This window comes from Lupinus angustifolius, chromosome LG06 (assembly GCF_001865875.1).
Source record: "Lupinus angustifolius cultivar Tanjil chromosome LG06, LupAngTanjil_v1.0, whole genome shotgun sequence".
Taxonomy (NCBI): Eukaryota; Viridiplantae; Streptophyta; class Magnoliopsida; order Fabales; family Fabaceae; genus Lupinus; species Lupinus angustifolius.
This window is the reverse complement of record NC_032014.1, coordinates 27,733,404-27,805,492: the sequence shown is the minus strand read 5'-3', so window position 1 is coordinate 27,805,492 and position 72,089 is coordinate 27,733,404. Positions and strand designations below refer to the sequence as shown.

The 72,089-nt window shown below is 32.2% G+C and overlaps 3 protein-coding genes across 15 annotated transcripts in view; all 3 read left to right on the top strand.

Annotated features, from left to right (window-relative positions):
* Nucleotides 6,741-17,997, top strand: LOC109350643 (alpha-mannosidase At3g26720-like). Of its 11 annotated transcripts, none has more exons than XR_002108116.1 (30): nt 6,741-6,996; nt 7,091-7,174; nt 8,203-8,291; nt 8,558-8,732; nt 8,921-9,040; nt 9,138-9,221; nt 9,312-9,383; nt 9,803-9,916; nt 10,018-10,118; nt 10,808-10,901; nt 11,012-11,179; nt 11,256-11,345; nt 11,784-11,849; nt 11,962-12,018; nt 12,288-12,507; nt 12,607-12,746; nt 13,486-13,554; nt 13,903-13,962; nt 14,072-14,143; nt 14,308-14,355; nt 14,469-14,588; nt 14,942-15,007; nt 15,325-15,437; nt 15,571-15,655; nt 15,981-16,031; nt 16,075-16,091; nt 16,174-16,269; nt 16,354-16,401; nt 16,835-16,903; nt 17,247-17,555. XR_002108116.1 is itself a non-coding variant. In XM_019591867.1 (30 exons), exons 1-29 carry the CDS (start codon nt 6,793-6,795, stop codon nt 17,481-17,483), a joined length of 3,072 nt encoding a protein of 1,023 aa, XP_019447412.1. In that variant the 5' UTR covers nt 6,741-6,792; the 3' UTR covers nt 17,484-17,523; nt 17,626-17,997. The 11 variants fall into 11 exon arrangements, 10 of the variants coding, with proteins under 10 accessions (XP_019447412.1, XP_019447413.1, XP_019447410.1 ...); XM_019591867.1 differs by adding an exon at nt 17,626-17,997 and having other exon boundaries at nt 15,981-16,091; nt 17,247-17,523; XM_019591868.1 differs by having other exon boundaries at nt 8,215-8,291; nt 15,981-16,091.
* Nucleotides 37,825-58,807, top strand: LOC109350642 (probable alpha-mannosidase At5g13980). Its single transcript, XM_019591864.1, has 29 exons — nt 37,825-38,120; nt 38,787-38,870; nt 39,666-39,754; nt 39,933-40,107; nt 40,222-40,341; nt 40,479-40,562; nt 40,657-40,728; nt 41,770-41,883; nt 42,360-42,460; nt 42,563-42,656; nt 42,759-42,926; nt 43,012-43,101; nt 43,775-43,840; nt 43,935-43,991; nt 45,341-45,560; nt 45,669-45,802; nt 46,013-46,084; nt 46,183-46,242; nt 46,319-46,390; nt 52,893-52,940; nt 53,817-53,936; nt 54,289-54,354; nt 55,242-55,354; nt 55,780-55,864; nt 56,874-56,984; nt 57,267-57,365; nt 57,577-57,624; nt 58,268-58,336; nt 58,429-58,807. Exons 1-29 carry the CDS (start codon nt 37,902-37,904, stop codon nt 58,648-58,650), a joined length of 3,072 nt encoding a protein of 1,023 aa, XP_019447409.1. The 5' UTR covers nt 37,825-37,901; the 3' UTR covers nt 58,651-58,807.
* LOC109350639 (RING finger protein 10) overlaps nt 72,032-72,089 on the top strand; it is a 9,231-nt gene continuing 9,173 nt past the window's right edge. For 2 of the 3 annotated variants that reach the window (XM_019591862.1, XM_019591861.1), the window contains exon 1: nt 72,033-72,089. This exon is cut by the window's right edge. The gene's annotated coding sequence lies outside the window, so the exon portion shown is untranslated. The other variant, XM_019591863.1, reaches the window with a different exon arrangement.

Below are 72,089 nucleotides of genomic sequence, written 5' to 3'. Positions count from 1 at the left end.
GGGCAAAAAGAGCTGGGTGAACACAGAACCTTTTATTATGACGAGTATAGATCTTGGAAGGCTGAGAAGATGAAGGACGTTAACACACCTTCGCTAGTCATGCAGTAAGTCAAGGGAGGCCTCACTCCAAAGGAGGTTGTACTCAAGGCAAATGTCAAATTGCTAGAAGCCTGACTTCAAGAGTCCAGGGATCAGAACGAGATGAAAGACATAATACTCGAAAAGTCTGGCAACATTGCTTCTCCACTCAGGGAAGAGATCAGGAGCCTGAAAAGAGACTATGCCGACATGTGCTCGAGGTCTGGTAAAGTCGCCCTAACGAGGCAGAACCGGGCAATGGAAGAGGAAATAATAAATCTGAGGGAGAGACTTGAAGCTAGGGGACAAGCCTTGAGGATTAAAACGGAGGCAGGGAGGATAACTAGAGCAGAGTGGAGCAGGCCATAGTCACTATTAGAGATTATCAGAAGGCCTTGGACCAGTCCCACACGAAGGAGGATGACTATAAAAAGTCATTAGAGTAGATGCAAGAAGAAGCCCACGCCCGGGAAGCCCAATTGATGGATCAATTGACGGAGTTGAAGGAATCATGCGAGTTTTTAAAGGAAAATCAGGAAATATGGGAATACAATTGGCCGGATAGTTTCGAAGAATGCGAGAGGGAAGAGGGACAATGGAAAGAAAATTGCCACAATATCATTGAGGGATTTGGGAACTTCGCTGATGGTTGGTTGGTAACATTCGAAGAGGCCCAGTAGGAATTTCACATGTACCCAGACACAGGGATACGTCCAGTGATGAAGGCCTTTTTCGGTAGCTGCACTCGGGTTGCCAAGAAGCTCAGGTGTTGGAGGATGGAATGCAACGGTGGATTCTAGTTAGTCTATGTAGTTTTTTTCTTTTGCTTCTTTCTCATTTATCACTATTAGTTTTTATTGTTAGGAATAAAGCAGAGAATGGAGGAAATCGATGCATATGATTCCCCTTCCTCAAATACATTTCGATTTATATTTATTTTAATAAACGGTATCTTTTTTTCCCGCAATGTTCTCTCTCAGCCAAGTTAAACTCACAAAAGTAAATGATAGAAAAAGAGGCAAAAAGAGAAGAATTCAAAAAGGTTTTGAACCATTCAAAAGACACAATCTTGGTCTTCCAATATTCTAAAGACTGTTGTCAACCGTGGATGAGCTAAGAGACTACGCTCCTTAGTTATTAGTATACAGGGTTTTTTAACTTTACAATGGACTTTATGCTGCTAGAATTAAAGAGTCAATCCTGAACTGAAAAAAACTTATTCACTCTAAAGACTTCATCAACCACACCTTAATCTAAATGGTCTCATACACTTTACAATTTCTTACAAATCATTCTTTTAATAAAACAACTTGCATTCATTTTTATGTCAGCATTGCTTCCCAACACCCCTATAACACACAACTCCGAGCTCGAAAGATGGCTGAATCTACAGACTCCAATCTAGACACCATAACTGAATTGGCTACTATGAAAGAGCATATGGCGGAGATGTTTCATATCCTGAAAGCCCTCCAAAGCGAGAAAGAAAAGAAGGCAGCAGGTGGACCACGATCTCATCCAAGTTCTGGAAATCCCAACCAAGGGGCTGGTACTAACCAACTTCAAGACGCACATGACACCAACACAAAGCAGAAAGCTCCACTACATGATGATTCCCAAAGGACTCGGCCAGGAGGTAATGCACCACACACAGAGAAAAAGGCGGAGAAATTAAGCTCAATTGAAGAGAGATGGAGGGCTATTGAAGGAGTCAGTTGTCCAGATCTGAAGAATGCTTTTGAAATGTGTTTAGTGCCCGATGTGGTACTTCCATCCAAGTTCAAAGTACCAGAATTTGAAAAGTATAACGAGACAACTTGCCCCAAAAGTCATCTGCACATGTACGCTAGGAAGATGTCAGCGTATCATGAGAATGATAAGCTCTTGATCCACTACTTTCAAGATAGTTTGGTGGGGGCTGCTATGAGCTGGTACATCCGGTTAGAGAAAACCCACATCAGAACATTTTTGGACATGTCAAATGCCTTCGTCAAACAATACAAATTCAATGAAGACGTTGCACCAGACAAAACTCAGTTACAGAACATGGCTAAGAAACCATCAGAAAGTATGAGGGAATATGTTCAGAGGTGGCGAGGATTAGCATCCTAGGTCCTCCCGTGGTTGGATGAAGAGGAACAATTGTCAATCTTCATAGATACCCTGCAAACCCCCTATTATGAGCGACTCAGGGGGAACGTGACGACCAACTTTAATGCTCTTATTAAAGTAGGAGAAAAGTTGGAAGGTGGAATCAAGAGTGGAAAGATTGCTGAAGAAGGTTCACGTTCCGTAAAGAAGCCTGCCTTCATGAAGAAGAAAGATGCAGAGACCCATTTCATTGTTGTGGAACCAAAGAGGTTCCAACCCCGACACAATAACCAAAATAATTATCGTGCGCCCTCTCGGTTTGCACAAAATCATATACAAAACCAAAACACAACACAAAACCAAACACCAATCCATAACCCACCAAATCAAAATAATAATGCATACCAGCCAAGACATGGCTATACACAACAACTAAGAAATAATAACTACAACCAACAGGAGAAGAGACCACCTGTGTTTGACCGGATTCCGATGACATGCACAGACCTTTTTGCCTATCTTCAAAGGCAAGGGATGATCACACCAATCCCAGGAAGAATCCCTGAAAATCCTGTTCCATGGTATAATGAAAACGTCACTTGTGCTTATCATTCTGGAGCGTTAGGGCATCTGGTGGAAGACTGTAGGGCCTTCAAATTCAAGGTTCAAGATCTCATCAATGCCAAGCGAATTGATTTCAGAGAAACCAGACTCAACATCACTGGAAATCCTCTACCCAACCATGAGAATCAGGAGGTAAATGCTATAGAGGTAAGGGATGAGGTCGCAGTCATCGACAAAGTGGAGGATGTGAAGATGCCCATGGGGTTCATCTTCTGGGAAATGTGCAGGCAAGGTTTGGTCGAAGTTATTTACTTTACTAACTATATACATATAATCATGTTACTAAAAATAAACCTGGTTCCTAATAATTAAATAAATCATGATGGATAGAAAGTGGAAGAGGAATCATGTGGTTTCATTTACCAATTTTTTAAAATCTCTTGCTAATTAATTAATCTTGTAGATTGTTTTTCAATTAAAGAACAACTATTTTTAATAGTTGAATAAATTTATAAAAAAATGATGACAAATAATAATTTGAATTCTTTAATCGTTTATATTATTACTTTTGAAGAATAACACCTATATATTACAGTATTAATAACATTTTCTAAACATTTGTGTACATATATTGACTAAATAGTTTCTCCATGATTATTCTAACTATTTATAAAATAAAAAATGTTTGTAATCATGTATCAAATACTTTGATGATTTAACTAAATTTATCTTGTTTATGTAATTAATTGAAATCTTTAGTAATAATCTTTTGAACACTTTTTGATAAAATAACACATATCAAAGATAAATAAAAATGTCTTTTAGAAACAAAATAATTTTTGGGAGCTAATCAAAGATGGAGCGAAGGTCGCCTTGAAGGCCTCTTTTTTCTCAAATCATCTTCGAAAGGTCACGTTACGCTGCTTCTTTTCAATCGATCAAATCCCAAAAACAGTTGAATAATTGTTTTTAAATAAATGACAAAACATAACTAAACTAAAAAAATTATGTTCCATAAGTTAACAAATAGGCAAAAGTGAATGTTTTCAAGTAAAATATAATTTCCTTAAAATTAAAACACTAAACCAATCAAACCTTTTTCTACTTAAAGAATTACATAAGCCTTGATTCCTTTAATAGGGATACGTAGAACCAGGGTTAATCTTGTCAGGCTTAACTAAAAAAAATAAAAATAATTTTGATCATTTAAATTAATTAATTAACCAAATAATTTAATAAATAATAATAATAATAATAAAGTCATATATTTTAGTGAAGGGTACCGCCTAAGGCGGACGGGTAGGGCGTTAATACCTTCCCTATCTTGTAACCGACTCCCGAACCTGGATATCAAAAATCCAAAAGCCCAAGGTAATTGGGCTTAAAATATTTTTCTACATTTTTAACTATAAAATGTAGTGGCGACTCTAAACAAAGTCGTGCAACCGAAAATCGGGGCGCGACAGTAGGCACCACTTATACCTAATTAGTTATTATTAGATGAAAACAAGTTGCTGATTGGTTGAAGATCTCAGGCTCCTACTAAGTGTATAAGTCATTCGATTTTATAGAATTTGCATATCATCGATTACTTTTATTTCATTCATATTCTATTTCCTTTATCTTTCTCATTAAACACAATATAATTATAGTGTGTATTTTACATCATTGAAGCAGAATATGTGAAAATAATTGAAGGATGAGAAGATATTGCACTTGAACAAAGAAATAGTTAAGAATATGCATGTAGAAACCTCCAAAGCGTGTGTTGTCACACTAACCTTTAAGTTCGATTCGCCCCCACCAATTTAAGTATATTGGATGCAAATGAGATGAACAGTGAACCCCCTTCAGGATACTTTGGAAAACCTTGATGTATTTTGTACAAACACAATAAGGATATCTTTCAATAATAGTTTACAAACTTATGGTTCCTACACTTCTCTCATGCATTAGAGAAATGGATGATTATTTCTTAGATAGGAAAAATTGGGATGTTTTCATTATGCCTCCAAGTGTCTCTATTTATAGAGAAGTTCATATCACTTGGTGGAAAGAAGCACATTTGGGATTATGCACTAATTTGCGAATATGTATATATCAAAACGGTTCAACTTTACTCTTAACGAGTGCCATAGCTCAGTGGTAAATCACGTTGTTTGGCAAGTGATAGATCCTTGATTCAAATCCTTATGATTGTATTATTTCATTTTTATTCACATTAATAATGAATAAAACATGGACAAAACATCTAAACAAGATCAAACTTACGACCTCCAATTCATTGTCAATAGGTAAACCACTAAATCAATTGTCAGATCTATTTTTCTCTCTTTCATCTATGTTTGGTCTGCTTCTGTCAAGTAAATGGTGAAGACTGAGAGATAATGATTTACTCACCAGTTAGAGGAGATATTAACAAAATCATTTCAAGCTTGGAATGCATGGTACATTCCAGTTTATAGGGATGTTAAGTATATTCTTAGTTATAGTTAGTTGGTCTTTATTTTCCATGTATAAATAATTTACTTTTATTGTAAACTACAATTCACTCATTTAATTCAATACTCAAATCCAATCATTCAATGAATGAAAATACATATTCTCTTTATGCTCATTCATATAACAAATAATTAACTTTTGATCTTAAAGATCCAACATATGGTTGTAAGATTAGAGTTTTTTATACGAGAATTATTCTCACTTAATTCACTCATTATATATATATATATATATTATTATTAAATAAAGCCAAAAAAGTACGGATAGTTTTCTTATTCCAACAATGTAAGAGTTTTTTATAGTATATTGTATCATCTATCATTCATTTTCAATCATAATTGATTCTTTAGTAAAAGTAATACAACTGACATAAATGATGCACTGATTATATATAAATCTTTATATATATATATATATATATATATATATTACATTTTATATTATAGTCCTAACCATATATAAAGTGAACAAAATATGTTAGATAGTTATCAATATGTCCTTATCAAATTTTGATATTCACCACTATTTTTAAAACAGAGCCTCGATTTAATTAAGTGTTTGATTAAGTTCTAAATGAAATGAAAATATAATAGAAAAAATACCATCTCTTACTTTAAACAATGAAAGTTCAACAGTCCACCATTAATAATAACCGATTAAAGTAAATGCACAAATTTCTAACTATTTTCAAAGTTATAAGTTAATCTCTTATTGTTATATATCTTTCTATCTTTAATTCTTTCAAATTACATAACTTAACACCTAACCACCTTTTAATTAAGATTACTTCGGAAATTGAGGTTTGAAGGAGAAAGTTAAAACTATCACACACGACTCTTAAACATTTAGGGCTTAAGTATATGAGAAAAATTCAACCAAAAGACTAGTCTATTACGTGAAATATTCTCATATCTTTAAGTATCACATTAATTTTGTTGTATTATCTAATGTGTGACTCCTAACATTGTCTTGTCTTTAAAAATCAATATTCGCTATGACTTTCACTCTATCGACATTAACTCAATGGTAATTCTTTATCTTTTGGTAGTTTTACTCATTGTCGCTACCCTTCAATCTATAGATAACTTGTTCCATGACACAATTCTCGTTAAAAGATAAGAATTATTTAAGAATTAAAGGAAATGAAGACAATCAAACGCAAAAAAAAAACTAATATATTAAGTGGCAAAAACTCATGAGTTAAGTATCATGTTAAATGTGTTATGGGAAGAAATTCAATATATTAGTCGAGTTAGCGTCCTCTTCATTAATGGAGAGACAAGTGCATCAAAAAGTAAAAAAAACATAATATAATTTTCAATGACATATTTATTCTTCTAGTTATAATAAAATAACACTATTACTATTACCGTTAAAAATCAGAAAATACATGTATTTGTCTCATCCCCTAATCAACATTGTTAACTTTTGTATTTGGTAGGCCAGTCGTAGTTCCCCTTCTTTCCTTCCACTTCACAGTTAAATTAATTAACCTTCCCAATTCAGCAACAACAACTATCAAAACAAGCATCAAACTAAAACACTAACTAGCTAACAATGACGATGGCCACTGCGGCGGTTCTATTCGCCGTTCTTCTCGCGGCGATCACGGTGGCGGAATCAGAGTATATAGACTACAACACAACACACAAAATCATCGCCGACAAAATTAACGTACACTTGGTTCCTCACTCCCACGATGATGTTGGGTGGCTCAAGACCGTTGATCAGTACTACGTTGGGTCCAATAACTCCATCCGAGTTAGTTTTTTGTTTATTTACTATGAAATTTATAAGATGTTAATAGTTTTTGTTTGATTTGGAAGTGAAATTTGGTTTGGTGCTACTTGGACAGGGTGCATGTGTGCAGAATGTGTTGGATTCTGTTATATCTGCGTTGTTGGAGGACAAGAATCGCAAGTTTATATATGTTGAGATGGTATAATTAAAACTGTTCTTATATATGCACTATTACATCTCTACATACTTAATCGAGTCTAAAAAGTTGTGTATCTAAAACTGTTTTACATTGCAGTTGCCGTTAATGTAGTTGCGATCATCACACTCGTTGCAATACGGATTGTTGCCATGTGGTGTGAATTTTTTGTGATTAAAAAATATTTTTGAATTTGATGGACTTAATACTGTCCAAATGCGGTCTCATGTGGTTACGCTGTTTCCCAATGCGGCCATATTATTGTGATTTGGTGTCACTCCTGATTGCGGTGTGATACGGTTATGGCAGTCATTACAATCACAATATTGCGGCCGCATCAGGTGATGTAGTCCACAATTTGGAACAATGGTCCTGCCGCTCTCAAAATGATGCTTATTAGTATATTCGAGTTGAGGGGGTGAGTTTGATGCAACGATAAGTTTGCTTATCCTGTGACCTGAATGGAGGTCATGACTTAAATATTGGAAACAACAACTACGTGCATCTACTCTCCTCAGACCTCACTAGGTTGGAGCCTTGTGGACTCAACCATCCTTCACTGGATTTGACTCTGCCACCAATACCTAGATTGTGGATTAAAAGATCTTTTTGGAAATAGCAATAAAGGGATCCACTCTTACTATAAATAAATTTCTCAAATTTTCTATTCCCTAAAAAACAGTTCATTTTTTAATTTGATTATCTCAGAGATTTTGTAATGCTTAGTGCATCATTTTCACATAGAAAAAATCTTTAGTAACACACTCTTCTCAACATTCTCTTCGGTATTGGATAAATTTCATGTGGAATCCACTAAATCACACGAGTCAACTCTATATTAAGTGGATCTTATATGAGGTCCACCCAATAATAAGGAGACTGAAAAAAGTGTTGCTAAGAATGCCCCATTTTCATGCTCATTTTTATTCTTATAGATCAATTTTAGAGCTTGCATGTTATGTTGTGTGAGTTTTTGGTTTTTTCTTGTTAATTATGTGTGTCTCTTTTCCCTTTCTTTGGTTTCTATATAGGCATTTTTCCAGAGATGGTGGAGACAACAAAGTAAGGCAAAGAAAACTAAAGTCAAGGAGCTTGTGGACTCGGGTCAGCTGGAATTCATGTAAATATCTTTTTCTTTTTTTATATATTTTAACCTGATGCTAGTTAGTAATTACTGCTTTATAAGTTAAGGTCTATAATTTAATTCAATCTTGCAGTAACTAATGATTGAAAGATTTTTATTCTGGTAAATGTATAACTTGCATAGAACATACACGCATATGATAAGTTGGTGACTTCTGATTAGTAATTTCTTAGTGCCCTTTTATTTTTATGATAAGTTGGTGACTTCTGATTAGTAATTTCTTATTGCCCTCTTTTTTGAAGAAATGGGGGCATGTGTATGCATGATGAGGCCACCCCACATTACATTGACCTGATTGACCAGACCACTCTGGGGCATCAGTTCATCAAAGAGGAATTTGGCAAGACTCCAAGAGTTGGCTGGCAGATTGATCCATTCGGTCATTCTGCAGTTCAGGCTTATTTGCTTGGCGCTGAGGTGTAGTACTACATTTAAACCATGTAGAAACTTAACTGTACAATTGTAGACATAATTTTGAATGCACTAGAACTAATCAATTGAAGACTAAAATACTATTACAAGTGGAACCATTCACACAATTAGATTAACGTTGTATCATGTAACTATGAATTTCTAAATCTTAAGTGATTGTGTCTTTGATGCAGCTGGGATTCGATTCACTCTTTTTTGCTAGAATTGATTACCAAGATAGAGCTAAGCGATTAAAGCAGAAGACACTTGAGGTTGTTTGGCGGGGTTCCAGATCTCTTGGTTCTTCTTCACAAGTCAGTTGTCTAACGATCTTGTTTCTACTTAAAAATAAGGATTTTTTTCTTTTTTCGTTTTTCAGTTATTTCTTACATGTTACTGAATTTATTACAGATATTCACTGGGATATTTCCCAGGCATTATGATCCTCCTGATGGTTTCACGTTTGAGATAAATGATGTTTCCCCTCCTATTCAGGTAGGTACATTAACTCATTTACAATTTTATCATAAAAACACATTTAATACTTTACCTTCTCTTATAAGATATACTCAAATTAAATTGAAGGATGACATCCTATTGTTCGACTACAATGTTCAAGAAAGAGTTAACGACTTCGTATCTGCTGCCTTAGCTCAGGTGAGCCCTGGACGACTTTTCTCACTTTTGTTAGATCAAATCTATTTTCCTATTGAAAGCTGAAATGGATGAGGTATAAGAATGGGAGTTATATGTTAATTAATATCGTAGGATTGCAGTGGCCTTTGATTTGTCACTTTTGACAGCAAAAGCCCAGAAATTTATCTAAATGAAAGGAGAAGTATGTAATTTTTTGTAGGACCCATAAAAACTTTCTCATCCCACCCTTCTATTCATCAACTAAGGGATGCAAACTTAGCATTATCACAGAACCTATAGCACTACAGCTTCAGGAAAACCACATATTTCCACATCACAGAACCAATGGAAAAAGCATTATTGAATTTGGTTTTATCTTGTTTGAGACGGAATATTTATATATGGTAGAAGCTACAACTAAATTGTCTGTTTATATCTAGGCTAATGTGACCAGAACAAATCACATTATGTGGACAATGGGTACAGACTTCCGCTACCAATATGCTAATTCTTGGTTCAGGCAGATGGATAAGTTTATTCACTACGTCAATCAGGTGCTCTTGCCTTACAATTGTTCTCTGGACTGTTTCTTTGGACTTCTTGTTATGCTCCTGGGTTTAGCTCTATGTACTTTCTTTATGTGGCATACTTTCAGGATGGACGTGTCAATGCTTTATATTCAACACCATCTATATACACTGATGCAAAATATGCAGCAAATGAGCAATGGCCTCTCAAAATTGATGATTTCTTCCCGTGAGTTTCTTCTCTTGGATACGTTAGTTTTAGATTTACGTTTTGATGAGATCTGAGGAGGGGGAAGGGAAAAGTGACTGAAACCTTCGTTTAGAAGATTTTTAATGATGCCATGAGAGAGAAATGAGGGTGGGTCTGATTGCAGCGATAAGGTTGCTGCTTAGTGATCATGAGGTGGCGGGTTAAAATCCTGGAAATAGTTTATCTGCTTTTAGGGGTAAGGCTACATACATCTACCTTCCCCAGACTCCACTAGGTGAGAGCATCGTGTACTAGGCCTCCCTTGGGAAGAGAGATGAATGGTTTATTTTAAATTAAATAAATGCCTGTCTATCCCACTTTAACTCTGACTTCTAAACAAGAGGAAGAGAATTGTAAACTTGAAGAGAAGAGAGGAATCACTATGACCTTTTGTCATTATTTCTATGAAAAGAAAGAGCTGACTGAGCCACCCTATTATGGTGGTACAAAGTAGAAAAGAATAATAGAATAATAAAAACTACTGAAAGTGAAAACCCAAGGTAACATCCTATTTTTCTAACAAGAGTGATCCTCCTTTTACTTAAACATTCAAACATGGGGAAGTCACTCAAATTTTCTTTAATTCTCTTTCTGTACATTCTTATTACTTAAAACTTCCATACATAGTTTAGAGAGCTCAGTTTTGAATTCAAGACACAAAATTTCAGGTATGCAGATCACGCAAATGCATATTGGACTGGTTATTTTACAAGTAGGCCAGCTTTAAAGGGTTATGTCAGAGTGTTGAGTGGTTACTATCAGGTATAACCTTAGGGCTCTTTTACTCCGAGGTAATTTGTCATGTGCTCGTGAGCTCTCGTAGTCTACTCTTCCTTCTTGTTGACATCTATTGCTTTCTTGTCGGCATGTAGGCAGCAAGGCAATTGGAATTTTTTAAAGGAAGGAATGAATCAGGACCAAATACTGATGCATTAGCGGATGCTTTAGCAATTGCTCAGCATCATGATGCAGTTAGTGGTACTGAAAGACAGCATGTCGCTGCTGATTATGCAAAGCGACTTTCAATAGGCTATGCAGAGGTGCATATTGCTAGTTTCCTGTTTAATTGTTGATATCATAAACTTAAATGGTGTACAATTTTTTTTTAATTTGCAGGCAGAAGAGTTGGTTGCATCTGCACTTGCTTTCTTGGTAAACCGTAGATTAAGTTCTCATGAGGGGAACCCAGTGTCAGACTTCCAGCAGGCAATGCACTATAGTCACAGAATAAGTTTGTTTCATATTTAAGTTTTCAATGGTAGTATCCATCATAAATTAACGGCTTGTCTGTTACATTTTCTCTCGACAGTCAATTAATTACACGGTTTCACTGTGTGAACCGTTTTAAGCTTAAGGTTTCCTATTTCTTCTTTTCAGTCCATAGTAAATAAAAAATATTTAAATAGTAAGGAATGTATTGAGCCTAGTGAGAATACTTCTGACGGAGTGTGCTTTTCTGCGGCGTTTGAATATCTTAATATATATGGTATAGGTCAATTGAGATCTATTAGTCTGTCACTTATATTTTATTTCTTTATAAATTCAGGCTCGCCATACTACAGGATGCTAGAGTCCCTAAGTCTTCTTCAGTTTGAAAACCCTTTGTGATATTATACTAAATCTGTCTTGTGAATCTGTTGGCAGTGCCCTCTTCTTAATATAAGTTACTGTCCTCCATCAGAAGCTACCTTGCCTAATCAAAAAATCTTGGTAATGATGATGCTCTATCATATTATATTTTATCACTCTAAAGTTATGACTAGAGTTAGATGTGAATCTTTTGTATTAAAATGTTTCTTTTACTTTTTGATGCCTTTTGTAGGTGATTGTTGTTTATAATCCACTTGCTTGGAAGAGAAATGAAGTAGTTCAAATCCCTGTAGGTGTTTTTGATGTTTTTATTTTCATTTTTTTAAGTACTGCAAAAATACATCTCATCATTGCTTCAAAACCAGTAGCTAATGCCATGATCCTATTACTTTGTTATCACTGTTCATTTCCTTCTTAGTCTGTTTCATAGCATGATTTTGGCACCTTTCAATCTTGAATGATTATTTATTCACTGTGAGATGATATTCCAATAAATTTCTTCTATAAATTTGTGAGGCATAAGTATTTTATTCTAATTATTTTAAATTACTTGCTTAGGTTTCCACTAGAGAGGTTTTTGTCCAGGATTCTACTGGGAAGGAAATTGAGTCTCAGCTTCTGCCTCTGTCTAATGCTACAATGAGCATACGAAAACAATATGTCAAGGCATATATAGGAAAATCTCTCGGTGAGGAACTCAAGTACTGGCTTGCATTTCCTGTGTCTGTACCTCCCCTTGGCTTCAGCACCTATATATTATCAAGGCCGGAACGGACAGGTAATGATATTGGTTCTGTTCATCTCTCTCTCTCTGTAAAGTTGGATTGAAACATAATATTTACTGACTCAGACTTCTGTGATTCATTAAATGAAAAAGGTCGCAGTTCGACCATCTCAATGGTGTGCAGATCAGAAGGAAGTGTGAATAATAGCGTAGAAGTTGGACAAGGGAATCTAAAGCTACTTTATTCTGCAGATGAAGGAAAACTGACTCATTATGTTAATAGTAGAAATCTGGTAAGTTCTTAATATGCATTTGTTAGTTTAGGCACCCATGATTACTTAGGTTAAGGAAAATGGAAATAGTAGTAGGGGAGTAGAGGACAAGGGGCAGAAGAGGGAATTGGGTTGTAACAACCTTATCCACGTGTCAGGGAGGGTCGAAGAAAGGGTGCCTTAAGTCCCTTTTATAAGACCCTTTTGAGAATTTGATTTTGTTCCTTTTATTGGACCCTTTTCAAAATTGAGTACATTAGTTATTATTTTTTACAAAAATGCCTTTATAATTGAGTGGAAAGAGGAAAAGAATGAGTCCCAATAAGGCAATAATGAAGGGTAATTCTAGAAAGTTACATCCAACTGTTGACAAATTTAATGCTAGTAACTATATTAACCAAATTCCTCAGGTCATGTGAATTTACTCAGAAGGGTCATATAAAAAGGAGTAAATGGAGTAAATGGCAAGTAGCAAAGATAAAAGGGAGAGGTATGGGAGATGATCATCCAGAGATTGAGTGGAAGTTCTATTTCTATCTTAATTTTCTGTTTTCTCAGTGTAACCAAGACGGATTTTCCCTATTATAAGGAGCTAGACTCCATTTTTCCTATCAAGTTTTTGTAGTTGTAATTTTTAAATAACTCCAAAATCATATATGAAGATTTCCATCTGAATGCCAACACATTCAAACTTCAATCTGAATTAGTCATAAAGTCAGTAATGCTGAAATTTATTAACCTTTCTTGGTTATGGCTGAAGGTTACAGCATCAGTTGAACAATCATACAGTTATTATTCTGGAAATAATGGGACAGATAAAGATCCGCAGGTAGTCATCTACACAGAAATTTCTATATGTATGATGTATCCCTTGCTGTAATACTCAATTATGTTGTTAGTCGGGTGAATTTTTAATGATTATATTTGTCCTTGTGCAATATGTTTGGTGTTATATTTCTTTTTATAAAAAAGAAAGTTTCTTTTTCCTTCCTGATGCAGGACATATGGTGTCCTCATCAATCCCATAGATTGTGCTTATTGTGTGTTTATTCATTAGTTATTTTTATTCATTATTCATTTAGCACTCCAATCATACCTTGTTACTTTTATCTATGATGTTCTTTAATAAAGCTAATAAAAAATATTTGAATTGACAACTTTTAAATAAAAAATATAGGCTTCTGGGGCATACGTCTTCCGTTCAAATGGCTCATTTCCCATTAAATCTGATCATCAGGTTACATAATTTTCCTTTTAAAATTTCAATTCTTGGTGATTATTTTAGTTTATGATCAATCCAGAAAACAATTTAAGATGTTTTTGTTTGTATGCGTGTTTTTGTTCAGGCATCATTCACTGTTTTGCGTGGTCCAATATTGGATGAGGTACATCAACAGGTCAACCCATGGGTATCTCAGGTAAATTTTTGTTATACTAACCATGAAATCAACGTTTTCATTTTGTTACTACAAGTATTCACATCATCCCGCCCTCTCCTAATTAAACAAAAAACTGTGTTTTGTGTGAACTTTTTCTATGGAACTCAAGTGTGGAAGTCTAATTTTGCTTTCTGCTTCTATAGATTACGAGGATATTCAAGGAAAAGGAGCATGCTGAAGTTGAGTTCACAGTAGGTTACCTCACTTGTTATCTGATAAGCAGAGCAACTGATAATTTCTTTAAATTATATGGCTCAGAAACAGTTTAGAATTTGCATTCTAAATCTTATTTATACATATGTAGGTTGGGCCTATTCCCATAGATGATGGCATCGGTAAAGAAATTATTACTCAATTTACAACTACAATGGAGACCAACAGGACATTCTACACGGATTCTAATGGACGTGACTTCATTAAAAGAGTATGCTAAGTTTATTTGCTTTCCTTCTATTATAAATTGCGTAGATTGTTTATTATTAGACTGTACATATAACTCGATTTACTTGGAAGAGGAAGATATAATATATAATTAAAAGGAATATCTTGACTTGGATCAATTGCAAGACAGTATGAATTAAAGAGGGTAGAGGAAGGCCTTAGAAAACATTTGGAGAAACCACAAAAAATATCTTGCTCTAAACGATTTTACTGAAAACATGGTTTTTGGCAGAGTCCAATAGCATTTATTTATCTATGTAGCTAACCTCATTTAGTGGGATATCCGGATAACACTATGTTCATGTGTTGTTATTCATAATTTTAATTGTTTTGCAGATTCGAGATTTCAGGACAGACTGGGATCTACAAGTGAACCAACCCATAGCTGGAAATTATTACCCAGTATGTTTCAGTTAAATGAAAGATCTATTTTCTGTTTAAGTTTAATCATATGTAAGGATTTTGTTCACTATCTGCTTTGAACTTTTTTCACCCATGCAAGGAATTCTCTTCAGTTGGTGAATTTCATTCACGTTTTTATGTTAATGTCAATTGTTGTGTTCAGTGTTTCATCTGTTACACAAATACAATGTTTGGTATTTCTTAAGTTAAGTCTACCGATATGTATCAAATAGATGTCATTTCTGTGTATCCTGGTCCATCTGGCCTATTCTTTGAAGGGTATTAACAAATACTACGGCTTCCTATCATTCTTTCAGGTTAACTTAGGATTATATGTTCAAGATAGCAGCACGGAACTGTCAGTGTTGGTGGACCGCTCAGTTGGGGGTTCCAGCTTGGTAGATGGTCAAATAGAGCTGATGCTTCACAGGTAGGTTATATTTCTCATGCGTCTCGATTGATGTTTAAGTTCTACTAGCTGATTTTACAGTTACTACATAGAATGTAGTCAATTTATAATGACTGGCATTTCCGCCTTCTGTGTTTCATGTTATATTTTCTAGGAGGTTAATCCATGATGATGCAAGAGGTGTTGGTGAGGCACTCAATGAAACAGTTTGCATTGTTGATAACTGTGAAGGTTTAACAGTTAAGTATTTCTTACCAAAAAATCTATTTACCACTACTTGCATGATTATTTGTGGTTATTTCCTTGGTACGTGACGACATTTCCCAGATACTCGGTGGAGGTCTACTTTTATTAACTGATATGTAGTTACTAGAGACTTGAATGGTGTCTTGTTAAGTGCAATTGTGTGCGTGGATGTGCATATATCTTTTCATATTGAGCATTTACTTGTCCTCGTGATTCATCTGCACTGTGCAGCATTCACTAAAGATACTATAAAATTAAAAGTATTTAATCTATGACTAATTTACCTCTTACTAGTGCTAGTTTATGTGATATGTCCAGATTCAAGGAAAACTGTATCTTAGAATTGACCCTATAGGCGAAGGTGCTAAGTGGCGTCGTACTGTTGGCCAGGAATTATATTCACCCTTGTTGTTGGCCTTCACAGAACAGGTAAAAGGAAGAGTGGGGAAATAAGAAAAAAAAAATGACATTTAAACCTTTCATTGCAAACTGTTTTCCACTTTTCTTCCAGGATGAGGATAAAGGGTTGCATTTCAAGAAGTCAACATTTTCCGGCATAGATTCTTCCTACAGTTTACCGAACAACACTGCTCTTTTAACCCTCCAGGTATGCAAGGGAGTTATGGAGCTTTAAGATGCCTTCTAGTACGTTCTACTGATACATTTGTATTGTTTTTATGAACTTCTACAGGAATTTGAGAAAGGAAAAGTACTCCTAAGATTGGCTCACCTTTACGAGGTTGTAATGATTTCGCAGATTTATTGATAATAATCTTTGGTTCTCTCTTAAAAAGAGTTAAACCACTGTTACAAAATAATCAGCTAATGACTAATGTCCCAAGTTCATAATCATGATAGGAATGATTTTTGCTTGCATTTAAGCTATGATATATAATCACAAGACTAAACATGCATGCATTTCTGTCAAAGTAATTGAAATATATAAATACTTTTATATGTAAATGTTTGTTAGAATTCACTCATGTAAAGAAACTTTAGATCTTAGCTATGAAAAATTTATGATAGTTGTCATAAATCAAAAGGGGTCGTATCTTACCGACTCTTTTCCCATCAGGTTTATTAGCTATCAAACATTTTGCTTTGCATCCAGACATCAGATATCCTATATTCTTGAACTAATGTTTTCTGGGTCTCATTGTTTGCATGTAAAGATTGAAGAGGACAAAGATTACTCAGTAAAGGCAAGTGTGGAATTGAAAAAGCTGTTTCCTAACAAAAAGGTAAGAGTGTTAACCAGTGTTTTAATTTTAAATTGCGGTAACTGTTGCGATTACTGCGATTACAGTCATTGTGTTGCAGATTGCAGTGTGAATTATTTTGTGATTAAAAAATATATTTGAATTCAATGTGGCTTCATGCGGTTGCGTTGCGGCCATATCACTGTGATCCGGAGTAACACCACAATTGCGGTGTGATACAGTTGCGGCGATCATCACAACTGCAATATTGTGGCCGCATCAGGTGATGCGGTCCGCAATTTAAATCACTGGTGTTAACTAATCCAAGCTTATTTATCACACATCATGTACATTTTTTTCCTTTTTAACAACTCAACTTTTCCAGATAAGTAAAGTGACAGAGATGAGTTTATCTGCAAATCAAGAAAGAACTGAAATGGAAAAGAACAAGTTAGTGTGGAAGGTTGGAGGCTCCATTGAAAAGCCTAAGGTGGTGAGAGGAGGACCTGTTGATCCTGCAGAGCTTGTGGTTGAACTTGCTCCAATGGAGATTAGGACATTCTTTATTTTCTTTGATCTCCTACAAACAGTTCCTGAAGTAGAGAATCATTGGGTAATGTAACAAAAGCACCCAACAGATTTGCATATGTGCATTGTGTAAGGTAATGTTCCAACCTATGTTTTCATGCTGTAATGCGGTGGAAGATTGTATACATTGTTTTAAATTATGCCCCGCAACCATAATTGTGGCCACAATATTGCAGTTTCAATAGTCTCCACAATGGCATCGTGGCAACAGTTGTGCCTGCATCGGCCGTATTTTCCAGCAATTTTCAACAATAGCAATAAACACAACGTGATTGCTATTTAAAACACTGATGATATATATGCCGGTATAATTTGAGTCTTGGTGACTACAAATACAAGAGTTGTATAAACAAAATGTGCTAGAGGATTGAATCTTGTGTGTTTTGAGATGGGATCATATATTTGTGTGAGATTATGCATATATGATTGATCACTTCTCCATGTTCAGAAATTCTTACATAGACTTAGAATAGGCTTTATGCATTCATCTTTTACCATTTCTTCTTTGATATATAATTACATATGAATCTCCCCACTTAAATTGAAGAAGTTTTGAAGCAAATGTAGATCCACACAATTAAGCCACTTGGCACTCCTTGTTTTACTCATGCCCCGAGAAAGACTTTTGTGGAGATGAAACCATATAGTGACAACTACTAAGATTCTGTCAACACATTAATATTTTAATTTTAATTAAATTTAATCTTAAATGATAGCATCAAAAATCATAAAATGTATTTGTTTTCAAATGTGATGTGTTACATGTGTCTCCATACAAGTTTTTCTTGCTCCGAGAAAGGCTTTCTTTGGGGATGGGGATCACATATCCACATTCTTATCTCATTTTGTATCTCTATCCAATTAGAAAGTTCAATTTAATTAAAAAGAAAAAATAAAAACAGAAATTAATTTTTATATATTATTTTATGAAGTTTGATCAGTTAAAAATGTAAGAACATAATTTTCTGGGATAAATGATCCTAAACAGAAATTAATATTTTTATATTATTTTATAAAGTTTGATTGGTTAGAAATGTGAGAACATAATTTTTTGGGATAAATGATTCTTGTTCATCTTCCAAGAGAAATGTTTCCCTTTTGTAGTCCTTGTAGTTAAAACTTTTTTTTTACGCCTCTTGCTTATATGAAATTGGAAAAATTATTTTTGAATAAAATCATTTTGAAAAAAATGTCAACTTTCATTGGACTCTCTAAAGATAACTCGTAAAATTGTAGCATGCCATTCCATTTGATACATTTGCCATTTTCAACCATTCAATATAACAATTTGCCTTAGTTGATGTCTAATCTCCAACAAATTGCTTTTGTTTCTACTATTGTTCAGAGAGAGAAAATAATAGCATCATCTCCATCATTACATTTTCGAAAAGTATCTATTGTCTCAAATAGTGTCTCAACTCATGTCCTAGATCAATGAAAATATATCATTTTAGTTGAAAAAAAGTTATATATTTATTATTATTTTTATTTGTACTTTAATATCATTAGTCCGGGACATATTTTGAGACATCATTTTTTGTATTACCAAAGGTGTCTCTCACCTTTTTTGGTAAGGAACTAATCTCTTTCGGGGTCGTGGCTGTCTTCTCAACAAGTGTCGCTCACAAGAATTGAACATTTGACATTAAGAATCTAGTAGCTTTACACCACTATACCAATATTTTGTTGGTAGTTTGAGATATCATCTAGAACAAACATATCATTGTCCATACTGGACCTATCCATTCCTCTGCCCCAAGTTGTCATCATTGGTCCATGAGAACAAAATTGAGAAATTCTAAAACAACAACAAATCCAAATCAAGGCAAAAAAAAATTCACTTCTTTGATCCTCTTCACTCTCATTCATCATTTTCCTCAATCTCACTTATAATCTTATTCACTCTCATTCATTACTCATTCCTTCTCTTCATTGCAACACCTTCATTATGCATCCCCAACACCATAACCATTCATTCCCAATACCATCACCATTCATCATGAATCCTTCCTAAGTAAGTTACTCACTTTTATGGACAAAGATCACTTATCTCGATGATGTTTCATTTCTTGTCTCTGTCTACCAATCACATATTACTACATAAATAAAATGAAATTTTTAAAAAATAAAATTATCTACTTGGGACATTAAATGAGATACTGTTCGGGATAGATGATCTATGTCCCACTTTTATGGGTGAACATCTGTTGTTCCAAAATAGTGTGTCACTCCATGTGCCACTGCTTGTGATTGGTCAAAATAATAATTAATTTAAATATATTTTAATTTAAATATATTTTTTCAACCAATCACAAACAGTGATACATGAAGTGACACATTTTATGGGACAACATAGCCTCACTTTTTCATTACTTCTCTAACTTTTCGGAGAAAGAATTACTTAGCTTATAAGGTATCGTTATCCAACCTCACAACTTCCCTCGTTTCTCTTTCCTAGCATCCTGTTGTTGGAAACCTAAAATAATGTATTCTGACCGGGTGGTGCAAGAATACATGTTTTATCCCAAAATTTATATTCCAATACTTACTCTTGTTTGTGAAAGGAGGGAGATTGACATACAATTAAAATAGAGGAGGGATCCACAGAGTAAGTCTTAGCCTTTAATTCTAGAAAAATCTAACGGTTTGAATTAGTAAGTAACTATAAACTACTCTGTAAAGTATATAACAAAATCGAAGAAATGTAATTTCCATTTCAAATTGTATGGCAAGCCAAGTAGGAGTGGTAAAGAATAATAATGAGTAGTTTGAAGGCTCGTGATCCTAACTATATTTACATCCTAACTCAAATGTAAAAAGCCCGACACAAATGGAGAAGAAATGTTAGGCTTCTAGGTACACAAATGCAACATCTTATGTAGTCATTGGCAAATACAAGGTATGAGACTTGACATAGAAGAGTCGATTATACTAATGTTTTGGAACAAATTTTTTTGAGTCTGTTTTTTGATGGTTGGTCGAATGATCAGATTTGGTGTCCGGTTGAGGTGGCCTTCTCCTGAGTCAGGATGATATTGAGTCTAGACTCGCCTAGGGAGGTACTTGAAAAGGTTATTCGACGATCAAGTCAGTATGAAACTTGAGGGAATTGTTAAAAAACAAGCGAGAGTAAATGAAAGTAATAAATGAGTGAGTTAATGAATGGATGAATGAGATAAATATAGTTCCTAAATTTATAGTAAATGAAATGGGTGATGTGGCATCTGTCCATACTGGTTGATGGTGATTGACAACAAGTCATAGGCCTATAATAGGTCTATTCCCACCGTATAGTAGGTCTGCTCCAAACCGTACTATCAGAGGGCCAGGCTAAATCTATAGGCGACATGACACTATCTAGTTGGGGATCCATTAAATGAAGTGTCAGTGGTAATTATAAGACTCACTAGAGAATGATGTAAGTACCCAAGTTGTGTTTGTCTGACTTCTGATTGGTCGGAGAGGGTCTCATCCTAGGCGGACAAGGTGTTCGATTGACTAGGATGGAACAGAGTCCATCCAGTTTTCATAACTTTATTGTGTAAATGCAACAACTTTCTCTTAATAGATAACATATATAATAGTAATATATGTAAGAAATTTTGGTTTAGAGATGTAATGTTTAAATGTGTATAAAGTCATTATTTTAAGTAGCCAAATTAAAGTGATATAGTTCAAGTATGGTGTATGGTTATATGTAGATATCAAAAGTCTTATTTCTATTTTATGATGGGCAAAATTGGAATAAGAAAATGAAGTAGCATCACCCTTCATGAAAGGTTATGCACTTCTTATATAAATAATGAGTTATGGCCCCCAATTATAGACTACCTTATGAGGCATATAACACAAGATACAAAATCGTTATCTTCATCTCATTGAAGGAGAAACTAAGACTAATGGTGATCTGTAATTGGAAGGCCAAAGAACCTACATGTTCCACTATGAACATGCATTTGCATATCAGGAGAAAGGTGAAGGAGTTGGTGGATACATGATGAAGGATGATATAAAGTCCATTCGCAATATTCTCTATAAATATATTAAGATACGCTTCCACTCTAGTTTTGTATTATTTCTTGATGATTTGACATAAAATATTTTGGTTATATGATGATAGTGTTCATCATTTTTGGTTATATGTGAATGATAAATTAGTCCAAAGAATTATTTGACATGCATTATGATTAATGCTTGACCATTATAACAAGAGTACCATTAGCATTTGATATGGAATATTGATTCAATTGTATGTTTGCAGTTTATGCGAATAATGGTCGACCCAAAGGAAAATTACTATTTGGTCAAAATTACAAACATACTTATCTTAATAATTATGTGATAATCATATGGTTTTCTATGTAAATGGTAAGTCGATCCAAAGAAAGGCTTATAGTTTAATAGGACTGGCTATCAATATTTGATTACTATCATGAGTGTATCACTTACAAGTTAATATTTTTTGTCCAAATACTGAATATTAATGTTGTGTTAGGTAACTCATGATGTGCCCCACCGTTATTTGAACTTAAGGGTTAAAGTTGATTGTGAGTTTAATTGCAAGAATGATTACAATTTGTTTTATTCTTTGCTCTATTGACTTATATGAATTTATAATATATGTAAATATATATTCTAAATTATTCCTATATTGCACCAACTTTAAGAATTAAGGAGAGAACATTATGTTTGTTTTCGAATGTTGGATCTAGACATTGCACTTTACAAAGGAGAAACTCATTAATTTTAAGGAAGTTCCATTAAGGATAAATGGAACTATGAGGAATGAGAATATTCAAATAGCATGAGTCTTATGATCATTAGGTATGTAATTCCACGAACATTCATGTGTGCAATATTTTAGGGAATTTTTTTTTAAAGTTAAAGATATATAGTAGATTCCTTATGCATTGACTAAGTGAGTCTAATGTATATATAAAGTTGTGCACATCAAGATATTGCGCACTTTGTTAGAATGCAAATATTTAATAATTCAGTTACAAGTTATTGGAAAACAACCAATTAAGTTGTGTAGTACTTACAAAGTACCAATAAATTATATTATTATCTACATAAAGTGATTCAATTTGAGATCATTAAGTATTGTTATTTAGTTTGGTTAGATATTAATACTGTTGAAAATCATGTAAGGTTGTATTTTCCTATTATGTGGATAATGAGCTATTCGGAAAGTGTTGAGGAGATACTTATAGCTTCATCCATTATGGTAGTTATTTTCATAACTTATTATGAGACATCTAGTTATGGAATATAACTATAAAATTGTCACTTAGCTGCTGAGTTGGAAATACTGAAAGACATTTAAAGTTATATTATGACAAAATGTTAACATTGTTATATCTCGTTTAAGGAAACAATTCAGAGTGGTCAAATGTTTATAGAGCATATTGACACACCTTCAAGTTGTAGATCTGTTCACTAAAGGTTTATTATCTAGGATCTTTCACAAATACATTGCTCATATGAGTATTGTATCACTTGAAAATATTTTGGTTCAGTGAGAGTTTGTATTTGTGTGTTTTCTTTATATAGACATGTTTATGGATATGGATATATTTTTCTGCAGAATAAGGTTTATGGTTCAATTTCACTCTTAAATTTATTTATGGGATCTCATTAAAGTAAATGGGGACTAGTTGAAAATTGACATGTATTGATCACCTTCATATGACATGTTACTCATTTCATGATTGATCTAATGTCATTTAGTTGTGTTAATATTAGTGTTCATTGATTGATTTAGTTATGATATAACAAAAATATCTTTGGTTCTATATATTAATATAATTAATGGACGAGATAAGGATATGTCTAAGGTTTATAATGACGTATTTTTGAGCTCATAAAGTCTAACACAATTTATGAAATTACATATGTGACCAGTGGAAGATTGTAAAAAAATTTGGGTCACATATGTAATGTTTAAATGTGTTTAGCGTCATTAGTTTAAGTAGTCAAATTAAAAGTGATTTAATTCAAGTAAGGTATATGGCTATAGACATAATTGTCATGAAAATTACTGTGTAGATATGAAAAGTCTTATTTCTAGTTTATGATAGGCAAAATTGGAATAAGAAAATGAACTAGCATCACCCTTCATTAAAAGTTATGCACTTCTTATATAAATAAGGGGTTATGGTCTCCAATTGTACACTACCTTATGAGGCATATACCACAAGACACAAAATTGTTCTCTTCATCCTACTGGAAGAGAAACTAAGGCTAAAGGTGATCTACAATTAGAAGGCCAAAGAACCTACATGTTCTACTATGAACATGCATTTGCATAGAAGGAGAAAGGTCATGTAGTTGGTGGATACATGATGAATGATGATATAAAATTCATTCGTCATATTCTCTATGATTATATTAAGGTACACTTTCGCTCTAGTTTTGTATTATTTCTTGATGAATTGAGATGAAAGATCTTAGTTATATGATGATAGCGTTCATCATCTTTAGTATGTAGTATTATGTATCTTTAAGTATAAAGTCTCCTACCAATTAAAGTCTATTAAAGATATTTCCTACAATAGATACAAAATGCCTTTATTGGAGATAGTCGTTTAAACTTCAATAGTGAAAACATTTAGTGTTTCATTTTGTTTCATGTCACCTAAGAAACATGAAAACTTTGTTTGGTTATTACAACAGTTGATGAAGTTGATTAGACAACACGATATCATTCTAAAGGTCATTGTCAATGATTATGATGGTAGCTTAGAGTATGTTTGAGAGTATGATTTTGAAGAGGAAGGGAGTGAAAATGAAGGTTCGAGAGTTATCTCATAAGTGTAATTCATGACTTATAAGTCTTTCCCTTCCTTCCATTGCCCTAAAAAAAACTTGCAAATAGGCTCTTAGTGAAATTCATTGGTGATATTTTTCATAGTATAATACATTTTGATGGGAAACTCTAGCGTGGTTGACTTTTCTGTACGATCGTTTCTGCCTAGAAGTCAATGTCACTCGCGGAATGTAACTTGTATATGAATGTCCATGTTTTTGTGTATGGTTTAAGTGTATGGCTCGATTTGTGTATGATTGTTGTGTATGGATATAGAGTGGAACCTGTTTATGGTTATGGGATGAAGTGTGTATGGTTTTGTATATGTTTTGATAAAAGAAATGGTTAAGAAATGAAAGGTGATGGCGCCACAAATACAAGTGTTTGATAAACTTATGAGGTTCACTACAAGAATGTATTCTTGATAAAAACAATGGGTAAGGCTCCACACCAAGTTGGTGATAAACCTTTGATTGCCACAAGAACAAGTTCTTGATAAGTTCTATGGTCTTGGCTCAGCCAAGGAGTTAGGAGACACACTCAACTAAGGGAAATAATTCAAAAATCAAATTCAAAGTTCTATCTAAGTTATCATTTATGAATGAAAATGTTGATACAAATAGATTATGGCTTGCCAATTGGCTCCACGAAATTAGGTAACAAAAATACATAAGAAAAACTAACATAACATGTAATGATTAAATTCAATGAATCTCCTAACATGGCACATAAGCCACACAGTTTGTATTTGAATTTGAAAGTGCACACGACCTAAAAGATCTCCTTAAGGAAAGGAAGACTTGATCACACGACTAGCTAAAATCTCTCCAGATTGGTGGTAAGAGTTTGAATCCAATTTGGACTCCTCCATAGGCTCCACATGACTACAAGTTTGAAAATTGAAATCAAAAGTTCTTCCAAGCAAGGTTGTATACGCCTAGCTAGATTTTAGGACACGACTTGGCCAAAGGAACCATACAACCATTTGAATTCAGATTGGCCACGTCCACGCCTAGCTGCTTGGCACATACATGCCCAACACTTGACTCGGCAACACATGGAATGTAGAACTGGACACACCCAACGTGTTTGTTGAACCACCCAACGGATTTGGTGCACTCATCCAGTGCCACACGCCTAGCTGAGTCTCCACACGCTCAACGTGTTTAGCTATTTTCACTTGGTCATTAAGGGCCATTTTACAAGAAATTACATGAAATGTTCCCAAGTCAATTTACATGATTTATTTGCATAACAATAAAATACTTAAATGTCATAAACTACCCATGAGAAAATAATTCTCATTTTATTGAAAATAACTCAAATATATCATAATTTCCTTCCAAGATCTTGGACCCCATGTGATTCTCCTCCTTGGATGATGTGATTGTTGGTTTGAGTTCCTCATGAGTTAAAAATAAACTTGAATTCTTAAAGGTTCCTTCTTGTTGGTCATGAGCTTCATGTGCCCTTTTTGTCCTTGCCTTAGTCATGAGACCTCTTAGATCTGGTAGGACTAGTTGATCAATGTTGATCCCTATTTGGCTCACATCACATTTGTTAGGTCAATTTCATATCAAATATAATATGGGGCAATAAAGGTCATCGTATGAGAGGATTCTTGAAATATATACAAAAGACATATTAAAGGACAATTAGAAAAAATTGTACACATTTAGGTAGATAAAGTTATGCATCTTGTTAATACTACTACTAACAGATAAACACTTAACTACTCCTATTTGTGTTTATTTGTCTTCATAAACCAATTTTTATTCATTTTATTATTATTTAATAGGGTAGAAAGTGAACATGCCACGCGTAGAATGATGACATTTCAGCACAATGATACATTGGGTTCTTTTCAAAGTAGTATAGTATCATGAGAGTGAAGCATATGATGAAAAATGACTTCTTTAAGGAACTACATCATTTTGTATCTCATTAGTATCCTTTAAGACAAGAAAGAATGTCATAACAGCAATCGTGACAGCTCGATCATAAATCTCATGGATTATCTCGTCTGTGTGAGTAAGTTACTGAGCTCCATGAGGAAACATAAGAATTTTGTTAATTTAAAATTTTTTAATTAGAAAACAATTTTAACTCATGCGTGTTAAAATTTATCTTTTGCCACGTGTCACAATCTTATACAGTATTAGATTCTCTAGTACTAGAGAAGATCTAAATTCAATATAAAAGGAATAATATTTTAAATTGTGGTTGCAATCATGATTGTAGTCGCAGTTGTGTTTACTGCTATTGTGGTTATTTGTCATTGTGATGCACATCAATGCTTGCCATCAATGCGGTTGCATTACAGTCTGATATGACCCAAATGTGGTTTGATGTGGCTCGTTACAGTCGTATCATTGTGATTTGGTGTCGCTACAATTGTAATGTAATGCGGTTGGAGCGGTCACTAGAACTGGAATGGGACAAACACAAATTCAAATTCTCAAATGTTATAGAAGATCACATGGAGTTCATTAAGGGTTTAAGGAATGAAGTGCAAGAGGTTCTCAGTTTAAGTCCAACTCATAACAAATTTAATAAAAAAGATGGAGTTATACGGTGGTTTGATAGTTAAGGTAAAAGATTGAAGTGAAACAAATTGAGAGTTTAAGTCTCACTCCTAACGTACTAACATTTGTGAATAAAAAAATACAATTATTATATTGGTTGTGAAGATAATTATATGTTAATATTTTGTGAGTTAATTATTGAAATATAATATACCATGATTTATGCAACAATCTATTAGGGGTGATTAATGATATGTGAAAATAACATTTTAGTGCATTTTGGGTTGCTTTTCTTTTACTCATAATTCATCTCATTTTTTGTAATAATTAGAAATTAAGGAGTAAGAAAAGAATTAAAATTGACTTCATTCTCATTGATTAAAAAGTGAAGCAAATATGACTTATTGATACAAAAAAATAATTGTGATCCAAACAAATGAATGATACAAATTAACAAACTAACTTTAACTCCTAACTACCTAGCTTTCTAACTACCTAACCAAATTCTAAAATAACATCAAAAATATCTTTAATAAGTACTAATTAAAACAAAAAGTTAAAAGGTAGCCATTAAATAAATTTTGAAATTTCCAATTAAATTTGGAAATTAAAAAAACGAAACTGAAAACTAAAAATCAAAATAAAACTGTTCTTTAAGTAAATAATCAACAGAACAGTTGTGATTTGAATATAAAATTGATTTTAGGATATCTAAATATTTCATTTTTTTCAATAAAATTATTTTTTCAAAGAATAAATCTATGCTTAGTGTAAAAATATTTAATTTAACTATAAAAATTACCTGAGTATAATTTTTAAATAATTAATATTGTTGACTTTATAAAATCCCACAAATTACCATAATACCCAAAAATAAATAAAAATGATTATTTCACTCTATAAAATCACACAAATAACCAGTGTGCCCTTTCTATTATTTTTTTGATATTTGAAATTTATAATTTTTATACTTTGTATTTTTTTTATTTTGTGAAAATGAGTTAGAAAAAATTGAGTGTTCATAGTTATTAGGTTGTTGAAGAGACTTTCTATACAAGTGTTTATGAAAAGTGAAAAAATATAGCAACTCAAAGAATGACAAATAAAAGGAAGATGATTCCCTTTTCTCCCTTACCCTTTTTAGCCCATGTTCAATACTAGATTTTGGTGAATCATGTGTATCTTCAACATTTGAAATTAGGGGAATTGGGTTGAGCATCATGCAATTATGTTGAGAAGTCATGTTGCAGCTAGATTGAACATACTTGGGATCTTATCCCATTTATGATTTTATAGTGATTGAAGATTAAATATATGATAGTGTATTGTAGTTTAAGTTGTCATTATTCTATTATTTGAAAGGGTCTATGTAGTAGAAATATGAAGACAAAATGTATTTGAACTATCATTATCATTCATGTATGACTAGAAAGGTTTTGTATGTGTAAATTAGTGCAAGGATTTAACTGTGTAGCACTTGTATGTGAAGTTGAAATGAAGGAATTTTTTTTAGTACTACCAAAAGTATTATTCTCTCATATTTTGGGTAAAGAATTAATCTTTTTTGAGTAATAAAGTAATTTTAAGTATTAAATTATCTCTTATAGCATTTATATTGTCTCACAAATCACAATTTTTTTGGGTACAAATCACAATGCTCAATAAGTCACTAATTTGGAACTTCACATACACATCATCTATTTGCACAAGAAGCTCATGTGTTTTTCTTTTTTGGTTTCCACATGTATCCTCGCATTAGAGATAATATTGTCTGAGCGGAGAACATTCACAAGTAGGTGGAACTAACTCTTCCAGCGGACATTTTTTCATCCACAAAACTTGTTAAAATGGTAGGAGACATTGACAAATCTTTTTGATGAACAAGAAAGATGAGACATTCATGAATGAGAAAGATAAGAAAGGCTTAAAGCTTGAAGAAGGAGAGAGAATAAAATTATAGCTTTATTGAATTGAATAATATTTCTCCTCATCATATTGAATTGAATGAGTGATAGTTTACAATGAAAGTAAACTATATATACATGTAAAACTAACTAAAACCACTAAAACTAACTCTAACTATAACTAGCCTAATACAATATCAACCCAAGCTGGAATGTAGTTCAAACTCGAACCCAAGACCTTGTTTAAGAGAAATCAAGCATGTACCACTTGAACTAATGCCCGTTGGTACAAGCTTGTGGGTTTAGAATAATGATAGAAATGATTTTATAACTTAGATTTAAGTTAGTGTTGATGGAAGGAGATGGTGGTGGACTGGTGGAGGCACCATGTTGGAGAAAAGAAGATAAAAAAAGATAAATATGTACTCATGGAAATATTGAGACATAAAAACAAATGTTTTGTTTTTTGGAATTTGATAGAGGAGGGAGGAAGAAGAAAACATATTTTCTCCAAAATAAAATGATATTATTTCACTTGTAATTTCAAAAATCAACATCAGAAAACGAAAAAAAAAAGTGTGGAGTTAACGTGACACATCATCACATTTGTTAATAAGTGACAAATGTAAATGGATTAAGGGCTAACATTAGTCACCTAAAAAAAGTGAGAACTAAGTTTCTAATTAAAAAATTTATAGATAAAATTAGTATATATGAAAATTATAAAAGATTGAAATGAGTATTTATTCTTACAATAACTTTTCACTAAATCAACATATTGATAAAAACTAGTATTAAGACTAATAACACAAATACTAACAAACTTGATGGACTAAAATAAGACCAAATAAACAACAACTTAAGTTCAAAATAATAATTTGTCTAAATTATATTTTTTTCAATATTATGAAATTTGAGTTAGACATCAAATCAAAAGAGATCTCGTATAATGATTAATTGGTTAATCTGATTGATCAGATTAATCAATATTATATAATTAATAATTATTCATAAATATAATCATCTATAAATATATAATTATATGTATATATAATTGTACATATATAGCTATGGATCATGGGTTAAAGTTGGCGTGGAATATGGGCTTCAAGAATGTTATCATTAATGTGATTGTCGGGAAGCTATACATATTACTCCAGAAGGAGTTGATATTTGTCTTAATCATATCTTGATTATGGTTACAAAGATTTGTGATTAAGTTTCTAGGCGGTTGAAAATTAAATATGTGCCTTAGGAGGTTAATAAAGTGATAGATGCTCTCGTTAAAATTGGCTCACACTCATCTACTAATTTTTATGTTTGGAACCTCGAGAATGTCAAGTCTATCTTGACTTAGATTTTATTCCTTTGTTTTAGTTTGCTTATCGTTTTCTTTCCAATGTATCAAAGTGTGTGTATATATATATATATATGGAGTTATGTTTGTTAGTCTTTTTTTATTAGAATGAATGAATAACGTTAAAGTAAAATTGTTTATTTATTTTAAGTGAACTAACTAGTTTGCTTGCTTAGTTATTCCACTTATACCGCACCAAAATCTTTACTTTCTAAGCTGATTCTCATTCAAAGTGCTTAATAAGATCATTTTTTTATACTATTAAAGATATTTCTTTATTATTTTTAGAGTATGGAATTAATCCCTTTTGGATGTAGTAAATTTTGGCACATGATTAAGAACGCATATTATATGTACATTCACATGATTATAAACACACATATTATTTGTGCATTTGTATGGTTAAAAACACACATATTACGTGTGCATTCGTATTGTTAAGAACACACATGTGATCCATGCATTCGTAGGGTTAAAAACACACATGTTACCCTTATATTCGCATTGCTAAGAAAACACATGTTACTCATGTATTCATATAGTTGAAAACACATATTACCCGAATATTCATATTGTTAAAAACATATGTATTACTCATGCATTTGCTTGTTCAAACACATAAGCAAAATTAATGATAATTTCGAATTTAAATTTTCTAATGAAAACAGGAAATTGAAACATAATACTATATGAATTGTTTTTTTTAAATTTGTAGAAAATGAAATGATTTTTTCAATTTTGAATTTGGTTTTTTGAATGAAATTAGTGAAATCAAATTGTGATACTGTATGGATATTTTTATTAAAAAATATATTTAAAAGTTATAAAAAACTTTAATTTCGAATTTGATTTTTAATTATAATAAGTAAAAATTAAAATCCAAAGAATCTAAATTATGATATTAAAATCAGTGGAAAAAGTATTACAAAACTTTGATGAGTTAATAAATACAATAATTCTTAGAGTAATAGTAAGCATTAAATAGTATAGATGGATTAATGCAAATATTGAATAAGGTGAAGCAGTATAGTTTTTACAATTTAAATTACACAACTACATTAGGAAATGTGAAAGAATTATACTAAGGTTTTGTTACTAATAGTGAGATCATAATATTAGATAATAAAAATATCAATTGGTAGAATAGTTAGTTGGATGATGATATATTATTAGTAATTTAGAATTGGTTAGGTGGGAAGGTTACAGAAATAGATCTGCTTGGTCTTATTAAGTTGTTGATAAATTAGCTCCTCAAATTGGATGATGTAATGGTTAATGGATGAGATGTGAAAGTGCAGAGAAGAGAAAAAATGCAGCTAAACATATTTACACATTTAAGTGACAGAAAAAACACACAAAATAATCTAATTATATTTTTTGTTTTAAATATTAAATAATGTATTAATCCTCACTTTCAAATTTATTAGAATCAAATTGAGTTATTGTTCATTTATTCACATTTAAATCACTTGTAATTTCTCCTCTCAAATTCATTTCATTGAGTCTACACATATTTTTGGTTCTAATGATAGTAATGAATCATTTATTTTGAAGGTTACAAAATTTCAAGTATGTAAAAATTCTTGATATTTTTAAAATTAAGAATTCTATGACCAATAATAGCAATTGGGTGGTCATGCCCCAATGCAGCTTCAAGTTTAACTTTCAAACACTCATTGTATTAGTAATCTTAAACTGAAAACATGAATAACAAATCCATTTGTTGGTTTTGATTTTCAATTCCAATGACAAATAGTTTTTCCAACATGGTAGAGAATATAAACAACTTTCTCTGAACCTACAAACTCATATGACATGAATGAACAACTCAACTTATGGATTTCAACCCGTCTAGTAGCAACATTAACAGAAATTAACTAGAAAAAAACTATTATGGAACCAAGACAATTTAATCAAGAATCAGAATGAATGCGTTAAACAACAAATATATTATAAATCATCGATTTAATAAAATAATATACAAAAATCACTAAGTGGGTAAATAGCTAAATATGAAGTCAAAAGCAAACATATCGATACTAACAATGATCCTTACCTTATTTTAGAGGAGGATATATGTAAAACAAAAAATGAAAATAATGATTCATTTGAACAAAAAATGTATAAATAAAATAAGAGATGTATATAAAGAGATAAAAACGAATCTGCAAATGTTCAACAATAAGATGTTTTTAATACAAATAAAAAATGCAAAGTTTACATGTGAAAGTAACAAAAGTTGAACGAATGGGTAACAAAATATATAGGGAAAAAGTACCAAAAGTTTAATATGATTTTAATAGTAAATCATTATCAAAACATTGAAGCAATATACATAGAAAAAAAGTAGCAAAAGTTGAATGAATGAAACCATTCAGATGACCTTCGATACATATAATAATAAAAAAAATAAAACTTTTTTCTAACACAAATGACAAAAAATACAAACTTTACAGATCAGTGGTACAAATATAGTAGTAAATGAAACTCAAATTATTGAAGCAATATGCAAACAAAAAAGGAACAAAAGTAAAACGAACTTCAAACCTTTTATCTGGACATACAAGTCGTTCAAAACAAAAACAAAGATGCTAGAAAAGTACATGCAAGTAATAAAAATGCAAACTTTTAGCGAAAGATGGTAGAAAAATACATAAAAAATTTCAAATAGTTTAAGAATAAACATCTAATCTTTCAAATGAAAAACAAATGTTTGAACTAATAGTTTACTTTTTACAGAGATAAAAAGGAAGATATGAGACAAAATGAGAGAGGAAGATATAAAATGAAATGAGAGATGGATATGATATGAAATGAAATGGAAGAGAGAAATAAACAAGATGAAAAATGATTCAAATTGAAAACTAATAATGTGTATTTAATAATAATAATAATAAATAATAAATTATGAATGACTTTGCCTAAGAAACAAAATATTTGGACGAGAATTTGGATTCTTTTTTGTTAAATTTTAAATGGGATATTTGATGAGAAAATGATAGAGTATGAAACAGTGTATTGTATGATTATGGATTTGTTTGGATGAAAAAAATCGCTCAACTGTTGACATATCCAGCATAAGTTTTTTCCTTATAAAGTTAGATTACCTTAAACTATTAACAATGATATATCTTCTTATAGAATTCTCTTATCCCACAAGAAAATGACTTACATATATAAAATCTTTGTACATTATAAGAAAGTGACACTATATTAAACAATTTCTTACACAACAAGAGTATAATACATGTCACTCATGAATTAATTTTAAGTAAATAAAAGAGTGATTACCCATTTACGTCCCTCATCTTTTTCGTGGTTACCAATTTAGTCCTGGAAAATTTTTAAGTGATATTTTAGTCCCTAGAATTTCAACATTGAGTTAAGTTAGTACTTCCGTCATGTGGACACTGTTAAATGTCATAGAGTTGTTGGTGTGGCACGTTAACTATTGATGTGACCATGATGGATGGTCCTACGTGTATAACTTGCCATGTCAGCAACCCGCTAATTTTTTTTAAAAATAAATTAATATTTAAATAATTTTTTTAATACTTAATGACGTAGTTTTACAATGTTTTTATGTCGTTTTGCGTAGAATAATTTCGAAAAAATATTAAGGAGCAAACCGACATCGTTTTGCTCCATCTTCTTTCTTAAAACATTGAGGGTCGATTATAAACCCAAATTCTTACCGCATAAATCTTAACAAGCTAATTTTGTTATCTTGTTGTATATGACATAAAAAACTATGGTGATGTGAACTCGAGGTGCACGTCTCAAATAAGTTACGACAATATGAGCTATGTAGATAGAAGATTTCCTCCTTCATTGTGCCATTGTAGAAGGCTTGCTTCTGTATACACATCAAAGACTATGAAGAACCCAAAGAAACAATTCTATGGATGTCCATATTTCAAGGTTCACATTGTTTTTGTTATTATTGTCTATTTTATGTGAAGCTATGATTTTTTTATTTTCTAGTTCTGAAACATTTTTCATTATTCTATAGGAAGGAAACAATTATTGTGTGAAATTTTTTATGTGGGTTGAAGATTGGGAAAGAAATCAAGCCATGAAGGAAGAAAATGTGATTGATCATGCTATAGATATGGATGATTTTCAAGCTATTCTAAAAGAAATTCAAATGGTCATGAAAGAACATGTCATATTATCTAGAAAAGTTGTAGTTGTAGGAGTTGTGTTTAGTCTGTTATCTATTGTTAGTGGTTTTATGATTTGTATTTTCAAATGATGTAGTGTTGTAGTATCAATGGAATGAAGTTATATATGTTTTGATTATGTTTCTATTATGTAATGAAGTTATTATTCTCTTTTGTAAGTTATGTATTATCAATGAAATGAAGTTATGGTTTATGGAAGTTATGCAAGTTTTGTATTATGAATGAAATGATCAAGTATGTTATCTGTTAGTATTTTACTGCACTATGACTCTAATGCATTTAATAGTGAATGTAGTACAAAATAGCAACACAAAATGGCTCTGTTGCAACATAATAGTCACTTCTTAGCATTACAAAATACTTAGCATTCTAATAACAAATGCATATTGTCATCCTGTCAACAAGTGTATCACAAAAAACATCAAAATACTACATGACTATAAAAATATAGTTAGCATCCTGTCAACAAGTGCAAAAAATCATCAAAACACTACATGACTAAAAACTCTTATCATATCTTCTTAGCATTCTTTGAATTAGTTCTTGGTTGCTTGAACCTTGAAGGTTGTTTTTTTGGTTTCACTTGAGCTTAGACTTGATGCTCTTGGATGGATTGAGGTTGTTCCAATATACTTGAGGTTGGATTAGCTGATGGTTGGACTTGAGGTGACTTCATTATATTGTCATCCTCAAACTGAAACAGAATGTATATACATACTAATTTAGCCTGGGAAAATGACAATGTAATTTAAATGTCCAGGAATATGTTCTTACCAATATTGTTGGATATCTCACATGAGTTGGAATTCCAGCTGCAGTTCTGGATGAACCAACCTAACTCTCCTACAACTAATGTACATAAATTTAACATAGATTATGGATAACAATATAAATAACAGTATACATAGCAGATGGTAGTGTAGTTTACTTGAGTTTCAAGTAATGCAGGTTGCTGCATGTTTTCAGAGACCTCTATTTCATGTTTCTTACCCTTCTTTCTTGGCATATCTGGACCCTTGCAAGTTTTACTATAATGTCATTGTTCATTGCATTTTGGACAAGTTGTCTTCCATTACCTTTGCAATTTTAGTGAACTACCATGTGCACATTCTGAATTTAAGTTTCTCTTTCTATGTTTCTTAGGCCTACCAATTGGCCTTTTCAGGTTTGGTGGAATAGGTTTGGGATTATGATTTGTGCTAACCCAAAAATCATCACTACTAACTGAGCTAATGACATATGAATAAATTACATTAAAAGTGTCCATAGTTAGCCAATTGTGTACATAATCTTGAGGGGTACATTATTGAAAGCAATTGCTGCCACAACATGTTCACAAGGCAATCCAATGAGTTGCCATTTTTTACATGTGCAAGTTTGGTTTGTCAAACTTACCCCCAAAGGAGGCCAATACATTGCTTGGAAATCATGATAACCATATTGAACAAATAATGTCTTCAAATCCATTAAGTTTACCAAATCCGCGTCCAAAGGAAACATTCTCTCAATTTTGGAAGTTGCCATCATTGTCAATGGCAAACTGGCCCCTATGGTGATAAACCAAAACAATATATTTAAACATCTGCATGAATGTGAACATAATAAACAAATATTAAACTACAAGTGGACTCCAACACAACCGAATATACAAATATTAAAGTACAAATGGACTACAACATGTATTAAAAAATAGAATTGGGACCACATGAAGCAAAAAGAAAAAACATAAGGGACCATATACCTTGAAATTGCAGCTTCTCTTCTCTTTACAATCACAGGCACAAACCAACATTAAACATTTTACACTTTGAAGGATGAACAAAGTAAAGGGCGATTATGATGAAGAAAAATCGATTTTGTATGTTCTAGGTTTGGTTGAAGGGTGAAGAATATTGAATGAAATGAGGAGATGTAGGGGTGAAGACGAAGGAAGGAAAGTAGAAGATTGATTGAAACATCGTCGTTTTTGTCGATACAAAACGACATCGTTTAGTATAAAAATAATAAAAAAATAATTTATTTAAATATTAATTTATTTAAAAATAATAATTTTACAAAAATGACAACGTTTTGAGCCGGAAAAAAAATAAAAAATAACGGTATACTGACCTGACAAGTTGTACATGTAGGACCATCCATTATGGTCCATGTAACACGCCAGCTATTCTATGACATTTAACGGTGCCCATATAACGAAATGATTAACGTGACTCGATGTTGAATTTGTAGGGGACTAAAATATCACTTAAAATTTTCCAGTAACTAAGGTAACCATGAAAAAGATGAGGGACGTAAATGAGTAATCACTCTAAATAAAATATAATTTTATAACCTATCTTATTTAATTTTAAATGATTGGTAAGAAAACATATCAATCTTGTTATATTATTTTCCTCAAAATCTCAAATCATGATTTGTGACTCAGCAAAAGAAACTATTTTTTGCTGCCACGTTACTGGACTCTTATGTTTTATAACCTTCATGCACTCTCACAACTTTCCACGACCTATTTTTTATTTGACAATTTAATAATGTAGAAAACAATACCTTTAAAATAAATCAACCATAAATATATAATAATCATTTATCAATATCCTAACCCATTTATCAATCAATCAAATAATTAATTAATCACTCATCAACCTAAAAGCTTATATACACAATAAAAAACGAGTGTTATATCTATACTTTATCAGTATAAAAATTTATACACAATCACTATATCATATATTATTTATTTAAATTATTTTTTGAGGAATTATGATGATTAAATATGAATAATAAATAATAAAAATATATAAAACTCTTATATTATCCATAATGAAAAGTTTCTAAAATGCTAATGTGACTTTTAACATCCCTTTATTTTTTAAAAAGGAAAAGTCACTTTACTACATAGGCTTATCCAGTTACACAAAGCAAGCACTTTATCCAATTAAAGAATGCAAATACAAAACAAAATACCTTGATGGTGATGTCAGAAAGACAGAGACTATACCAACTACTAAGGATATACTTAAAAAAAATGTATATACTACCATCTTAAATTTTTTTAGACTTCATAAAGCCAAAACATGGTATAACTTTCATCATGGTGTAATTTTCATTTCCTATTTTGTCCTTCACATTATTTAATTTTTACAAGAAATCATATAATCTTAATTAACCACCACCAACACGTTAATTAACTACATTTCTCACCTTAAACTAAATATTATCATAAACCCATAAAAATTATAATATAAAGTACACCGAAAACAACAAATATATTCTAATTATAAAAAATTAAATATATAAAAATTAAATATATAGTATCATACAATATTGACCGACAGGCACTGTAGACACAAATAAATCATTAATAATACCTAAAATCTTGAATTCTAAAAAAATACGACCTTCAACCTAATCTAACTCTTAATGATTATTTATAGAGTATATATTGATGCAATGACATTATAAAAAATTATACATTAATTATTAGTGTATCATTCATCCTTATTAATTTTTTCTGAAAAACCAAACATAATTAAAAATGAACAATAGATACAGTGATAGTGTAAAAAACTCTTACAATATCTTTTTCTCCAAAAACCTTACTATTGTTTCAAAAACCTCTTACATCTCACGTGAAATCAAATAAACTAAGGATCTTTCATCCAAAAACCCATTCCATGTTCATTTCTCAGAATCCGATGTTGAAGAAATTGCTGTTTTTGTTAATCCTTGTGGGAATAATCCATTGTGGGAAATCCAAGTTTATAGTTTATAACACTTCTCAAGGAATAGTATCTGAGAAGCTTAATGTTCATCTTGTTGCTCATACTCATGATGATGTTGGTTGGCTTAAGACAGTTGATCAGTACTATGTTGGTTCTAACAATTCAATTCAGGTCTTTTTCTATCAACAAACAATTTGTCTGTTTTGTACATATCTAATGCCTTTAGCATAAGTTTTTTACCCATACTCAATGTTTTAAATTGTGGTTGTGTTTACTGTGATTGCGGAAAATTGTGGGGAAATGTAACAGATGTGGCCGCAATTGCGGTCATGATGCTATTGCAGAGACTTCAAAAAATGTAATATTATGGCCGTAATTGTGGTCATGGATGTGGTTAAAACTGCACCTAGTCAATGAGGCTGATATAAATTTGTTCTAGATCATGTGTATTATGGGGTTAACTCACCTCATGGACTTTGCATAGTCACTTTTGTCTAAAACATTATCGAATTACATAATTGTATGTGAGATTGACAAAATAATCCAGGTTAACCTCTCACACTCTATTCACGCTAGAGACTAACCTGAATAACTTTTGTTAATCTTAGGGATCATTGTGTAATTTTGATAATGTCAGGACTCGGGAGGAGAATGATGGTCGAGGATGAGAGTGATAGTTTACTCTATTAGATAACAATGTTTTAACCTGCTGATAAAAAAAACAATGTTTTAACCAAGAATTTGTACATACCTAAAAATGATGCGAAAAAAATGATGTGAGAGATAATTTTTTATCTACTAATTCATGGATTTCTTTGTCATATTTTCTGTGTGTAGGGTGCTTGTGTGCAAAATGTGCTGGATTCTTTAGTTCATGCTCTATTGGCTGACAAGAATAGAAAATTTATCTATGTTGAGCAAGTAAGTTAACTTGTTTTCTGCATTTAATATCTTCCTCTTTTTACAATTGTTTTTGGATTCAAGTGATACTGTGTGTGCCCAAAGGAGAATATGACTTTAAGGGTCTAATACATTGATGTTCCATGATTCAATTACTTTCCATTTTGGGTACAAACAATCATTCTAATAAAGCTTTTCCTTTCCTTTTAAAGACCATTTCTTTCTTTGGCTCTTTTATATCTTCCAATACTGTTGTTTATATCTAACATCCGTCTGTTTCTAACAGATAAATGTACCAATCTCCGTATTAAGAACGATAAAGAGACATTGACAGTTAGGAATACTAAGAAAATGAGAAAATCTAACAGAACCATGGAATTGCAACTTTTGAATCTGCCATGCCAATTTGTCTTATTTATGATTGGTCCATACTCGGGATCCCTACAATGAAATCTGAAAGTTTGGATCTATTTTAAAGCTTGTTTGAAAGTTAACTAGTAATTGCAATCACTTAGATCTACATGGTAGTATGTGCAGTGTCGTAGGATTGCCAATGCTTATGAAATTGGTAGATATGTATATCAAGAAAATTTGAGTTGTCATCAACCACCAAGTTTTAAACTCCAACGATATCTGAATTTCTTCTTTGTACTGTAAAGTTATATTTATCTCAAATACTTCCAGCTTACTATTCCTTCCATGACTCTTCATATACTTGAGCATCAATCCTAACCGTATACTCATTTTATAACGTGGACCTTTTCTTCAACTTATATCGTGATTATTTTTTATTTTATCTCACTTTCACCAATGCAGGCCTTTTTCCAGCGATGGTGGAACGACCAGAGTGAAGCTATTAAAGATGTAGTTAAGCAATTTGTTCGTTCGGGTCAACTGGAGTTCATGTAAATTATGTCTCTGATATAAGAAGTTCACTGTAATTAGGAACAAAGACATCTTTCATGCTTTTGAGGATTAAATAAAAACCATACATCTATTAGTCTCCCTCCATATCTAGATTATTTTTGCTTCTAGTATTTCCGTATTGATTTTATTCTTTCCTTTATTTTCTCCTTATTACAGAAATGGGGGCATGTGTATGCATGATGAGGCAACAACTCATTACATAGACATGATTGATCAAACTACACTTGGACATCGGTTTCTAAAAGAGGAGTTTGGTGTGACTCCTAGAATTGGTTGGCAAATTGATCCCTTTGGACATTCTGCTGTACAGGCTTACTTATTGGGAGCTGAAGTATGTCTTAGATCTTCAACCATAGAATCTTGTCGTTAACATATTTGTAGAAAAATAACTGTCACAAGTACTATTTTCTTTGTGGACTATCAACTTCTTCTACTGTGGATACAGGTTGGCTTTGACTCACTTTTCTTTGGTCGGATCGATTACCAAGATAGGGCTAAGCGCAAGAAGGAGAAGAGTCTTGAGGTTATCTGGCAGGGTAGTAAGAGCCTTGGCTCATCTGCTCAGGTGACTGTCTAGAATTATTATTTTTTCTTTTAATATTTTGTGGTTTTATTTGTGTTTTTTCTTGAATGATTGGTGTCTCTTAAACTATATTTTCTTTTACTTTTCTCACATGTCTCTTTTTTTCTGTGTTATTCAAGATCTTTGCTGGTGCATTCCCTGAGAATTATGAGCCACCTTCTGGATTTTACTTTGAAGTTAATGATAACTCACCGATTGTTCAAGTAAGATTATAAGAATCTATTAATTTTTCTATAACATTTTTCGTTATTATTTTGGTTGAAACCTCTGCTGAACTTTGGTTCCTTGCTGCTGAAGGATAATGTGGATTTGTTTGATTACAATGTACAAGATCGAGTGAATGACTTTGTTACTGCCGCTTTATCACAGGTAAATTGAGCAAGTTTTTCTTCAAACTGCTGAAGTTATTTGATTTTTTGTGATATCAGAAGAAGGTTTTGAGAGAGTAAAAAAGGACTGGAAGAGATAGAGGGTGGGGAAGGAGAGAAAGAAAAACAATATTTCATTCTTGGAGAAGTCACAAAAACCTGTCAGTTTTGTTCTGTGATTCCACAAATGATTTTTCCAAACAGAGTCGAGATGGGTATTTCAGTTTCCCCTCCACGAAGATGGTTAATCTTATTATATTTGAAATTTTCTGTGGTTAATATTTATCTACTAAAAAGAATCATTTTCACTATCTTAAAGCTTCACAACTCTCAGTTTTTCTTACTCTGCTATATGGAGGTCAATTTTGTGCAACATTCCTTGCTTTTTATTAATCCCTTTGTGGGATATCAAATACAACTCACTTGTCTTATTTAAGGCTAGTGGAGAGAGAAATACTTCCCCTTCCTCTAACCAGCAATCATTTTTAACTATCAGTTCTAATGGCACTATGGCTTATGTGGTGGTCTTGTTCATTATGTCATAGCCCTTTCTCATTATTTATCCTTATGTGGGACCTCAAATAAGAATAATGGAAGCGAGTGGGACTATATCTCACTCTGGATTGATTTTCAATTTGCAACCAGTAAGAATAATGGAAGCTCACTGAAGTTCTTTCAGGTTATCGTCTGTGTATAGTGAGTGCTGTTTGATTCAGACTATCTAGTGATGTATATTATACACTTCAAATAGTACATACTGAATGTATTCCAATTATTTGTCTAGCAATGTTAGACTATAATGTTAGCACGTAATCATCCGTTACAATTTCTTAAACTGAGTGTTTGTAAAGAATCTTGCCTTGTGGGAATAAGGTGTGGTTGTTGTTGTTGGGTGCTTCGAAAATATGTTTCTTGCATCCTCATCTTAAAAAACTGATAAGTTTTTAGTTTGAAAATTGAGTGAGAACTTTAATCTATTTGAGTTCGCACTAGATGGAACTTTTAAATTGTTGCCTCAGCCCTCATATTGTTTCACTTTCAGGCAAACATAACTCGAACAAATCACATTATGTGGACAATGGGAACTGATTTTAAGTATCAGTATGCACATACATGGTACCGACAGCTGGACAAGCTTATTCATTATGTAAACAAGGTAAAAAATTTCATAAGTCAGAAGAATGTGTTGTACTTCCTCCTTGAAATACTTTAAAGTCACTTTTCATGAATTTTTTAGTTAGTCCTGGGAGAATAAGATTTTAAATTTGTAAACTGACATTTTCATTGAATTTGTTAAGTGCACATAATTTAGGCTAGTAAAAGCTAACCCTACATTAATTATCGGACATTTAATGGCAGGAAGACTCAGCTGTAATTATTAACATGATAAAAGTTGACAATACTGGTCTTATCAGATTTATTTTATTTTGTTTTCTTTTATTGTTTTTTATTTTTTATTTGCCTCTTCTGAGGGTTTAAAAGTTATATGTAAAATAAAAACAACTAGTAATCCTTAGATAACATGGAATTCATTTGGTTATGTTTTGACTCACAATCTGAATTGCTGTTGTTATTCGTAGTGTTATTATGAACTTTCTTTGTTATAATAGTTTGTTGGATGGACAAATTTAGGATGGACGTGTCAATGCTTTGTACTCTACGCCATCCATATATACTGATGCGAAATATGCTGCAAATGAATCCTGGCCATTCAAGGCTGATGATTTCTTCCCGTGAGTTTAAGATTTAGTTATTGCATGATCAGTTTGTGTGTTTATTGTTTTTTCCGTTCCCTTCTTTGATGTTTTACCTATGTGCGCATGAAAAATTCCCAGTTACGCAGATCGTGCTAATGGTTACTGGACAGGATACTTTACCAGTAGGCCATCTATCAAACGCTATGTCCGATTAATGAGTGGCTATTATTTGGTATGACTCATTTATATTTTGTATATTTAGTTAATATAAGGTGATTGAAATCTTCTGGTCCAGTGGTGTTCGGATATTAATTTCATACCAATAAATTATCAGGCTGCAAGACAACTAGAATTTTTTAGGGGGAGGTCGAGTTCGGGGCCAAATACAGACTCATTAGCTGACGGTTTAGCAATTGCTCAACACCATGATGCAGTCACTGGCACAGAAAAGCAGCATGTGGCCAATGATTATTCTAAACGATTGTCAATAGGCTACAAGGAGGTGAAGTTTCAGTTTTTCTATCTTTAAGTAATTGTCTATATCCCATCAATGGCGAGCTATCTAGTCACATATTGCGTTTGAGCAGGCAGAGGAATTGGTTTCATCATCACTGGCTTGCTTGACTGAGTCAACATTGTTCACTAGATGCCAGAACCCAGTTACAAAGTTTCGACAAGTAAAAGATCTTCTTTCTTGAGTTTTAAAGTTTGTGATCTATTTTCATTACTTGCTGGAAGGGCCTTTTTCTTCCTTGCATTAACTGTTTCTGATCACGTATAGTTCTTGATAAACTATTTCTTATCATGGTAGGCAATTACCATTTCGATCATTGTGAACCTAGTTTTGGATTTTATTTGATGGATTCTATTCCTTTCTTTGTCTGCTCACCAGATAGAAATATCTTTATTTCTGAAGTCTTCTGCATGTTGTGATGTTTGTGAGTGTTGTTAAAACTTTTGTTATCATGTCGTATTTCATGCATAAACCATGTTGACTTATAAGGGAGATTTTATAAACAATTATATTCTATTTTGCTGCAATTTCTTTGTCTGTATATTATATACAAATTTTCATTCCATTTTCAAGTGATTGGTTTCATTATAGTCCTATTATCCTTATTATATGTAGTATGAGATGTTCTGATCTATGTGTTACTTTTCTTTCAATATCTATCTATAGGATATTTATCAAACTCATTCATTCTGAAGGTATATAAAGAAGATTAGGTTGTTAGCATTTAATTTATATATGGGTTATTCTTATTATCATACCCGATTTCAACCTGTAGGGGTTTTGACATTTGCAATCTGCTTATTTTATTTTCTTCCCTTTTATTGTTTACTTTCCAGTGTCCACTTCTGAACATAAGTTACTGTCCTGCATCAGAAATTGACCTGCTTCAAGGAAAGAATTTGGTAAAAACATTTATGTCATCACATATTTTGTTCTCTTTTACTAAGCATTTAATTTTTGACTTCATATCTTCTCACAAGCTCTTCCCATATTCAGGTTATTGTGGTTTACAACTCTCTTGGTTGGAAAAGGAATGAAGTGATTCGAATTCCCGTGAGTCATTCATTGCATTATTTTTCATTGTCTTCAAGTTCAATATATGGCAGCACTGAGAGCATTTGAAACTAATATAAAAGAAAATTGTCTTGATTACTCTTCATTTCATTCTTTCATTGGACTTATATTTGGTAATAATCTGAATTCATGAATTATTTCTATCAGTATGTCTTAGTGAGGTGTAAAAGGTTATTTAGTAGTGCTATTTACTTTCTAAAATCTAAAAAAAACCAATGCACGAGGCTCCCACTTAGTGGGCCTGGGAAGGGTAGATTGATAGGGTAGGCATAGGGTAGTAGAAAAGAGGTTTGTTGTTAGGAGTTGTTTGAATCCTATAATACCCTTACTAGTTAGTTAGATTAGTGTATTAGTTGTATAAATAGAGGGAGGAAAGCTTGTAAGAAGTAGTTTTTGTAGAAGTTGTAATTGGGAACTGATTTAGGAAATCAGTTAGGGAAGTTACTCTCTTGTGGAAGGAGTTCTTCATCATTGTATACACATCTTCAGCAATAACACAATTTACGGATCAAGATCACATTGATCTTGCATCTATTCTTCTTCTATTTTCTGTTTCTACATTCTGATTTGATACCAGTTCTATCATAGATGTACGCAGCTTTACCCCTGTAAGCGGGCTGTTTCTAGTTACTTTCTAAAATCTACTGAAATAAATTGCTTTTAAAATTTCATAGCTTGTTAAAAAAAATGGTGCTTCCTTAAAGTTTTGTCAAAGGTGGCTTATAGAAGCAAGTGCTTGGTTTAAAAAAAAGGTCAAAAGCACTTTTGAAATTCGACCCAAAAATAGCTATATATACGCATGGATGAACTTTGAATTTAAATGTTCAATTGTGAAGGATAACTTTGGCAAGAGAACAAGACAAATGAAAACTAGACCTGTCTTGTAAAAATGACCATTGACTTGGTTCTAAAATCCTGACACGGTTATCAATTTATAGAAGCAATGCTAATTTTCCAAACAATTAAACTTCAGTTTTCAGAAAAATTAAATGCAAGCACCCCCATCAAAAGCAATGCACTAATTATCTCACTGCTTCACAACATCGGTTTCAAAGCAGTAAAAATAGCATGGCTAGTAAACATGTAGAATCAAAATCTTTTTTCTCCTTCAATTTATAGATTTAAGTTGAGTCTAGTATTAGATTACAAAAAGAGAATTATTCAAGTGTCTCTTATTGTGGTTCTAGCATTAAATAATAGGAATAAACATGTTATGGTGCTAACATAGACAGGCTAATAATTTATGATCTGTTTTACTATGTTATTGATTACTTGTGTATTTATATAGATGCAAGTAACATATCTTTCAATATTACTAATTTCTGCAGGTTGTGAATGGCAATGTTACAGTTCATGATTCTAAGGGCATCGAAGTAGAATCTCAACTTATACCTCAGGCTGAGGTCCATGTTGGCTTAAGAAACTACTATGTCAAGGCATATTTGGGTCAAACTCCTCCCGAGACACCGACGTATTGGCTTGCGTTTACAGTTTCTGTACCAACTCTTGGTTTTAGTACATACACTATCTCAACTGCCAAAAGGACAGGTTATTATATAAAGTGTTTTATTTTTATTTTTATTTTTCAAAAGTGATTATCTGCTTTCCATGCCTACATCATGAACTTTGTAATAAATACTTTCTGCTTGTTTCCAGGTTCCACCAGATCATTAGTATATACATATCAAAGTGATGAAAAGTCTAGATTTGAAGTTGGTCATGGAAATTTGAAGCTTAAATTTTCTACTGGTGAAGCAAAATATGTCAATTATGTTAATGTCAGAAGCTTGGTGCGTGCTACTTCACTTTGCATCATAGGATTCCCCTTTAACTAGAACTGTTTGGTGTGCAATCATACTTATGTAATATGTATTTGTAATGTTCTCCCTTCCCCTCATCATGTTTTAATATATTTGTATCTGTGACTTTTACACTGTTGAATAGAAAGTGAAATGTGAAGAAGTAAACCTTGACTAAGACTCTTATTTTTAACATGGCAGGTCGAGGAAGAGGTTGAACAGAGTTATCTTTACTATTCAGGATACAATGGAACTGATCAAAAAGATCCACAGGTAGACAAATTACTATAAATACCAGTGTGTAATCAACCTTTTACTTCTCCAAGCGCACACACTTTTAATACAACTTTGTAATTTGATTTCCCTCACAGAACTCTGGGGCTTATGTCTTCCGTCCGAATGGCACGTATCTCATAAACCATGAAAGAGAGGTTTGAAGTTATTTCTGAAACATCACTGCAAACAAATTCCCATAACAACTCTCTGTTTAAGTAAATGAAATTTCAGGTTCCTTTGACTGTTCTGCATGGATCAGTACTTGATGAAGTGCATCAACAAATCAATCCATGGATATATCAGGTGTTCTACTTCTTACCGGATTTTCTTCTGTTACAGTGTCAGTATTTTACTTTCTAATTAATAAACTTATTTTCTTATTAGCGACGCAGTTGTCATTGCATGATGAATCGAATAAAATATGCACTGTAAAAGGAAGAACGTTTAATATTTGACCCATAGTCACATAATTCGCCCATACTCCTCCTGGCGTACCACGAACCAGATCGCGATAACCGATTTGTGGTTCTTCTGTGTTCTAAAATGCGCTGGGTTGCAAATCAGAAGAAAGAAAAACTCTAATCTAATATGGGTTTTTTTAATAGATTTGGGCTCTATTTAAGTTGCTAATATAAAATGGGTCTTTTTGTTTAGAAATATGTGGAGTTTTATCATTTAAAAATACTTATTGATTTTTAAATGTATTTAGTTTAACCTATTTAATTATTCATAAATAATCATAAATAAGTTTAAAATTAGAGTGTATCCACTAAAATAAAAAACATATCAACTAAGTATACCCTCAGCGTACCATATATTTGATAGGGTAGTGTACCGCATACCACATATCCATACCCGTACCGAAGACAACTACATATCATGTCACTATGATTTGACTCAAACTGATTACTTGGAATTTGTAATGTTGACCAACTTTGGTAAAATGAAATGGAAAAATGATTTTAGACATCTCTAGCTTTAAAAAATTATTTTGTAAGCTTAGAGCTTCTGTGACCATCTGGTGAAAAGTTCAATCCTTTCTGCTTCTACTCTTCAAATTAAATTATAATTTGATAGGAGCCAGTCAACAATTGAAAAGAGAGGAAAAGAAGTATAAATGCAGAATTGGAAATATTGATATTCAGAAGAAGTGCAGAATACAATAAGAGTAATGTTGCAGTAAAACAAGAGAAAACAGAATGGACAATGGGAATAATCCCCTTCTTCCCTGTGACAACAGTCACTCCCCACAATTCCCAACAATTCCTGCTTCGTAACCTCCTTTCCTTGCCTCATATTCACCTCCTTTTTCTGATTCTAGGATCTTCCTAACCAACCAGCTCTTGCCAAGTGTCTTGTTGGTTAGAGTCATGTGCTACAAGTTCTTTTTCTTTCTTTCCTAATATATCCTGACTCCTTTTCTTTTTTCTCTCAAATACCCTTTTAATTGGAGGTCTATCAATACCCTCCCCAATGAGTAGCACCTTGTCCTCAAGGTGAAAATCAGGAAAACTAGACTGAACCAATGCAAAATCTTCCCAAGTGCTATCATGTTCTGGGATGTCAGTCCATTTGATTAACACCTCAGTCTTCCCATTCAGCAACTTCCGGTGAGCCAACACTCGGTCGGGGATCAACTCCCAATCTGCAGTCAGACCAACAGGAAACTGTTGACACGGCACACTAGCAGGAGGAGCATGTTTGAGTTGAGAGACATGAAAAACTGGATGCACCCGTGAATAATCCGGTAACTGCAGTCTGTATGCCACAGCTCCCACCCGTTCCACTATTGTAAAGGGTCCATAAAAATGAGGACTAAGCTTCTCATTCATCTTCTGAGTCAACGACCTCAATTTGTAAGGCTGAGCCTTTAGATATACCATGTCACCTACTTGAAATTCCACCTCTCGCCGTTTTTTGTCCAGCTGGTCTCTCATGCGTTGTTGAGCCTTTGCCAAATTGGTTTTAAGTTCTTCAAGTATATGGTCCCGCTCCGTTAACAAAGTGTCAACAGCTGCCACTATTGTACTTTCATTTCGAAATGGAATGATCGTAGGAGGGTCTCGACCATATAATGCCTTGAATGGACACATATTAATAGAAGCATTATAAGAGCAATTGAACCACAATTCTGCCCACGCCAACCAATTCAGCCATTGCCGAGGGTGTTCATTTACAAAGCATCGTAAATAAGTTTCCAACGTTCTATTAATTACCTCAGTCTGACCGTCAGTTTGAGGGTGATAAGCAGAACTAAAACGTAGCTTGGTGCCTTCTAAACGAAAAAGTTCCTTCCAAAACAAACTGATAAAAACCCTATCACGATCAGAAACAATAGAACTAGGAAAACCATGCAAACGAATTATCTCCTTGACAAAAAGTTGAGCAACATCTTTGGACGTATATGGATGACGCAATGGAATAAAGTGTGCAAACTTACTCAATCTGTCCACCACCACCATGATAGTGTCAGCCCATTTTGTCTTAGGTAAACCACCAATAAAGTCCATTGAAACATCTTCCCAAACATGATTGGGAATGGGGAGAGGTTGAATTAACCCGGCTGGCTTCAAGGCTTGATATTTATTCTATTGGCAGACAATACATTCTGCTACAAACTTGGCGATGTCGTGTTTCATCCATTTCCATTGAAAAACCATAGCTAACCTTTTATACGTTCTAGTGACGCCCGAGTGACCTCCCCAAGGGGAAGCATGAAATTCCTCCAACAGCAAGGGAATACGAGCAGAATTATTGGGCAAAACCAAACGCCATTTGTACCATAGACACCCATTTGAAAGGGAATACAAGGGGTGAGATTTGGGGTCTTGAACTACCTCTTGTAGGAGCTGTTTCTGCCAAGATTTCCTCAGCCAATTCTATCAAATCCACATTAGTTACTAATGAAATGGATTTGTACTCCATGACCCTTGACAAAGCATCTGCCACCTTATTCTCAGAACCGGGCTTGTAATGGATCTCAAAATCAAACCCCATCAATTTGGTAACCCATCTTAATTGGTCACCTGCTAGTACATATTGCTCCAATAGAAACTTGAGACTTTTCTGATCGGTTCTGATAATGAAATGGTGCCCCATAAGATATTGTCGCCACTTTTGGACCGCAAAAACAATTGCCATTAATTCCCATTCATATACTGACTTCAGTTTTCCCCTTTCCGATAGAGGTTGACTCACAAAAGCTAGAGGTCGTCCTTGTTGCATGAGGACAGCCCCTATACCGATTCCAGAAGCATCAGTTTCCACTTCAAAAGACAAATTGAAATCCGGCAACACTAAAGTAAGCAAGTTGATCATGCTCTGTTTTAATTCTTCAAATGCGCCTTGAGCCTCCTTTGACCAAAGAAACATATTTTTCTTCAACAAATGTGTCAAAGGTCGAGCTATAATACCATAGTTCTTGACAAAACGCTGGTAATACCCCGTAAGACCAAGAAATCCTCGCAAGCTCCGAATGTCTTTAGGTATTGGCCATTGTTTCATTGCTGAAATCTTTTCTGGATCAACTTCGATGCCTTTTCCCGAAATGAAGTGCCCCAAATACTCCAATTGAACAGCCCCAAAACAACATTTCTTATAATTTACCCACAACTTGTGTTCACGCAAAGTTTCAAAAACTCGTTGCAAGTGGTCATGATGAGTGTCCATATCAATACTGTACACCAAGATATCGTCGAAAAAGACTAACACAAACTTCCTTAAATATGGCCGAAAGACTTCATTCATAAGCGCTTGAAAGGTTGATGGCGCATTGGTGAGCCCAAACGGCATCACTATATATTCGTAGTGACCTTCATGAATGCAGAAGGCGGTTTTCGAAATGTCTTCTTCTTTCATCCGAATCTGGTAGTAGCCCGATTTGAGATCCAATTTAGAGAAAAAAGTCGCTCCACCTAACTCATCCAACAATTCTTCTATTATGGGAATTGGGAATTTGTTAGGCACAGTGACGGTATTGAGAGCTCTATAATCCACGCAAAATCTCCATCCTCTATCCTTCTTCTTTACTAAAATCAACGGGCTAGAAAATGGACTCACACTGGGTCTAATCATTCCTGCATCCAACATATCTCTAACAAATTTCTCAATTTCTTCTTTGTAGCTATGAGGGTGTCTATAAGGACGTATGTTTGGAATTTCAGCCCCTTCCTTCAACACAATGGCATGGTCACAAGATCTTTGGGGTGGTAAGCCTTTAGGATCTTGGAAAATATCCCCAAACTCCTGGATTAGGGGCTGGATACTACTAGGAACGTCCAATGTTGACGAGCACATCATACTCATCATCCCAAACTCAACATAATAAGCTTCGGCTTCGTTACGCATTTCCTTCATAATAGCTTTAACCGACGCTACTGTCCTGGAAAGAGCAGGGTCTCCTCTTACTTCAATAACCTTCCCCTGATCTTAATTTTCTATCAAATAATGCCCCAAATCAGCACTGAATTTTCCGAGGCTTTTTAACCACTCATAACCTAGGATAACATCCACACCGACTAATTCAAACAGATAAAAAATTTGGACAACCTTCAAAGTTGGAAGATGAAGCTCCACACCCCTACATACACCTTGGCTGCCCAAACGCTGGCCATTCCCAACTTCAACATAATACCCTTGTGTGTTTTCAGTAGGGATCTTCGGCTCTTCTACTATACATGGCGCCAAGAAATTGTGAGATGCTCCCGAATCCACCATTACAATTACCTTTCGATCTTTAATGGTTCCCCACAACTTGAGTGAATTTTTTGATGTCATCCCCGCAATGCTATTCACATTCAACTGTAAATTGAGCTCACCTTCTACTCCTTCGTTTGTTCCTTCATCTTCTTCGTTCTCTTCGACCTGACCCAACAAGATGACATGGATCTGTTTGTTGCGACAAATGTGCCCTGGAAAGTATTTCTCATCACAACGAAAACATAAGCTACGTCTCCTCTTTTCATTTTCTTCTTCTTTGGTGAGTCTCTTGAACCCTATTCCTCTCCTATTTTCACTGTGAGTTTCTTTTTCACGAAAATTAGGTCCTCCCTGTGTTCCCACATTCTCAAGGTTCCCAAATTTGTTTCTTTGGGTTTCCCTGTGGCCAAAATTTCCATTGGGCTCTTGGGGATTTTCCTTGAAATCTTGGGCCCCAGCCCAACGTCCCCCCAAAGCTGTTTTAGAGAACCCGTATCCATTATGGCGGTTTGAGTACCCATGAGACCGACCCATGACCCGGTTCCTTTCTTCTACCCTCTGCGCAAATTCCATTAGCTCATTCAATCCTCCAGAACCCATCAACCTCACTTCTGCTTTAATATCTTCCTTAAGGCCATTCATAAACACCCCCTTCATAAATTCCTCATCAGCAAAACGGAGGGGAGCAGATCGGAGCTCAAATTGCTCTAGGTACTCCATGATCGTCCCTCTTTGTCTCAATGCCATCAATACCTCATACGGATTTTCCGATGAAGCTATCTGAAACCGGTTCATCAACGCTTGCCGGAAAACAGACCATCTCACCACGACCACCATACGCGATTCCCACCATTGATACCAATTCAACGCCTTCCCGTCACTCTATACACCCTTCACTCTGGTATCCGGTTTATCTCAAAATAACGCTCCACTCTATACACCCAACCATGAGGATCTTCACCGGTGAAGTACGGAACCTCTACCCTCTTCACTCTGTCCCCCCTTCTCATCTCCTCATCCCCCCGAAACCCTTCTCTACAGTTCCTCTCTTCCTAGTTGCTATTTTCCCCTACACCTTCACGTCCTAATCCCCATATCTCTCTGACCGTCTCTTCCAAACGGTCAGTCACCGTTTTCATTAACGTTTCCATTTGTTGCCTTAAGGACTCCTGAAAAGAGTTTTGCATTCCTTCCAACCTTTTCTCCATATTTTCCATTCTATTCTCCATTCTTGTTGATACCATCCAGATGCTCCCAAGATTGGGAGCTCTGATACCAACTTGATAGGAACCAGTCAACAATTGAAAACAGAGGAAAAGAAGTATAAATGCAGAATTGAAAATATTGATATTCAGAAGAAGTACAGAATACAATAAGAGTAATGTTGCAGTAAAACAAGAGAAAACAAAATGGACAATGGGAATAATTCCCTTCTTCCCTGTGACAACAGTCACTCCCCACAATTCCCAACAATTCTTGCTTCGTAACCTCCTTTCCTTGCCTCATATTCACCTCCTTTTTCTGATTCTAGGATCTTCCTAACCAACCAGCTCTTGCCAAGTGTCTTGTTGGTTAGAGTCATGTGCTACAAGTTCTTTTTCTTTTTTCTCTCAAATACCCTTTTAATTGGAGATCTATCATAATTTGTGTGAAAACTTTGAAAGGGTCAGTTTGAGGTAACATGTTAGAGATAGAAACCATTCTTGAGCCTCTGCCTACTAGTTTAAACTTTTAGATTTTAGATGGATTGGTTCTTCAACATTCTAAACCATGTGAATCACTTAAATGTACTTTTACTAGAAGTGAGCAAAAGAGGAAACAAAACCTTAAGAAACTGCACTTAATGCTATCCAAATAATATATTCCACTGTCTCATTTTTTCAAAGTAATAATTGAATGTTTCTATACATAACCTGGAGGCAATTTTGCCCAAATCAGCCCAGATGCTTAGGAAAATTTTGCGTGCGACTTTATGATCAATTCTAGAATGTATTTTCCTAAGCATTTTGTGTAATAATAATGCTAGTAATAAATAATGAGGAATAAGACTTTTGTATGTACTCCTTATCTAATATTAGAAATTACTATGCAACAATTTTGTCTGCAGATTACCAGATTGTACAAAGGAAAGGAGCATGTTGAAGTAGAGTTCATTGTAAGCTTTTGAATATTTGCTTTTATATTAAATATTTTGTCATTCTCATATTCATTTATGAGCTATCTTTCATTCTCTATGATTTTTTGTCATTCTCATATTCATTGTAAGCTATTAATATTTTGTTTGAAGATGTAGTTTCTCACTTATAAGTGCGTTTTAGAGAGTGAGCCTCGACGCAATGATAAGATTGCTTCTTAGTGACCAAGAGGTCACTAGGTTCGAATCCTAGAAACAACATCTCCGCTTGCAGTGCTAAGGCTGTGTACATCTACCCTCCCTAGACATTACAAGTTGGAAGCCTCGTGCATTATATTAAAGATATATGATAGGTTATTTTGGAAGATTATAGTTGGTTAGAAAGTGAGGAATTAGCAAGTTAGGTTTATGTTAATTATTTGCTTTACAAACTTTCTTTTCATTCTTTTCTCTTGTATAAATAAGCCATATTGGCTCATTTAGAAAGTGAGGAATTAGCAAGTTAGGTTTATGTTAATTATTTGCTTTACAAACTTTCTTTTCATTCTTTTCTCTTGTATAAATAAGCCATATTGGCTCATTTCTTATTCAATCAATTCAATTCTTATTCAATCAATTCAATTCTTATTCAATCAATTCATTCAATGAGAATATTATTAATTTTTGTTTCTCATTCTTCTTTCTTTAACCTTCTTTAAGCTTTCTTTTATACACTTCTTGATTCATCAAGAAGCTTTCTTTTCATGGCTCTTACCACATTTTAACACATTGGGCCGCCCTTTTTGACGTTGTTTGTAATCATTTTTATTATGGTGATTGATATCGAGATATATTTCTTATATGAAATTTATTTACAGAATGTTGGATCATTTGAACTGATGGTATTTGGAATATCAGGTTGGCCCTGTACCTATTGAAGATGGAACCGGTAAAGAAGTTGTCACTAAGATTTCAACTACTCTTGAAACCAACAAAACATTTTACACAGATTCTAATGGGCGTGATTTTATCAAAAGGGTATGGAGCTTAAATTCTGTTTCTTACAATGCTGCACATAACTAGTCTAGATCATCCATAATTTCTGATGAGATGCTACCTTGCACTGCTACTTGTCATTAACTTATTTTTATCCAATTATATCTAGATGCTGGGTGTTGGTTACTAAAAAATGGTTCCATCACTGAGAAAGTTATGAAACAATTTTCCGTCGGTATTTTAATCATAATATCACCATGGAATTAAGGTTTGGTTATTGTTGTATATTAATGATATATTTGTAAATGGCATATAAGAGTATCAGATATTTTCATAGTCTGTTTTTTTTCTTCTTCGGGCATAACATAAATCTATGGAATTCATCTTACTGCAGGTACGTGACTACAGAACAGACTGGGACTTTGAAGTAAACCAGCCCATTGCTGGAAATTATTACCCTGTAAGTGAGACTTTTGTATGGTTGATTTGGAGGATTTTAGGAAGGAAAAAAGGAAGAGATAAATTGAGAATCACAATAGTATAAGATTGATATTAAAGTGATATATTGAGGTTATTCAAAAGTACAAAAGATTTGTCCTATTTATAGACCAATAACGAAAGACAAATAGAATCCTAACATAATTATCCGTAATGAAATAATTGATCCTAACATGACTACCTGAAACTGTTATTCCGGAAACTGTTCTTGTATGACAAAATATGCAAGTTCTAATCATATCATGCTTCAAGCAGAAGCTTCATTTCTCAACTATTTGTTTTATTGAAATCATTATTTTTCATGTGCTTATTGAATTAGATAAATGAGAATTGTCTTCTCTTTCTTGCGTTCTTTTCTTTTCAATGGAAAATAAAGGGGACTATTATTATTTCCCTGGGGAGGGGGTCACAGCAAATTTATGCCCATCTCACTGTAGAGATCACCATTTTGTTGTGTCCTTGACCAATGTATCTCCATAGCCATTGATATGAGACTAACCTTCAGGCTAGGGGTGATGGGGAGGTGAGCCATCCCAACATGGTGACTCTAGGATTTGAACCTCTGTCGTTGCAGTTAAGGTTCCTTTCACAGTCCATTCCACTAGGACCGACTACTGTTGTTTAGAAACCACCAATATGAATAGTCTCTACCTGACTTCATTTTTGCATGGGTGCTCCAACCATCATTATGCTGTTCCCCCTAACTTTCTCATATCATATGTATTTTGATTTACTATATGAAATGCATATATATGTTCAGAATCGGTACGACATGCTTTATCGCACTTCAGAAGTTCAACAAGCAGTGATTACCCATCCTTTAGGATCACAATGTTTTTGTCCTTTCAGATTAATCTCGGGATATACGCAAAAGATAATAAGACGGAATTCTCAGTGTTGGTGGATAGATCTATCGGAGGATCCAGCTTAGAAGATGGAGAGATAGAGCTGATGGTCCACAGGCAAGTTTCAATTGGTGTTTTGAAGTTTATGTAGATTGCTTTTATACTACAGTTAATTGAAACTATCATTGAATTACTCTTGTCTTAATAATTTTTATAAAACAAAGTTTCACATAATCTTATCTTAGCAGTGCCTGTTGCTTGAAACTGTGGTCTTTTTAGCATACATGGTGAATGGTGTTTAAGTTTTTACATTGACTTTTTTTGTGAAGTCACATATCTTATGTATTGGTGAGGGTTGCTTTTATTGTTGATATTTGATATGCAATAGTGTTGAGGAGCCTTGATACTTCAGTGGCATTTTTTTCTTTCTCTCTCTGCCCTTGTTTTTCTAATCTTGTTTTGAGGATATCTTGTCACTCTTCGGTTATTATTTTATTTTTCCGAAGAATTCAAAAAATTTCTCTCTTCCCTTTCACCAATAGGAGATTGCTACTCGATGATTCAAGAGGTGTTGCAGAGGCTCTAAATGAAACAGACTGTGTTGCTGATGACTGCAGAGGTCTAACTGTAAGAATGTTTGGCCTAGTCCCAATGTCAAGTAGCTGTTAGCTTTTTTCTCATAAATATCAAACATTTATTTTGGCCATAAGTTGCCACTTGATAAAATTTAAAAAAAAACTACTATTAAATGAGTCTTAATGCTGATAGCATTAAAGGGTTGACAGATCAGTGTCAATTCATTTACGCATAAGCCGACTAAAATGTCGAGGTTGTATTTTGGCATGTACAAATATGTTTTGTTGATTGTGTAAACTAAACAATTAGTCTCTATAATTTCACCTAATTTTGAATTTGGTCTTTAAATATATTTTTGGATACCAGTCTCACACTTCTTGAATTTTGGCCCCAGACCAATTCCTTAATAATATGAACTGTGAAACTAAGGACCAATTCTTAATGGAAAATAGGGATCAATACCTTAATTGTAAGTACTAAAACTCAAATGAGTGAAAAATATACAGATGATACCTTAACGGTAGGGATCAAAATCAAAATTATAGGGACCGATACCTAAAAGAATAAGTATGGGGAGTAAACTTAAATGTGGTGAACACATAGGGACTAATTGTCTAGTTTAACCTAGTTGGTATTTATACTGAGAAAGACTACCCAATTTTCAATTACATTGATGTCTTTAAGAGTCCGTTTGTGAGTTGGGTTTTGGAAGGAAAGAAAGGGAAAGGGAAGGCTTTGGAGCCATCTCACAAGTGTGATTCATGGCTCTGAAGCCTTCCCTTTTCTTGCCTCCCCTCCAAAACTCAACTTGCAAACGCATCCTAAAAGAAGGGCTTAGTCTTAATGATGTCAAAATATTTTCCCTAGGTTTTAGGAGGACCAAATGACACCAAAACTTTGTGGCAGTGTGCAATTTTTGTTGTTCCTATGTGTATGTGGTTGGAGTAAAATGCCTTCATTTTTGCCAATATTTATGCACTGAAAAATATCACCACTCCCTTAAGTCAATGTGATTTAGATTTGGCGGTTTGGTGTCTATAACATGCCAACTATTTTTCAGGTACAAGGTAAATTTTACTACAGATTAGATCCCTTGGGTGAAGGTGCTAAGTGGCGGCGTACTTTTGGTCAGGAAATATATTCTCCACTTCTGTTAGCCTTTTCTGAAAAGGTAAAGTTTAACTGATATATTGCTACCACTTTTTCTCATATATCACGTTTTACACCTAATCTTTCTTTTCGTCTATCTCCCTTTCTCATCAGATTACCAATCACATCTCTTGTTTCTTCCTATCTCTCTTTCATACCCGGAGAGTTTTTTTTTTTGAAAATTTAATCCCGGAGAAAGAAAAAAATACTTCTAGGACATAAATGTATTATTTACTTGATGTATTCTGGTGTCTTTATAATGATGTAATGCATCAATCACTAAAAGGTGAATTACATTTGGCAGGATGACAAAGATGACTGGCTGAATTCACACGTACCAACATTTTCAGGAATTGATTCTTCTTACACATTACCTGATAATATTGTTATTATAACATTACAGGTATATATGGCCTTATCCTGGCTTAAAGGGATTCCCTTGTCCCCTATTATAGTAGTTCACCATACAGAAGAGATAATTACATGATTAACACAAGGATAGAATCAAACAGTGCTTTATTTTCCTTTTTTTGTGGCCTTGTGTGTGTGTGTGTGCGCAATTGTTATGCGTAAATTTAGCTTGTAATGCATATCTATTTTGATGGACTTTTCAGGAACTTGAGAATGGGTCAACTCTCCTTCGTTTAGCACATCTTTATGAGGTCTCTTTTTAATTCTTGTTTAGTATTTACTCATCTGTATTTGCTTTGAGTTTATAATTTTAAATGGCAATTCAAGAACATGTTTGTTATGTGTGTATTTGAAGTTACATGTTTCTTGATTATTTGTGTATTTGAAGTGGTTTTCTTTGTTAGAAGTGAGGTTGTTAAAGCGTAGAATCAACCTTGGAGCGAGAGGGGGTAGGATTGTAGAAGCGGTGGAGTGTAACATGGAACGTAACTCTACTTAAAATACAAAGTTGCATTAAAAAAAATACATAAGTGGTTTTCTCTGTTGGAAGATTATTCTCTCGGGGAAAATAAAGTAACTCAAGTTATTGTTTCTATGTTCTGTAATGATTCTTCTAGAATGAAGAATAAGCCTTGGCCCTGCAAATAAAATGCATTAGTTAGTATATGAATTTTGGAATACATTTCATGCTTAAAATTTGCAATAAAAATAAGTCTTGCCATCATCATTATTTACTAAAATAAATAATTGTCCCCTATGAATTATAATGTCCTTAAGATTGAACCATGCACTTGCCAATAACATTAGTTTCTAATGAAAAGCTGAAATTTAGTGCACTATGTATTTGCTCCTAGTTTTACTCCCTCACTCTATTGTCTCATCAAATTTGCACAGATTGGAGAAGACAAGGACCTCTCTGTATCAGCAACTGTGGAGCTGAAAAAGCTGTTCCCTATAAAGAAGGTAAAAACTAGAATCTGATAAGTTTCACAAGTGGATGAAAAACTCTTTCAAAAGGCTTATTTTTTTACTGAAAAATCTTCCCTTGGTATTAGATCAAGGAGGTGAAAGAAATGAACTTATCAGCCAACCAAGAAAGGATAGAGATGGAGAGAAAAAGACTTGTTTGGAAAGTAGAAGGATCTTCTGAAGATGAAAATGTTTCAAGGGGTGGACCAGTTGATCCAAAAGATCTAGTTGTGGAGCTTGCTCCAATGGAAATCCGTACCTTTATCATCAACTTCAATAGCATTCATGATCTTGTCTTTGATGCTTAGTAGATTGTAATTGTTTGTTCAAGTCCTTGCTTTTGAACAAGCATGTTGGTAGTGTGTCATGTTTTGACATGTTCAACTAAGGATGATAAACCTGTTTTATGTTATAAAGATTTAGTTTCAAATTCTTGTGTGTTTTACATAATACCATCTTTTCTTCTTCCCAAGAGACAAACTTAATGAAATTTCTTTAGGTTTTGTTTGTGAGTGGTTTTTTTCTAGGACGTTTGTTTTTGGAGCAAAAGAAAAGGAAATGGAGGACCTGGAAACCCTCTTACAAGTATATTTTCATGGTTTATAAACTTTCATTTTCCTCAATTTCCCTCCAAATATGTATTAATCATAAATATCATTTTAGGGTCTATTTGCAAGTTGGATTTTGAAAGGGGAAGAAGATAAATGGAAAGTTTCAGAGTCATTTCATAAATTTATTTTATAGCTCCAAGCCTTTTCCTCCTTTCTTTACTCTTTAAAAACTAATTCGCACATAGACTATTAGGTATTTGGTGTTGTTCACTAATGAAAATGTAAAAGCGTATTATCTTCTTGCAATCCATTGATTAGGTAATTAAAAAGTAAGATAGATGTTGTGTTTTTAGAATTGATAATAAAATGAAATAGAAGCTTCAGAATTATCAAATATATTTTTGAGAGTGTTTTCAAGTCTTCCCTCCTTCATAAATCAACTCATAGATAAACCATAAGAAATTTTAAGTATTTTTTCTTTTATTTAACATAATAACTTCCGAGTGTTTTAAACAACTTCACATGATTTCTTTTGGTTTCTTGAAAAGAATATTCTATAAAGCATATTAAGTTTTCTATAATTAAGGGTGTCTTTGGTGTAAGAGGCACCACTTAATAAGTGTCTTTGACAATTTACCTCTTAATTTTTTAGTTAGACTCATTTTCACTAATCGAGAGGGAAGTGATATGCAAAATAATGCAAAAAGTAAAATGATATTTACAAGTGTAATGATATCTATTTACTATTTATTTATTTAACAAAAAAAATTCTTTGCCACATCATCTATGACATGTGTCATCACCTCATCGAATTTTTTCCTCCAAAAAAACTTGTCACATCATCTATCACATGTGTCATCACCTCATTGAATTTTCTCACTCCAAAAAGTAGAGGTTCTTTTTATAAAATTGATTGATAGATTGTTGAAATTCCTAAATTAGACCCTATTCATTTGAATATATTTGACAAATGACTTTAAAATTTTGAAAATGTCTTCTTCTTTACATTCTCTCTACTGAAACTACACATTATTTCTCATTTTTTCCAAATTTTGTTCAACAAATCTTCTTCTTCAACCTAAACCAACTCAAAGGTATCATTTTTTATTTTTTTTATTTTTTTACTTCTTCATTTTCAAATGTCAGAGCAATTCACAAGTATAATATTATGGTCTTTTCATTTTGACTTCATCATTCTCATAACTGTTTTTTTCTTCTCAGGTATGATTATATGTCTTTTTCGTTTTTTCTTTGTTGGTATAATTGATTTATTATATCATTTTTCTCACACAATATTCTTTATCTTCATAGATAAAAAAATTTAACTTCTTCAACTTTCCACTCACCTATACCAACAAGATATCACAAGGTAATATTTTTTATACCCTCTATAAAAAAAACTTCATTTTTCCCAGCATTCTATAAGAAAAACTTCATTTTTCTCACATGATGGTTGTTAAAATATTTTTCCTTATGTAGTTATTTTTCTAAAGCAAGAAATACGATTTGCCCTTGTTCTTTATTTTGCCATTTGCAGAAGAGAAACTTCACATCCTCGAATTCAACAATTAGATGTTACATTCACTATCCGAGTAAGAATATTGTATTTAATTTTATTATTTGTTTATCCTTTTTCATTCAAAGTTAATCTTTAATCTTTTTTCTTCTCATCATAAATAATTTGTCATGTTTAATTATTGAATATGTATATTTTATCTAATTAATTATAGTAAATATGATCATCATATCGTCATAACCAATAAAGACAAATTAATTCCACTTATATTCTATTTTACATCATTCCGGATAATTTGTTTATATTTGGAACCGTTTACCTATAATTTGTCTTAATTCATTGACTTACGTAATGCGCTTGATTAATTGAACATATTGTCTGGTTATTATAACTTTAGAAACTTAATGCACATATATAATTATTGATAAAGAAATAATTAAATAATTGAACTTTTAATGTCATAAACAAACAAAGAAGTTCAAAAATTTTCGATCAGTTAAAAAAATGACATTATACATACTTAATCAATTAGTAGTTACACTTTACAAGACAAAATTATTAGTCATATTTACATTTGAATGTCTTTTAATCTGTTACCTAGAAATTGAATAATTGTTTCCCACAATTAATTCTGTAATTTGAATTTTGATTGTATTTTAGATTAAATTTCTCTTTAATCTTTAATAGGATATAAGAATCAAAATATTAAAGCAATTTGATTTGGTTGTGATATCAATTTATTTTATTTATATTTTGATTAATTTATTTATAATTCCCTAATTTTAAGCAATTCTAATTATTGATATAAATTTGTAGAATTATATATAATAAATTTGCGGAATATATTTATATTGAATTTCATTTATTCTATTTTATTTGAATTTATGCATCAGTTACAAAAATGGAATAAAAATTTATAGAATTGTAACTAAGAAATTGTGGAATATTAATTGAGTAATATCCACACATTAATGTTTTACATGCTTCCCAATAATTTGTTTAAATTTGGAAACATTAATCTTTTATTTGTCTTGGTTTATTAAATTCCAAAACATGTGTGATTAATTCACCATATTACACCGTTACTTTGACATTGGAAAGTTAATACACAATTATAATTATATTAATAAATAAATAATTAAATAATTCTATTTTTAATGTCATGAAGAAAAATAAAAGTTTATTTTTTGATCAGTTATAAAAATGACATTATACATAATAAATCAATTGGTGATTACACATTAGATATAAATTTGCAGAATTGTATATAATAAATTTTCGAAATATATTTATATTTAATTCTATTTATTCTATTTTGTGTTAATTTATGGTCCAGTTACATAAATAAAATATAAATTTTAGAATTATAACTAAAAAAACTTGCGGAATACTAATTGAGTAATATCCACTCATTAATGTTTTACATCATTCCCAATAATTTGTTTAAATTTGGAACTATTAATTTATAATTTGTATTGATTCATTGAATACCGTAACATGTGTGATTAATTGAGTATATATTACACGGTTACTTTGATATTTGAAACTTAATGTACAGTTATAATTATATTGATAAATAAATAAATAATTAATTCTATTTTTAATGTCATGAAAAAATATAAATGTTCAATTTTTTTCGATCAGCTACAAAAATGACATTATACATAATAAATCAATTGGTAGTTACACTTTTGGAAGCCGAAATTATTATTTATAATTGTCTTTGAATGCTTTTTATTCCGTTTTCTAAAAATTAACAATTAATTTTGTGATTTGATTTTTTAATGTGTCTATGGATTGAATTTCTCTTTAATCTTGAATAGGATGTAACACTCAAAATATTAAAGCAATTTGATTTGATTGTGATATCAATTGATTTGATATATATTTTGATTATTTATGATTTTCTAATTTTAAGCAATGCTCATTATGGATATAAATTTGCAGATTTATAATTATTAAATTTATGAAATATTAATCTTTAATTGAATTTATATTCTATTTTGTATCAATTTATGGACGAGATACAAAAATAGAATATAAATTTACCGAATTATTGTTAATAAATTTGTGGAATATTAATTGAGTAATAGCCATTAAGATATAATTGTTTCGATTCATTGAATATCATAATGTGTAATTAATTGAGCAAACTACACAGTTACTTTAACATTGAAAACTTAATGCACAACTATAATTAATTGAATACCTTAATTGAGCATAGTACACAGTTACTCTAACATTGAAAACTTAATGCACAACTATAATTATATTGATGAAAAAGTAATTAAATAATTGTATTTTTAATGCCATAAAGAAATAGAAAATTACAAAATTTTTGGATCAGTTAAAAAAATAATATTATACATAATTAATCAATTAAGTTAAATGGTTTTAACACATTAATTCTATAATGTATGTGATTTATTGAGCATATTATACAATTACTTTAACCTTGAAAACTTAATACATAATTACAATTATATTTCTTAAAGAAACATTTAAATAATTCTATTTTTTATGTCGTTAACAAATAGAAAAGTTCAATTTTTTTGGTTCAGTTTTTTAGAGTCTTATAATAATAATATGTATTTTTACATTAATCTTATTTTAGAATCAAAAAATAATGAAATTATAAATTTATTGATGATTTTTTTTAAGAAATAGGATCTACTAACAATATCATATTATGTATGCATAAAAAAAAGAAGTGAACCAACTTTCTTGAAGTTTACTCTCAATCATCAATGTCTAAACCTCATCGATTACTTTAATGTTGACAATTGTAATCATCTGGAATAACTACATTAAATCATTTATCATATTAAGGATAATGAGCCGCCTACCAACCTTCCACTAACTAGGTAATAACAAAAACATTTTATCTTAGTCTATTAAATAACCACGTAAAGTTATTCAATAGTATTTGCAACTAAAATGGAACTCGTGAAGAAAGAAAATAAGTAGGAGACATAGGCTTAAGATATTGGTTTTTGAAAGTACTATTTTAATAGTTTTAAGATCATATAAGATTTTTTAGGCATAATAACTTTCTTTTAATTATTGTCAAAAAGAACTTGATGCATAATGATAGATTTCAAAATAAGTTTGTTCACACAAAATAACTTCTTTATAGTATTTTCCCAAATTCTCGGCACTTCCCTCGATAAAGTTAATTGACCCATATAAAACTACACACTCATATGAAAAATCACATAGATATACATCTTGAAATGTAATGATGGTGTACTTTAGTAGTAGAGTCTATAATCTAAAATACAACTAATTTGCCATAAAGACTCATAAATCCACGTTAGATTTTATAGATTTTGTTGTTATGTATATTGTAAACTTAGTTTGTGCAATCATTTATGTTCCTTAAATTTTGTTGTTTTTCATATTGTTAGTTGCTAGAAACTTTCGCACTAATGTATACACATATGATGTCTCATAAATTGTGCCATTGTATATGTCATTTGATTTGATTGGTTAAAAAATGATTATTTATTAATTTTTTAACATAAAAATACTTTTTCAACCAATCATAGGTTGATGGTACATACAATGGCACAAGTTATGGGATAACATATGTGTTCCCCACTGTTTATTATCCAAAATCCCCACAAGTAATGAATTACAAACAATTATGTAGAAATAAAGATTTTGAATTGAAGTTTAATTTGTTGAAATTCAACACCATTAATTATGTCATTAGGATTTATCACTTTAAATTATTTGTTGACATTTATTTTTTGCTTTTATACTATGATTATTTTGACTTATATGACTATTTGTTGTTTCAACTTATACAAGTTTAATATTTATATTATATTATTAAACTAATACATGTTTCTATTTAACTAACAATTTAGATCTTTTACTTAACTATAAATATTAAATATATTTTTCAAAACCATTATGAAATGGTTCGTGCAAATGCACTGGTATACTACTAGTTTTATCTTTAAAACTAAGTACAAAAAGAGTACTTCCCTCTTATTAATGGAGAGTATCCATGCTCCTTAATTTCGTAAGAGAAAATAAATAATTATGTGTGTTCTCTTTGGAGGAAGTCTTTGTCCAATAATATAATTAACTTAAAGATCAAACGAGACAAAATTGTCATGCTTCATCCCTACCTTTTAGCAAATCAAATACTAACTAAATGCTTATATAATCGTATGTATAGGCAGAGCTTATGGTTTCCAGAAAAATATTTATTATGAGAAAGTAAACACATGATAGGTATTAGAGAGAAAGTAAACACATGATAGGTATTAGAGAAAAATATGTATACACCGATAGTATAAGAGTTTTTTACACTATTATTGTATCATTTGTCAGTCATTTTCAATTATGTTTGACTTTTCAAAAGAAAAAGAATCCAAACGAATGGTGAATGATACACTGATTGTGTATAATTCTTTATACTGTCATTGCATCAATATTACACTCTAGATATTATGTGCAACTCCACAAATAAAAGTTGATTTGGAAGTGATTAAGTTAAGTGGAATTGTGTTAGTGCATTGATAATGAGTTAAAAAGTGACTATTTTGAGCTTAAGCATGTGTTTATTGTGTTTTTATTTTTAGTTCATAAAGTATAAAATTATAAATTGTGAGATTATAATTTGTTCATATTGTGTGTTTATGTTTCAATATCTTAGCTGGAAACAGAATATAAGCTAATTTATTTATTGTGGGTGACGTAGAAAGATTATTTTTTATAGAGTAAATTATAAAAAATATAAAGTTATTTGTTTATGTTATGATTATTTTGGTTGTTTTTATACTATTTTTAAATTATATGTTTCATGACAATGACTAAAAAATATTAAAATAAAAGAAAATCTAAAAAATTAAACAAATGATAAAATAAGCGATCCAAGGAAATGTCAACAAAAAAGATGAAGGTGCTATTGACAATTGAGGAGTAAAATGAGAAGTGAAATTGGTTGAAAAAATAAGCAATCCATCATAAAAAGTGAGTCATTTTTTACTTACTTTTCATAAATAAAAAACTGAGCTTAAAATATAGGTGTGTTGTCAAACATACTACTGTTACACCTTAAAAATATTTATAAAAAAAAAATAAGCAAACACAATAAACTTCAATCTATACTAAACAAGCACTAATTTGGAATTTTAAGTTTTCTTTTTAAGAAAATTAGGTCAAGGAAAGTACATATTTTACATTAGGTGAGATTACATCATTCAACTGAGAATTATAGTGTGATTTATTTATTGTGTGTTTGACATAAATTACATTTTAAGCTGGAGTAACTTCTATTGTAGAAAAGTTGTAGAACAATGTCTTAAATGGTTTGTGTAGAAGAAACAAGTAGAAGTTTCCATAAGGAGAATACATAAAGTGAAAGTTAGTCCAATTCCTAAAGGAATGGGAATACCAATAAAAATTATAGGGAAAATGATAAAGAAAGTGTTGGGGGATCTTCATCCATGAGTTACAACATTCCTCCATGAGTTAAGTGAAAGAAGCATATAAGTGGGTTTGACACCACATCTCGACCCAAAACCTTAAGGCATTAGGTCTATGGATCCATCCACTTATATGCTCTTTAACTCATCTATATTTGCTCAATATGAGACTTCTTCATTCACACTTGGAATACCCAACATTCTGTCTCTGGACACTAATCTAGGAAAAGCTTGAAGTGATTTTCCAATGGAGTGTTCACTACTTTAGCATTGCTCATATCAAATCTCTCTAAGATCTTTTCAACATAGCTTTGCTGGGAGAGCCATAGTTTTCTAGCTCCTCTATCCCTGTGAATGTCCATCCCAAGAATCTTCCTATCAGCTCCTGAATCTTTTATGTCAAACTCCTTATCTAGCATGACTTTCAGCTCATTGATATCACTCAAATGATTAGCAGCAATCAACATATCATCAACATAAAGTAGCAGAAAAATAAAAGAAAATTATGGCTATCCCAGCAAAGCTATGTTGAAAAGATCTTAGAGAGATTTGATATGAGCAATGCTAAAGTAGTGAGCACTCCATTGGCAAATCATTTCAAGTTTTCCCTAGATCAGTGTCCAAAGACAGAATGTTGGATATTCCAAGTGTGAATGAAGAAGTATCACATTGAGCAAAAATAGATGAGTTAAAGAGCATATAAGTGGATGGACCCATAGACCTAATGTCTTAAGGTTTTGGGTCAAGATGTGGTGTCAAGCCCACTTATATGCTTCTTTCACTCATCTAACTTGGAATACCCAACATTTTATCTTTGGACACTGATCTAGAGAAAGCATGAAGTGATTTGCCAATGGAGTGCTCACTACTTTAGCATTGCTCATATCAAATCTCTCTAAGATCTTTTCAACATAACTTTGTTGGGAGAGCCATAGTTTTCTAGCTCTCTATCTACTTGCACCGCCATTGACTTACCTTTCATCAACGGAACACGTCGCCTTGACCTCTCGTTAGGAAGACTTTCATCACAAGGATCTCTCATGGATCTACTGACCACTTGTCGCTTCAATACTCCTTTGAGTCGTCGAACAGTCGACTCTAATACCACTTGTTGAGAGATCTTCATCCATGGGTTACAACATTCCTCCATGAGCTAAGTGAAAGAAGCATGTTTAGGACCCTACTACCGAAAAACCAACAGTAACATATATCATTCTTGAAAAGTGAGACTTGTCTTCAATAAGGAGACATAATTGTTTTTTACCTATATTTTAAAGGTAAACGTGTAATCTTATCCTAGATAAAAAAGATATAAACATCAGTGTATTTTACTTTTTCTTTAGTATTTTACAATATTTTCCTTTATATTACTGAAGAGGAGTCTCACCATTCTTCAATGCTATGCATAGAATCAACAAAACCAATTAATTTTAATTACTTTATTTAAGTTGATAACAAAAGTAGAATTAATTATATACTCTCAAATAGCTTATATACCTTATTGAATAGATTTAATTAATGCATATGATCTTAGAGTTGTTAATGGTATTTATTTAATCACAATGATCTTAAAGTTTTGGACAGTGATTTTAGTATTTTAGATCCTAAATAACATTATGATCATCACTAAATGAGATCTTCCGTGGGACATATTTTACCATTGAAGTATTGGCAATTATAATTTTTTGTTACATATGTATTGAGTATTGACAGAAATTAGAAAAAGCAAGTGATGATCCATGGAAAAAGGTGCAAGATAGAAATAAGTATGGTTTCTTTGTCATGTTGATTTAGTTCATATTATGTAATAAATTATATATTTATGTAATGATGATGGTAACCCTCGGAGTGGTTCAATAGTGATTTGAAAAACTATTTTTTTTTCTTGCTTGTTTTGACAAAACAAAATGTTGTATTTTTATTTTCATTACAATGTTTCATTTGTTGATTTTGATTTACTAAAATATCTTCTCCTTTATCAACTCAAGGCTTATTTTTCTCTTTGAAGTTTCTGATTAGTTTAAAAAGAATGGAAAGTTACTTTTGTGTAGGGAGTTTGTATCTTTTAAAAATATGCTTGGAGTGTTTAAAAGTTACTTTTTAGAACTTAGAAATATTTTCTTTGGCAAAATTAGCTGGTAGTTATGTGCTTGAATTTCGTATTTGTGTGTTTGTAGCTATGGAGTTTATCACTCTCTAATACTGGAGAGGTCAATATAAAACTAAGATTATGACATAACAAAGTTTTTAATGGCTAGAATTTTAAAATGCAAAATAATATATTTAAAAAATCAGGAAAAATGATAACTATACCCTTTCTTCTCTTTTTATATAAAGAGAAAGAGAGAAGAAAAGACATTTTTGGCATTTTTTGTGAATTGATATATTTAATTATTTTGCATTTTAAAATCCTAACGGTTAAAAATTGACTTTGCCACATGTCATGATTTTAGCTCTACATCGACTCCCAGGTATTGGAGAGGAACCAAGCTCGTACCTATGAATGTAGCTGAAACTTCAAGTTTGTGCGAAACTTATTAAACTATAATTGTTTGATAAAACTAGTTTTGTAAATAGATGAAAATTTTAAAAAACAAAAACTAAAAATTACATCAATATTTATTCGTCTTTTAGTTATTTATTAGTTAAATAATTATTAATTGAAGAAATTAAATACAAACAACTTAAAATCAAAATTTTCAATCTTTCAATTTAATATTTTATTTATAATTGAACATACAATATTTTATTTATTTAGACATAATTTGAGACAATAAAAATAACAAGGTTTTAATTGGGGATAGCTAATGTAATTTATTAATAGAGTAAATTGCACTGATATCCTATGAGTTTTAATGAAATTACACAAACCACCCCTCACTTTTCTACACTTACACAAATCCCCTTCATTTTTATACTTTTATTATGCTGACTACCCCTGCATGAGAAATAAGTGTAATATCTTAAACAAAAAATGTGAGAAATGCAATTAAGTTAAATAAAATATGATATATTATGGAGACAATTCCAAATAATATATGAGTCAATACCTCTTTATTATTTTTGGTGTGTTACAATATAGTATAAGAGTGATTTAAACAATATCTCTTTAGAATTGTTGATGCATTTTGTAACAAAAAATAATAAAAATACATCGATTTGTATATTATTTGGACTTGTCTCCACAATATACCATATTTTGTTTAACTTAATTGCATTTATCCCATTTTTTGTTTAAAAGATTACATTATTTCTTATGCAGGGGTGGGTGGTCGGCGTAATGAAAGTATAAAAATTAGGGGGTTTGTGTAGGTACAAAAAAAGGAAAGGGTGATTTGTGTAATTTCATTAAAACTCAGGGGGTGTCAATATAATTTACTCTTATTAATATTTTGAATGGTAAAATTATTAAGCAAATTATCTATAGTTCAAGTAATTTAAAAAAAAATAGTTTTCAAACACCAGAAGATCATTTTTTTAAGTTACAAGCTCTTTTGAATTGTTGTTTATCTAACGACTTTAGTAACTTATTTCTTGAGTTAAAAAGTTATAATATGAAAACTCATGTTGTTGAACGATACCAAAGTAGCATTTTAGAAACTAAATGTAACTTTCAATATTCGGTTTTGAATTTTATCCTTCAATTTTTTTTAAAGTTACATTCCCAAACTGTAAACCCTATTCTTTTGTTGTCTATATTTTCTCCAAAGAAGTAAAAATATTGCATATCCTATTCTCAATAAAATATTAAAATAAGAATTAAAATTTTGATTTTGAATTATTTGTGTATTTAGTTACTACAATTAATAATTATTTTATATATTTTTTAGTCATTTTTCAATTTTCAACTAGTTATAAACTAGTTTTACCAAACAACTTTAATTTAATAAGTTATCTATATAACTAAAAACTTTCATCTATATTATAACTATCTGATGCAAGCTCACAACTATAAGCTCACAACAATAAGTGAATTTTGCCGAACACTCACTGTTGTGTTGCATGTGTGATCTTTGCTCATTTATTTTATCAACTTTTGTGGTTTCTTTTCATTGGAATGCCATGCTCATTGGATTTATTACACCTCCTCTTTGTTTTATCTTTATTTTTTTTAAATCAATTGTTACATTTTAGTATTTACTATTTAGAAGTGTGTTTTTACATTTTTTGTTCCAAAAAGTGTATTCTTCCATGTGCTATTACATTTGATTGACCAAAAAATATTTAATTATTAAATTTTAACTAAAATATATTTTTCAACCAATTACAAACAATGACACATGAAATAACACACTATTATGAGACATCAAATGTGTTCACAATTTTCTTTTTGTTAGCCCTTGAATGGTGCAAATATTGAATATAAATTGATTGGGCAGGACTAAGTGATAAAAACAACTAAAATAACCCCAATATAAAAAATAATCTCATACCCTTTTATCTAATTTACTATGACAAGAAAATTATACTCTACCCAAATGAAACCATATTAATATATATTCAGTTTTCATTTAACATATCTAAACATAAACAACCTACCATTTATAATCTTTCAATTTATAAACTACAATAATAATCAAGAATTTCCACATAGGTGATGTCAACTATATGGATGGAAAGACGCTATAATGATATAACATAAATCATGTTCATTGACAAAATATTGAGCTCTAAATCTTTTTGTTGGGGATGTTTGAAATATGTTATTATATGAAGTCTCACATTGCCTATCATTAGAATATAGTAGAATATCAATGTTATATATTGGATTCAAGTCCCTTATTGTAATAAGCACCAGATTTAAGTACCAAATAGAAACACCTCATGGGCAAGTGGGTCCATGGGTGTTTTAGGTTTCTCTAATAATATCTTGGTAGCCGCTCAACGCTCTCGGAGACGTAGGCACAATTGGTTGAACCCCGTTAACAAATTTTCTTGTTTATTCTCTTTTATGTATTCTATGCCTTTATTTGATTGCTTGTGGTCAACGTTGCGCAATGATCGCTTTCGCTGTACCAAAAATTGGTATCAAAGCCAATTGGTAGATGGTCTCAACCCAGACATTAGATAATGGCTAAAGAGGGTGAAGGCGTGATGGCTAGACATTGTGTGCCAAATGTAGTGACAAAGATAGTGAAGATGAGTTGAAGGAGAAGAAAACATGGCGAAACTGTTGGGGGAGTGATATATGTTGATCAAGAATCCCAAAAATTCATGTACTGAATTAAGATCAAGGTGGAGATAAGAACTCATGTGTTGAGTTTGACCCTGAGACAGGTGCTGACAATATCTCTCTAGATGTTGAGAGAACGTTCTCATTTGAAATTAGAAGTGGATTATCCTAATGGTGTGTTTGAGACGTCATAGTGAAGGATATTAATTGTTAGCAAATCCGCAAAAGCATAGAGGTGTTGACTGACTTTAACATAGGATGTAACATAGGCATTCGTTTTGATGCAAGGATGTGACACAAACATTAGTTAGAATTGATGCAAGGTGTGTGTTGTGGGTATACTCCTTATGGTGGAGTATGTTAGTTCTTTTGAACTAGGATTGTCGGAGTAGACAATAGTGGTAGTGGTTGAGGCTTTCCAAGGAAGCTCTAAGGTTTAGTTTGACTGAGTATTGAAAAGAACGATTGTTGGTGAACTTTTGTGTAGAGGTTCTAATATATCGAAAGACTTCCTAGCAATATGGGAAGCTGCATGACAACTTTGGAGAGCTAGGCTCTTGGTATCATCGTCAAGGATACTCAAAAAAATCTATCTTGTAGGGGAGTAGTTAAGGGTGTGTTTGGGAGTACCATTTTGGAGGGGGAGGGAAGGAAGGGGAGGGTTTAGGATTTAGGAGAGGGATTCCCTTGTTTGGGAGTTTAGTGGAGGAGAGGGGAGGGTTTTGAAGGATTTTTCAAACCCTCCAAATGCCAAAATACCTAGTTCCCCCAAATTGGGGTGTTTTGGGAGGAAAATAAGTCAAATTACCTAACTACCCTTACTAATATTATTCTATAACATATAATACATAACATACTATTGATTTTTTAAAGGAGGAGAGGGTAAAATAGTATTTTTGTATTATATTAATCTTTCATCCCCTCCTATCTAAATTCCACACTCCCAAACAAGGGAGAGGTTTAGTTAGATTTGTCCTCCCTTCTATAAAAGCGTTGATCTTATATTTATCTAATAGTTTGGTAAAGTAGCATAGACGACGAATCGAAACGAAATCTCCAACTTCCA

Excerpts from the sequence above, each read along its gene's own strand:
- LOC109350643 (XM_019591867.1), top strand. The coding sequence starts at position 6,793 with ATGACGATGGCCACTGCGGCGGTTCTATTCGCCGTTCTTCTCGCGGCG. Across the intron at positions 11,346-11,783 it reads CAGTGTCAGACTTCCAGCAG|TGCCCTCTTCTTAATATAAG; the intron begins GCAATGCACTAT and ends ATCTGTTGGCAG. Across the intron at positions 15,656-15,980 it reads ATAACTGTGAAGGTTTAACA|ATTCAAGGAAAACTGTATCT; the intron begins GTTAAGTATTTC and ends TGATATGTCCAG.
- LOC109350642 (XM_019591864.1), top strand. The coding sequence starts at position 37,902 with ATGTTCATTTCTCAGAATCCGATGTTGAAGAAATTGCTGTTTTTGTTA. Across the intron at positions 45,561-45,668 it reads CTCAACTGCCAAAAGGACAG|GTTCCACCAGATCATTAGTA; the intron begins GTTATTATATAA and ends GCTTGTTTCCAG. Across the intron at positions 57,366-57,576 it reads TTGTTATTATAACATTACAG|GAACTTGAGAATGGGTCAAC; the intron begins GTATATATGGCC and ends TGGACTTTTCAG.